The sequence below is a fragment of the Arvicola amphibius genome, chromosome 1, assembly GCF_903992535.2.
Source record: "Arvicola amphibius chromosome 1, mArvAmp1.2, whole genome shotgun sequence".
Lineage (NCBI taxonomy): Eukaryota > Metazoa > Chordata > Mammalia > Rodentia > Cricetidae > Arvicola > Arvicola amphibius.
The window spans coordinates 48,251,647-48,323,397 of NC_052047.1; the positions used below are offsets into that span (position 1 = coordinate 48,251,647).

Sequence of the window (71,751 nt, forward strand, 5' to 3'; positions counted from 1 at the left end):
CTTACAGCTGGATCTCATGGAGGCATTTCCGCAGCTGAGGGTCCTTCCTCTCCCATAACTCTAGCTTGTGTCAAGTTGACACAGAAAACCATGGAGTAAAACCTAACACTATTCTGTTTCATTCATATTTAGTTCAACTCAGATAAGCAGAGGCTACTGAGCACCCTCCATTACAGAGATAGAAAATACAGAGACACTCCTGGCAAGGAGTTGGCCGTCCAGTGGAGTTGATGGTCAGGAACACTGAAGGGGATGGAGGGTGACCCCGAAAACAGGACCTCTCAGCAGAAGCTGTGTGCAGAATGATCAGGAGAACTTTTAGGGAGCAGTGTGCAAACACAAAGGCTTCTGGGTAGTGAGGGTGACCCTATAGGCACAGTGTGGGGGGACGATGAGCAGCTTACAGGGTTCTCCAGAGAAGAACACCAAAAGGCTGGCCTCTATAGTCAACCCAGGCTGCTTAATGAATAAAGACCTCAGGAGAGGATTTTTTTTTTCTGGAGAAATGTAATAAGAAAGGAAAGAAAAGGTGACTAAATAATTATGTTGGGAGAGAACATAAATGCCAGTTTACTTCATTTCCCCCCCCCCCAAATAATTGAGGAGTTAATCCTTTTCTCCCTGCCCCCCAAACCCATGAAATCCAGAAGGTAAAGTTTATTGAGCCGAGGAATAGAGAAGGACTTTCTAAAAGCTTGGAACAAAATGGTTGCAGAAATTACACCCCATAAGCAATATTATAGTGGTATATTCAAGGAACTAGTCCAGAAGAATTCCTTCCCACCTGCTATCAGTCTCCTGGCATAAAAATAAACCCACTAGGAACGGAAACTGATCCATTGTGACAACCCCAGGGGGCAGTGGCACCACCTGGCATTCACTGCTACTAGCCTAGCTCTGAAATGTCACCTTAGAACTTGTACAGATGACACAGGGCAGTGGGTGGCCAAACTCAAAGTATAGATTTTCTGTGAATGTTTCTGTTATCCTCTTCCCTAAACAGTTGGATCATGGTGGACAATGGAATTGCTTGGACAGACACACACACACACACACACACACACACACACACACACACAAACACACAACTCTGTCTCAAGGAAGCAGTTGCATATGTTGATGGCACTATCATTTACATACATAGAGAGCAGGAGCGGCCTGGGATTAGCCCGTGGGCTGCACGCTGTGCCTGGTAATAAGGCCCTCCACATCAGGGTGAATTCCTCCACAGGCTGAAGACAAGCCTTCTCTGGCATGTCGGAGAAAGGAAGATTGATGGCTAGGGCCCTGCTGTCGCCAAGAATGCAGGTAAATAACGGCCTGGCAAATGTGGTGTGAAGGAGAAAGCCTTCTGGTCCAACTCAGCAGGGAGAGGTCTGCAAAGGGGAGCTCAAGGCCTAGGAGATGGGGCGAGGAGAGAGCATCTGGCTTATGTATTTGCACACTTCCCATTTGTCACACTCACCCGAGGGCCCACCTCCTTAGCCGAGGTTATATGCCTGGCAGAAAGTGCTGGGCACACACTTAGGGGTCTGTTTCCAAAGAGAGCCGTTATTTCTAAAATGTTTTGAGCAACCCACCCCAGTGATGATTGGGGGTTGTATTAGTCAGGGTTCTCTGGAGGAACAGAATTGATAGAATGGATCTGTCTGTCTGTCTGCCTCTATCTATCTATCTATCTATCTATCTATCTATCTATCTATCTATCTATCTATCTATCTTCTATCTAAAGGGTATTTATTAGAATGGTTTATAGACTGTAGTCCAGATAGTCCAAGTGTGATGTCTAGCAATGGAAGCTCCAAGAATCCAGTAGTTGTTCCTTGCATGAGGCTAGATGTCTTAGCTAGTCTTTAGTATACGCCAGAATCCCGAAGAAGCAGACTCTAGTGAAGGAATAGACTCTAGCAAGAACAAGCAGGCGAAGAGAAAAAGCTTTCTTCCCCCCCCCCCCACATGTCCTCTATGCAGGCTGCCAGCAGAAGGTGTGGCCAAGATTAAAGATGGGTTTTCCCAATCAAAAGATCTGGATTAAAAGTTGGTCTTCCCACCTCAAATGATTTAAGAAAAACTCTCTCACAGGTATACCCAGCAGCTTGGGTTTTAGTTCATTCTAGATGGATGTAGTCAAGTTGGCAACCAAAAACAGTTAGCACAGGGGTTACAATGCCTTGTGTGTGAGCATTTAGGAACCTTAGAGAGGTTTCATGCCACCTCTTAGCCTCTGGGCCACAGCCCTCAGCAAAGCTTCAACGTGTCTCTTCTTGACTGTCACCATCCACTCTCCCACCAGAAATACTCCTTCTTGGGGACCACTTATTGGTGTTTTATAGGCTTTAGAGTCAGCACTAAACTATCATAATGAGACTAGAAGATAAATGTCTTTCTCAGAAGATGCTGTGGGCATGGGAGGAAGGACCAGGCTGTGTGTGTAGCTCTCCTCCGCTGAGAGGTGCTTAGAGACTTGGTCCATGCCCGAAGGCGTCTCCCTCTAACATTTGATACAAAGGATCAGGTAGCAGGCATTTGAAGTTTTGTGAGCCACGTGACCTGCATTGAGTCTACCTCGTTTGTACACATTTAGCATTAAAACAGTCAAAAACGATATATAAAGAAAAGGACATAGCGATGTGCCAATAAAACCTTATTCACGAATATAGGCAATTAGCTGGATTTGACCTAGGGCCATGTTTGCTGACCTCTGGAAACTGTCCAATGGAAAGATCATATGAAACACATTTATAATTTTTTAAGTTTTTGGTCACCACACTCAAGAAGTACAATAAGGAGCTGGAGAGATGGCTTAATGGTGAAGAGAAATGGCTGCTCTTCTAGAGGGCAGGTGCAATACCCAGCACCCATATAGAGGGTCATAACTGCTTACAACTCCAGTCCAAGGGATCCAATGCCCTCTTCTGGCCCCTGAAGGTACCAGGCACATACGTGGTACACATACACATACGTACATGCAGGCAAAACACACATAGAATAAGAATAAATTTAAAAAACTGATCTAAGAACATTTTAAAAAAGTAATGTAATTGCTTTTAATATATTTATTCAATATATTTAAAATCTTATCATTTTTGACACACAGTCAACATTTGAAAGTTCTGTTTTAGAGACAGAGTTTCTCTGTGTAGCCCTGGTTGTCTGAAACTCTCTCTGTAGACCAGGCTGGCCTCGAACTCAGAGATGCGCTTGCCTTTGCCTCTGAAATGCTGGGATTGAAGCCGTATGCCACCACTGCCCAGCTAGCGTTTGCAAGTTTTAATGAGATATTTTACTATTTCCCCCCCATTTTGATTGGGGCTATTGTTTAATGTCAGAACCCTAAGTGAGTCAGCAAAGATCGCAAGTATAGCTTTTCTTGTTTTGTTTGTCTGTCTGTTTCAGCAGAGGATGGGCCTTCCGTTTGGGCCCATTCTTCCTCCCCTTCATCTTTCACATTCAGTCTGCACTGGCCCTGTCCATCTGACAGGCTTCCCAGAGCTGCTGTAAGATCACAAGTGTGGCCAAGAGCAGCACAAGGTTACCTTCTTATGGCTCTGGAGGCCACCATCAAAATCAAGGGCAGCCTTAAACTCCCTCTGCAGCCCCAGGACACGCCCTTCTTGTCTTTTCTGGCTTCTGTGGCTTACAGAGCCACACTCCAGCCTTTGCCTGATCTCCACGTCTTTGTCTTTTCTGTGTCCTGTGTCCTCTTCTTCATGCAATTTCTGACTCTCCACCCCCACCCTGAACTTCATCTCTAGATTCTTAACTAATCATCAAACTTTTAAGACCTTTTTAAACAAAGTCACCTGTGCCAGTTACTCTTGATTGTCAGTTTGATGGGCTTTAGGATCACCAGGAAAACAAATCTCTGGGCATACCTGTGAAGGATTATCTGGATTCGGTTCATTGGTTGGGCAGACCCACTCGAATTGCAGGTGGCCCCAGTGGTGGAATGAGGTCCTGAAAAGAGTAAACCGGATAAATCAAGCTGAGAACTGCACTCATTTCTTGCTATTTCCTGACTGTGGATGAAACGAGACCAGCTACCTCACACTCCTGTGGCCATGATGTCCCATTATGATGAGCTACAACTCCACACTGAGACTCCCAAATAAGCCATTCTTACTTAAGTTGCTTTTGTCAAGCACCTTGCACCGGCCATGTGTGAAGTAATAAACACAGTCTCACTATAGGTGGACGTGAACCTGGGGCCACTATTCACCTCTACTTTCCCTTGCCAAGACTTGGAAGTGAGCCCAGCAGCATCTCAGCCACTGTCACATCTGCCTAGAGTCCCAAACGTCTGTCACCCCAAATCCCTTCCAGGTAGGAGGCTGATCATCTGGGAGCAGTGTGGAGTGGTAGGAGAACTTGGGAAGTCTGTGCTGAGCTCCAGAGGCAGCAGTCGGGTGGGGGAGACCAGGAAGGATGAAAGCCATCTCCACCTTGAATCAATGAGTGGAGCTGTCCCAGCCCACGAGTGGAAAGAAATAGAACCACAGACAAAGTAGCTGTACCCCAGTCTGGTTCTAGAACACACGCACGCACACGCACACACATGCACACACACACACACACACATACACACAAGCACGCACGCACGCACGCACACACGCACGCACACACACCCTGGAGCCTGTCCTGACAGGTGCTGATGACCCAGTGTAACACCCCTTTCCCTGGCTTGGGTGGTTCACATTCCTGCAGACATAGATGTGCCTTGCTGGCTGGCTTGGCAGGTGCTGGTTTTTTCCAGTACCTGTTTTTTTTTTCCCCCAACGTCCTTGCATGTTTTTGCAAACAGCCCTCTTGGTGTTTTTGTTTTGTTTGGCCCAAGGTCTTCCTTCTGCAAACCTCAGCTCCTGAGCTTTAACCAGGGGGGATGGTGATACTGACAGGAGGGGGCTCCCCCTCCTCTCCGCATTCTTGACCGTCCCTCCCTGCTGCCCCTATCTCCACCTCCACCCCAGCACCCATACTTGTCTATCACCCCATTACATCGACAATTCGAGCCGGCCAGCTCGTAGCTGCTTTCCTTCCCATGACCCACCCTTCCTGCCCTTCCTTATTACTGTTTCTTTTTCAATTGTTTTTTTTTTTTTAGATCAAGTTTTTGTATTGCCACCCAGACTTGTGCTCACTATGGAGTCCCATCTTCCTGCCTCAGCCTCCCAAGCACTGGGATTGCAGGTGTATGCCACCAAGCCTGGATTTTTGACAATCTGTTTTCTGCACGGAGGTAGGCTTTCTTAGTTAATTTCCTATTGCTATGAAGACACCATGATTAAGGCAACTTATAAAAGAAAGAGTTTAAGGGGGTGGGGCTATGGTTTCAGAGGGCGAGTATTTAGACATTATGGTGACGAGCGTGGTAGCAGGCAGGTAGGCATGGCCTTTGAGCAGTAGCTGAGAGCTCAGATCTGATTCACAGGTACCTGGTGGCGGAGAGAGCTAACTGGAAATAGCATGGGCTTTTGAAACCTCAAAGCTCAGCCCAGTGACACACCTCCTCCAAGAAGGCCACACCTCCTAATCCACCCCAAACAGTTCCACCAAGTGGGGACCAACTCGGGATTCAAGCATATAAACCTATGGGGGCCACGCTCACTCAAACCACCACAGCAGAGTGTTCTTTTTGGAGCCCGTATTCAGAGACATCACTTTTTTGTTGAGCTTCCCTGTCTACCTGTTTCCTTAAGACAACAGCAAATGTATGCATAGCACTGTGTACGATATTGTCTAAAAAGTTCTAGCCACAGTGAAAGAGAGGCCCATTCACACATGCCCACAGGGCACTCTGTTTTGTTTTAATTTTCTCAGTATCTCAGGTAGCCCAGGCCAGCCTTAAGTCCACTATGTAGCTGAGGTTGGCTTTGAACTCCTGATCTTCCGGCTTAGGCTGTGCTCAGAAAGCACGCAGTTTCCTCTCTTCCACTTTCAGAGCTTGTACAGATGTTCCGTGTCGGAACTTGCTTATATCCTACGTAAAAAAAATGATGTCGAATTTGACTCATCTTGGAAGCACATTATTCCCATTTTTTTTAAAGCTCAGGGCAATTACTTGTTCTATTTCTGCTCTGAATGATTTCTCCAGTTTATTCTTGGTGAGCATTAGTCAGTGTAACGATATTTCAGTCTAAACTTTTGTTTGCTCTGAACCCATAGCTGGGGGTCTAATCTCAGAGAAACCACCTGAAGTCTTCATTTGTGTCACCATTTGCTCTTTCGTCAACCAGAGTCAAGCACGGGCACCAGTGTGTGTGAGCCTTCAGAGAAATCTGTGAGGGATTTTGCACCTCCGGCTAACCTCCGGCTTGGCAGACTAATGTTTACTAAGAATAAACTAGAAAACATACATTTAGATTGAGAAGAGGAAGTCATTGATGAGGTGGAGCAAGAAGGGTAAAATGAAACCATGACACCCTCTCCACAGAGAGGCCCCGGTCCCTTTTCTCCTGATTGGCATTGGCTAGGGTTAGGGTTAGGGTCCAATAAACAGGCAGCCTTTGGTTTCAGACATCTAGCTCAGAGCTGAGAATACATTTCTGTGATTTTAAGTGTCCGTATTGTGGTCACTTGTGACAAGTCTAGAAAGCTTGCTGACTGCTTGGGAACCTTTCTGTCTGGCTTGAAAGCCTGGTGCTGAGACAAATCTCAGAGAGAGAAGAATTTCAGAACTTAATTCGAGTGCTGAGAGTATCATGAATTAAGTGTCTATTTTTAATCTGAAGCTTATTTAATTTCTTACTCACTTAATCAATCAGAATCCAGGTTTGTTTAGAGAGGAAATTTAACGAAGCAATTGGTCATACCGGTGATGGGGGCTGAGAAGTCGAAGGTCACAGAGAAGTAGTCTAGAAGTTAGCAGCGGCAAGAATCCCTGACTGTCCCCAGGAGCAGAGGTGGTATTACAGGGCCCAGGGGTCAGGGCTCCCTCCAGGAGACTGGGGCCATGGTGGGTGTGATTTGGTGGTGTGCTGGAGTTCAGGGAGCAGTGGGCCACAGCCTGAGGTGGGAGGAGAATGGAAATGCCAGTTCTCTCTTCCTCATCCTTGTCCTCTCAGTCCCTCTTCCTGGCTAACCACACATCACAGCTTCTTGATAGTGCAGTTCCAGAGACTGCTGCTTTGAACAGGGCAAAACAAAACATAACAAAGTTACAAAAATAAGGCAGGCAAGGGATGGTCCAAGGACAAAGTCACCATGACCTGGAGCCTTCACTAAGGAAACTTCTGGAAAAACTGTTGTAGAGGAGGGAGACATTCTGGGCATTGTCCAGATACCTTTCCCCCCTAACCTCCTTCTCTTTCCCTTTCTGAAGCAGACAAGCCAACACGCCCATGCCCTAAACCCTAGAACTGGGAATAGGTTACCTTATGTGGTACAAGGCACTTTCTATATTGTAGTGTGAATTCTAATTGGTCTTAAAAATAAAAATCCCCAGTCAGATATAGGGGTAAATGCAGAAAGAATCAGAGAAGCAGAGTAGCTAGCCGCTACTTCTTTCCCCTACCTCTACCGAATTCTCAGATCAAATGGAGATCCTGTCTGTAGAAATCCTCTGACTGAATGCGCTGAGAGTCTGTCTCCTCCCACTTTATATTTCTCTCTCTGCCCAGCTGTATCCCTTCCTGTCTTCACCTTCCCAGTGCTGGGATTAAAGGCATGTGACTCTGAAGTACTGGGATTAAAGGTGTGTGCCATCTTTGCTCTTTTTCTCTTTTAGACTGAATCAACTTCATATAGCCCAGGGTGGCCTTGAACTCACAGAGATCTGTCTGCCTCTGCCTCTGGAGTGCTGGGATTAAAGGTGTGCACCACCACTGCCTGGCCCCTACTGCTAACTAGTGGCTTAGCTCTGCACTCTGATCTTCAGACAAGATTTATTTGTTAGATCACGAACGAAATACGGAATCTTAGCACACTATGTGAGAGCAAATGAAGTCTTCTGAGCTAGACAGATGAATCTGGCACACTTGGCGGACTCAGTGAGTCACTGGGGCCTTGGAAACAGGAGCCAGGAAGAGTACAGATTATGAAGGAAAGGTCCAATATAAACCAAGGAGGTAGTGACAACAATGCTGGGCTTTGAAGATGGAGAAAAGGCCCCCAGCCGTGGGATGTGGAAGACTATTCAATATACAAAGGAGGAGACACACGTTCTCCTACGGAGTCTATAGACGCCTTCAGGGGAGGGAGAAGAGGAGGATGACTATAGCCCAGGATGGCGAGATAGCACGAGATAGCACGGTGAAGCTGAGCCGGTGCTCTGAGGTGGTGAGCTGTCAGTCATAGCAGCGAGAAAACACGGGAGCACCTCTACTTCAAACACAAGGGCCAAACAGCAGCATTACTTTTTCCAGCCAACCTGGCTCTTTTTACCCTTCTCATCCATCCCTAGCCCATGATGTGAGCCAGGGTCAGGTCTCGGTGTAGGGTGCTAGCCTAGCACACATGAGCCCCAGGTGGTTTGTTCTCCAGCGTGGAACTGGGGAAGCAGCTGTCCTTAATGAGGAAGCTTACTGTTCATTCCTGGAACAGCATTTCCCCCTTCCCCAGCAGGTAATCATGCCATGCTCTGACAAAAGCCCTTTCTAACCTGTAGGCACTCGCTTTGCTCTCGGATGGCTTTGGCATCACTGGGATGGCCTTTGTTAGGAATGAGAAATGTCTTACCGGATTACTTGAGTGTCCTCATGAAAGGCGGCCAACTTGATTCAGATAAATGAAGTGGGAAGGTAAATGACACTTCCCGTCATAATAACTCATGTTTGTGCAAGAGTTTCTACAGCCCAACTAATGGCAGAGTCCCATGGCTCCAACGTCCCATTCCTGCCTTCTTTCTCCACTCTGGAGCAAAGGAAACCAAAAGAAGGAAGAAAATCAGAGGGAGCCAGATTCCTTAACACCCAGGGCTGTCTAATTACTGTGACAATCAGGATATAGCAATGAATTTAGCTGCACGGAACTTCTGTTGGGAGACTGGCTTTGCATGGACTTTAGTTGGTTCACATGGTCTTTTCGTTTGGTTCTACAAACCCTGTTGAAGAAGTCTGGTTAGCCAGATTCCAGGCTGAAGCAGCCACATCTTTGCAGGTCAGATTCACTCAGGTGGTATGGTTTGAGCCAAACTCTTGAACCAAGTATTTGAAGTGTTATTTTTGTTGTTGTTTTAATAAACACAGTTTGACCCACTGTCTTCTCAGATGATAATGTATTCATGGCATGCCATGGACTGCTGTTTATTTCTTTCATTATGAGCTTATGAGTGAGGATTGTTTCCTGGGTCCCACGCTCTCAGGCAAGCTACTCACTTGTTTTGCTCCTGAGCAGTGTGTTGTGGGAAAAAAGACAGCTTCTGGGTGGGAAAAGACTGAATGGCTTGGGCTTCTTCTTCCTCCCTTCTTCCCTTCCTTCCTTTCCGTTGTCCTTCCCTGGGCAGATGGTACTGAAGTTCACCATGAGTGGGTGCTGGCCTCCCTTGGGAGTCACAGGAGAGGAAAAGGCTTCGTTCTCTTGGAGGCGTTTGCTGTCTTTCCCACAGATCCTGAAACCCAGCTTGTGTGGGTAACACGAGGAAACACCCTAGACTCACAAAGCTGAGCCCCAAAGGGGACCTTGGAGGACATCTCTCTGATGTTAGGTGAGAGCCACCTAGGTCTGGGTCCACGTCCTGGTCCATTACTTCCTAGCTAGATCCCATTGGCTACATATGCTGAAATGGGGACATTGGAACACACACCTGAGAGAGATGAGCTTGACGTTCAAATGGAACGGAACGACGTAGTTAGCGCAGGATCAGTCCTGGATATGAGCTCAGTGAACACTCAACCCCGCTCTACAGTTGCTCCCATGCTTCTGCCTGTCTGCTATGAGCGCTTAGCCTAATGTTAGTGTGCTGTATCGACTTATCCTCATGTTAGGTACCTCCGCTATTGGTGCCTACTAAATGATGAGGCTAAGTGTCGTGTGAAACTCTTGGAAGTACAGACGGCAGTCTGCACTCCTTTACAACCGTGACTATCCCAAGCCTGTGTGACATTTTCCTCAGGACCCTTCCAGAACCTGACCTACCTGCTTCCCCTCGCTCACTCTTGGTCTGTCTCCTGCACAGTGAGCCCTTGGGTGGTCACATGTCCTTGTCATCTTTTTGCCTTCCCTCAGGTACTCCCGCTGCACTCCAAACTGTTCCCCGTGCCCTGCAAGCTCCCTCTGACTGCTCTGATGTCAACCTGCTGATGTCCACAGTCAGGGCTGGCTGCCCCGGCCTTCTGTCTGTCCTTGCACACACCAAGCCCTAGTCTGCCCCAAGGCCTTTTTGCCTTCTGTCCCTTCCATTCGAAATGACTTCTCCAACCTTCCTTGCGCTTACTCAGCTTCTTAAATGCCATCCGTCTCCTCGCATGCCCTCTGGATACTTCTCACCACGGGTATACCAGTCAGTTTCCAAAACTGGAAGGGGATTTCCACGAACAACAAATTTCTCACCCCTTCTACAGCCCCAAGGGCCTGGTACCGAGCCTGGAATAAATTAGGTGCCCAGTCAAAGCCTGTTGAACGAATGAATCCCCACCACAGTGGTTTCTCCAGCCTGGAGTTTGAAGAAGCATACTTTTCTGTTTGACATGATTATCACTTCCTAATTGAAAATTGTGCATGGTTGAACTCCAACCGTTAGAGCAACGGCACCAGAAAACTCACTGCTAATGTCCCCCTCCCTTGGGGTAGATGTCCCCCTCTCTTGGGGTAAATGATCCACGCAGGTTCACCCAACTCTAAAGTAGGGAGCAGAAATTAGACGCTCCAAAGCCTCAGGCTTGTTCAGAACAAAGGATTTCTCAGGACCCTATAAGGTGCTTAAGTTCCCCCAGCACAGCTGGACACCTTTGAGGTGAGAAAACGCTAAACTGGAAGCTAGTGTCCTTCCACACCAGAGAGCCCTTGAAATACTAGGGTCCAGCGCCCGCCTGTGAATCCCCCTCAGAGCCTGTACCCACTGTATTTATGTTCCCTGTGGGATACGAGGCCTAGGGGAAGCAGAACAATGAAACGAAGCTTGAGGGGAGATAGAAAGAAAAACAAGAAGTCACTGCAAAGAGCAGAGCCGCCACCAGTGTTCCTAAAGCAGGCCAGAGTGCTTGCTGTGTGACCTGGGTAAGCTGTTGAACCTCTCTGAGCCCCAGCTTCCTTATCGCAGAGAAGGTAGTGAGGACTAGTGAGATGGTCTAAGAGGAAGACCTCCCAGGTTCTGCTGGGAATGTGCCAGTGTCTCCCGGCTTGCTGGGCCGTGCACTGAGTCTACTTTAGACCATTAGCTGCTAGAACAAGATCCCCAAGACCAGGTATGTAGCCAAAACCAGCAGCTGAGCTAGCCTGTGGTTCTGGAGGAAGCTCAAGGGCTAATGGTTGCAGTCCGTGTGGGTAAAGAACACCGTGCGCTCTCATGCCGAATAGCAAATGAAGGGGGCTCATTAGGTAGGCGGTTCAATTATTGGACGACTTTAAAGTATGTTTTGAAAACTTTGGGCGTATGCTTCTTTTTCAGCTAGAAATGTGTTAGATAGCAAGCACAGATAAAATGGAGCTGAGGAAAATTTAGTGCTACGAGAGTAAACTGTCGTTAGCTGCAAAAACACACCAGCAAAGATGACGCCTTGGTACAAAATTCAGCTCTGTGTTTCCAAGACTTAATATGAAAAAAAAATTGCTCAATATGTTTCAAAGACTTAATATGGAAAAAATAGCTCAATATTTTTATATTGATCAGAAGATGAGATGAAAACCATCTTGTAAATACCTGCATTGACTTGCGTCCCCTCAGAATGGACATGTCCGAGGTCTAATGCCCAGCCCTGGGGTATGGCCATGAGGAGAACAGAGGCATCACCGATGTAACTCATTAAAATGATACTGATCTGCAAGGTAGGGTTTTGAGTTCCCTGGGACTGCTGGGAAGAATGCCTGGCCTTGAAGTGACCTGTCAGAAAAAGAAACCATATTTACAATTTCTTATGTATCCATGATGAAGTGTACATATGCTTAAGACGGTGGGATGCACAGCCTGCACCTGCACAGATTGTCCAAAGTTACGTAACAACGGTGGCAGCTAATCTCAATTGTCAGCTTGATGAATGAGATCTGGAAGCCAAGGGGTGAATGACTCCCTGTGGTCCCAGCCCTGGCTGACGAGGGGCGCGGTAGTAAAGGGCCATGGTTACAGCATTGTAAAAAAGAACCCAGAGAAAACCATCAGCCTATGGGAAATAGGTAGAACTGTGAGTTCAGGGTAAGACTAACTTAATGATTCGTAGACGTAGCTAGTTCAGGACCACTGAGAGATAAGCCAGTTATAGCTGTACAATTTCTCCTTTCTTCCCCCCCCCCCCCCGTCACTTTTTCTTCCCATCCCTTCCTTCCTCCTTCCTTTCTTAGACCAGATTTCTCAATGACCCCAGGGGTCTAAAGAGCCATGGTTCTCCCTGGCTTCTTGCTGTATGGTTCGTCCTCTTTGGCATTTCTTTAAAGGCCTGCCGCTCCAATGCTGTTCATGAAACCTTCCTTGATCACATTGGGGATTGCTGTGCTGAGCGTGAGTCCTGACCTTGTTCTTTCGTTTATTCATCCCATAGATATTTGAGGCAGCGCTACACCTCGGGCTGTACTGGGCTCTGCCTTGGACCCCTGCAGGAGCAGCCTCAGTGCCATTCACACATCCTCTCACTCTCCCGTATGGGCTAGCCTGGACCTTCAGGACTGAGCAGAGAACAAGACAGAGAGGACTCCGTTTCCAGGAAGGTCGTGTTCTTATGAGAAAACAAACATCATGCAAACGATGTGCAAACAAATACGCCAAGCACAGGAACCACTTCGTAACATAAAACTGTGTGCATGGATGGAAATGAGGGCAGGAACATTTCAGGAGGCAGCAGGGACAGAGTAGGCCCCTTCAAACTCAGGAGAATTTTCTGAGAGATGACATGAGTAAGGTAAGGGGTGGGCCCTGTCTCAGTGAAGGCGAGAGGCAGGCCGTGAGTGTGGAACTGGAGTCATGTGGAACCACAGTCCCTGACAACTGTGTGGGCACGAGCTTTGTCAGGGTGGTGGGATCATACCCGCATCTCCATCCACCCACTGATGAATCCTCAATGTCCTCTGTATTTGGAGACTATAGCAACATGCTGGGGACAGTCACTGCGTGACAGAATGGAAGCCCAACACACACACACACACACATACACACACACACACACACACACACACACACGCTCACTCACTCCTCCTGTCTCTGAGAGTCCTTCACGTGTCAGGGGAGGGGTGACTCATTTCCTAAAACTGCTGGATCACAAACTAATTATCTCCGGGGCCACAGGGTTCCTGTCACCTGGCTCTGGGAAGCGTGTCAGCAGGCAGGACAGAATGTGCTGTCCTGGAGAAACAGGAAGCCAGGCCAAACATGTACTCCAGTGTGGCCCACTTGACTCGGGTACATAAATGTTTGTGCCCAGAACTGAGCACACCTGTGTTCAGCACTTGTCTGGAAAGGAAGGGTAGGGCAGGGACTGTGGCCAGGTGAAGCAGGTCTGGTCTTGCGCTGACTCTTCCCAACAAGCACCTTGCCCTTGCGCCAGCCAGCTTGTGGCTCCACGGTCCCAACCTTCTTGGACTCAGCTCCCAGTGGCCCTGGGAGCTGCCCCCTGTCACACTCCTCCTGCAGGCAGGTCTGCCAGTTCTGCTGTCCCTCCTCGTCCTCCTCCTCCCGAGTCCGCAGGCATGGCTAACAGCTGTGGGCTCCCTGGGGCTGGTTATCAATCACGGGGACCCAAGACTCTGAGGCTTTTAGCAGATTTACCAAAAGTACAGCAACTGGCTTAGACTCCTCCTCTGCTAAGGCTCACGGGGGCGTGGTCTTCCTGACTGGGCGTTGCCTCCTTGACTGGGCGTGGCCTCCTTGACCCGGTGTAGCCTCCTTCGCTGGCCATGCTGTCCTCTGTAGCTTCTTCACTGGTGGCTTTTTACCAGGTCTGTCCTCAGTTTATCTCTGTGACATGGTGAAGACAGTAGAGTAAGTGTGAGTCTCCGGCCAGGGCCCGGTACCTACATTTTCTGCAAGTGCGCGAATGTGGGTCTCCATTGCCCTTCTGCCTGGAAAGCACTCTACACTGAGCGACACCCCAGGCCTTCTTCTCCATCTTTATTGATCTGTGTTATCAATTCCTATGGAACAGGTAACAGAAATGTCTACAGACAGTCTGTAAGAGTGAGCTGGTCCCGTGAAGAGTCATAGCTAATGTCTCTGTCACTTAGAAAGGCCTAGAGATGCAACTGTGTCCACTGAGGTCCTCTCTGTATGTCCCCCAGCCCGACCCAGATGTCTCTTGCCCTTTTCAGCAGAAACAGAGAATGGTGTTTCAGATGGCACCTCACAGAGGGACTAGCCGTGGGCTTAGCCGACAGCGTCCAGCTGCTTGCTTCATGGGATCCTCCTCAGCATGCTAGTTGAGGTCCTTCTTCATCCTGGAACCCCAGACTGACTGAGCAAGGTGGTGGTACAGGCCCATCCGCTTCCACCTGACCTGTGTAGGAACCATCCCAGTGACAGCTCTATGTCCGGCTCTCTGACTGCCAGAGACTTTGTCATCACGCCTGCCCTGCCAGAGATGACTCCCCTGTTCCAGATTACTTCTGCCTCTCCTTCTGTATCTTCTCCTCCCTGGTAGACCTTTCCTTATCACAGATCAGGCTGTGCCTTCTGAGTAACGTCAGACATCTTCTGCTGCATGCCAGAGGTCCAAGAGAGCCTACAGCGAGCCAAAGGGCAGATGGAACTCCTGTGCCACTGCACAATGTAGCAGGTGAAGACACAGGGTATCATTCTGTGGGCTGGCGAGATGGCTCAGTGGCTAAGGACGCTTGCTGCCAAGCTGAATGGCCTGAATTTGATCCCTGGAACCCACACGGTAGAAGAACTGATTCCTGCAAGAAGTTGACCTCTGAGTTACACACACACACACACACACACACACACACACACACACACACAGTGGCACAAGTGTCCCCACAAATATATACAATATAAAACATTAATACACACACAAATATATTTTTAATATATTTTTAATATATTTTTTAAAAAAGAAAGACTAACCAAGAGTGCCCCACGGATTCAGCTTTGTTATCAATTTTTGGCCATCTAAAGGCTGTCAGCTGCTTTTCCCAGTGGCCTGTCCATAGCCCAGAAAGGACACTAAGAATCTTTCTGGGGAATCCAGCTGTAATTACACTGTCCAAAATATTATAGTAAAATCGATCAGAGTATGCTATTTTCATGACACATTTTTGGATTTCCCAAATAAGCCTAAAACCAAGACATTATTGATGAATCCTATTATTTCTTTCAGAGGATAAAAAATAAAAATAAATAGTGCTGTCTGGGATGGCACCCCCTGGGAGCTGCTGAGACCTGCACCAGAACCATGGGGGCTGTGGAGGGCAGCTGAGGGAACATTCCAGCTGGCCCTTTTCTGGTCTAGAGCTATCAAGAATGATCTCCAAGGGTGACCACGTCTCCTCCTTTCTGCTCTTTTCAACCTTCAAACCTTCAGCAAACCCCTCTTGCTTCCTGGTTTTTTGTTTGTTTGTTTGGGGTTTGTGTGTGTGTGTGTGTGTGTGTGGTGTGTGTGTGTGTGTTTGTTTCTTTGATCCAGATCTCATCTTTGTTACACGGAGAGAATTTATCAAGAACATTTGCTCTGTCATTTCCTCAACAGTCAGCTGGGACCTCCTGGGACATTTGGGCACGGTCATCTGGTAGTTCCCATGTGTCTCTCTGAGGGGCCTAAAGAATGATCATATTTCAACTTGCTCTCCACAAATTTTAACATTAAAGATGCCCTCAAAATAGTTGGTTGAGGAGGAAGGAATGGGCAGGTTTCAGCCTTCTCTGAAGTGTGGAGCGCATTAGAACATTTCTCCCTCACATAGACATCCCTCGACAGCACTCTTGATGGAGGGGAGCGCCATCCAGAACAGTGTTTGACACAGGGACGTTAGTTGTCTGTTCCTGGACAGGCTGCTTGCCGCGTCTAGGTTACTTTCTCTCTCTCAGGGTTATCATAAGCTGCTGTTGAGATAAGGGGGGGGGGGTAAATGGTGCTGTACACTGTGAACACTCTGTGTGACTGTCAGATACTGTCACCGTGCCCTTCAGGGCCATTTCTCTTCTTCACAGTGAATTGAGAAGGGAAATAGTTCAACAAAGCTGTGTGCTTTGAACAGACACTCTCAAAACTTCCTGTGTAACAGAAGCAAGCTTCAACGTGACATGAGCTAAGATGACCTGCTGAGGACAAATGTGGGATTTAGAACCACCTGCTCTTCAAAGTGACTGCTCTTATATGCCACATACGGGCTCAGTGGAAACAACCATTGCCCTTCCATAAATGAGGGGTCATTGGCTGTCCTGCCACATTATATGTCTTTAGTAACCTCACAAAGTCTTAGCTCCAAGGTCATTGAAAGACGGGGAACAAAGACACTCAGGCCCTTTTAAGGGGTGGAATGGACCTCTGTGCAGTGGCAGGTCTGGATTTGCCCTGGTGTGAGGGCAATGGTGGGGTGAGCGGTGATCATCACCCCTACCATCTTGCTCCCTGACTGAACTTCTTGAGTCCCATTGCCTGAGAGTGGGGTGGCTGTTAACTGAAGAGTTCAAGGTGTCCACTAGATTGATTGACACCTAGGGCAGAAGACGTCACCTTGTCTATGGCGGAATTCGGAGTCCAGCGAAGGGTCATGCCCGTAGGAGCCACTCAGAAAGGAGCTGAGGAAGCTCTTTAGTCTTCAGCTGGACACACAAGTTCCATGTCTTGAAGCTGGAGAAATAAAGAGGTGAGGAAGAACGAAGGTACCTCTCAGATCCAGAGGGCTTTTCTGACACAAAGGCATCTTCCTTCCTTGGGGATATTTGGAGCTACTGGAGGAAAATGATCTGTGCCTAGATTTATATCAACCTATACCTATTTACCACTGTCTTAGGGTTACAGTTGCCGTGATGAACGCCATGGCCAAAAGCAACTTGGGGAGGAAAGGGTTGATTTGCCTTAACCTTACACATCACTGTTCATTATTGAAGGAAGTTTGGAAGTTCCTCAAGCAGTGCAGAAACCTGGAGGCAGGAGCTGATGCAGAGGCCGTGGAGGAATACTATTTATTGACTTACTCCTCAAGGCTTGCTTAGCCTGCTTTCTTATAGGACCTAGGATCGCCAGAATGCCATCCACAATGGACTAGGTTCTCCTACATCAACCCCGAATAAAGAAAAGGATGCCCTATGCACTTACCTTCAGCCTGATTTTATGGAAGCAATTTGTTCCCTCCTCTGAGATGACTCTAACTAATATCTAGTTGACACGAAGCTCTCATCTTAGTATCTGTATCTGTGATTATTTATGGGTCTTAATAAACACGTAGAGATCAACTCACTAGCTGCTTAGTTACCCTGTACTACACGTAAGGAGTTTACTTATCCCCCTAGTAACAAGGTGCCATGCACTGTCCCCTCTCAGCTGCAGAACAGAAAGTCAAGGTCTTGGAGAGAAACAACGGAACTAGGGTTCAAATTATGAACTCTGAAGCCATATTCCATGTTCCTTGATACCTACAATTATAGTACTACATTCTGAAGTGCTCAGAAAAGGAAGACGTGGGGGCGGGTACCAGAAATAAGTTTTGCTTATGTCTTTTGAGGAATTCTTCCTATAACACACAAGTGAAGTCAAGAGAAATCGCACACAGTTAGGCATACAGGGATCACTGGGAAACTGGGTCCATTTTTTCCGATTTCAGGAGTGTTCTTTCTGCCATCCTCACCACGGCTCTTGACTGAAGAGCTCCGTTTCTTCCTGCCAAGCGATTCTAGTCTTTTGAACACATACCATTTTCAACATTTACATTTTCCTCTTGAGTTCTGCCCATAGCATCCTGGGGCTTCTCTAGGCTCCATCCCCAAACACTTTCACAGCCCTGCACGCCATTTATAAAGGCTACCAACCCCCTACTCATGTTCACCACATCAGTGACCCCACTCCTGGTACCATTTTCTGTGTTCTCTACTTTTCTTGCCACTGTGACAAAATACCTGCTAGGAGCATCTCCAAGGAGGAAACTTTTATTCTGGCCCCTGGCTTCAGAGGGATCTCAGGCCACTGAGCGGGAAAGGTCTGACCTTGGAGCAGACCAGTCAATGGTGGGGGCTGGGCCAGCTGCATCCGTGGTGGAGATGGGAGGAGCTGCATCTACGGCAGGGTATAGGATATGTGGCTGGCTTCTTCACATCTTGGCAGGCCAGGAAAGCAGAGGAGTAGGCTGGCAGTGGGACAGTTTGCAACCTTTCAAGGTGCGTTCCCTGGTGATGTTTTTGCCACCTCCTAAAGGCTCTATAACTTTCTGGAGAGTCCACGAACTGGAGACTAAGTTATCATAACAAGAGCCTTTAGGGGACATCTAAGATTTGAATGATGACATGTTGGAGGCCGATAAGCAGACAGTCTTTGGGTTCATGCGGGAGCCTTTCAGATGATCCCCTCAGAACACGTTTTGTTGGTGGGCCGGGCCAGCTGATCAAGCGCATGTGATCACAGAATAACTCAGATGTGGTGGAACAGAAACATCATTAAGTTTCAGATTTGATTTAGCATAGGTTAAAAATAAGTAGGGACCAAAGGCCACTCCAAAAATATGAGTCTTGAGGAGATAAAAGACCAGAATGTAAAGCACGGGATTAATTTTGATTTAGGATAAGACAACAGTTTAGAGACTATTTGAAGGCCCATTATTATAAATCTAAGTTAAATCTCTGCTTCATAATTTATTCTAATAAAGTAAAATTTCTTCTGAGAACGTTCACTAAGAAGAGCAGATATCGTATAATGCTGTCACGTGACTCTGAGACCAAACACTTTTCACGCGGAATACTGTGCTTGTTTTAGGTGATCATAGACCCACGGGATATGCCCTCACAGGTGTGCTTCTAACCCCTTTAGCCAAACTGGAGTTAGCGTAACTAGAAACATAATCATGGACATCTGGCTGGTAAGTATAAAGTCAGTCACACGTAAAGTGACTTGTGTGATAAAGTGATTCTAACTGGTGGAGTGGTTTTTAAAAGTGCAGAATTCCAGAACAAGTCAAAGAAAACAGATAAGTGTAAAGAACACAGCAATCCCCGACAGAATAGGGAGTTAATGAAGAGTCAAAGCATGGGAAACCAGGGCAGAGAGGAATAAACTGACAAAGCCTCCCAGAGGAAACCAACAGGACAGATAAAGCTCCAGCAATGCTGTTCAAGAGATGGGAGAAGGCACCGCTGAGGGTACACATTTCTTCTTTCTAAGTTAAATTTAAAAAAATATTAGCATATATTGATTGTAGAGGTGATGGCATCTTTCTGCTATTCCAGTACATGTGCATCGTACACTCTGCTAAATATTCACTACGCACTGTTCTATTTCACCCTCCATCCTTCCAATCCTCATTTTCTCAAATATATAGATTATGATGTAGAAGCAATATATACACTTTATATATGTATGTATACAAATATTCCACATATAAGAAAAAGCATGCGGTATTTGTCTTCTTGAATCAGGTTTATTATATTTAGTATGATGACCTCCTTTGATTTTCCTCAAATGATATCATTTCATTGTACTTAAAAAGGTTTTGTTTTATGTGTATGAGTGTTTTGCTTGCATGTGGGTGCGCATACCATATCCATGTAGTACCTGTCAAGGCCAGAAGAAGACAACAAATCTTCTTCTGAAACTGGGTTCATGCTGGTTGTGAACGTCTTGTGGGTGCTGGGAATGGAACATGGGTCCTCCGCAAGAGCAGTCAGTGCTCTTGACCACTGGACCAACTTTGTAGCCCCAATTTTGTTCTTTTTTATCCTGAATAAAACTCCAATATGGACCACAAATGGACCACATTTTCTTGACCTATTTGTCTGTTGATGGACAGGTAGGTTGGTCCTATAATTTAGCAATTATGAATAGTTCTACAATAAACATAAATGTGTAGGTTTAGTAAAAGTAGAACTACCATCTGGTCAAAATTTCCTTGCTAAAGAGGGGTATCCCAAAGGCTGTCTCAGAACTGGGGCCAGAGAGCTGGACAGACGGCTCAGTCAGGAAAGCAGCGATTTCTGCACAAGAACGACGAGTTGAACTTGTTACACGAGAAGCACTGTACAAACCTGGGCACAATGTGCTTATTATCCCAGTGCTGGGCACGTGGAGGCAGGAGGATCCCCGCAGGATTCCTGGCCAGCTAGTCCAGCTAAATTGGTGAGCAATAGTTAAGTGAGAGATGATACTGTCTCAAAATATAGTTGTGAGCTGCCTTGTGGGTGTTGGGATCTGAACATGGGCACACTGTAAGAGCAGCCGGTGCTCTTAACCACTAAGCCATCTGTCCATCTTATTTATGAAGATGCCCAAGGTTGACCTCAGGCCCCACCTCACTCTCACACGCATACAAGCACACATAAACCTGCATACATATGTATACATGCATGTATCAAACAAACAAACGGCAAAATGGGATAACCACACAGAAAAGAAAGCTGGGAACCCCGGCTTCTGTTTTCAGTCACCTCTGGGTTTCCTGTCACTGTCCCTGCACATTGTCCTCTGCTGTTGGCAATGACTGACGGGAAGAGTTGGAGCCATCTGATTGCTGTAGAATAACACCCAAATTCATACTGCTTAAACATAGGGGGACGTCAATTGTCTCATATAACTGAGCAGCTGAATAGGTTGCTCGATTCGCAATCCCTAAAATGCCACAGCAGCCCTCTTGCAGATGGGGTTTTGCTTTGGAAGTGTGAATTCTCAGACTCCCAGGAGCAGAACTCCCTCGCCTATAGGAAAGAAAATGCTCCCTAAGGCTTCACGGATGTGCTCCGTCAAGGGTTTTGGCTTCTTTTCCTGTTGCTGTGATGAAACACCCTGACAAAGCTACTTAAAGGAGAAAGGGTCTGTTCCAGCTCAGAGTTCCAGGCACAGCCCATCTTGGTGGGGGGCCAAAGGGCGGGAGCTTGAGCCCTGAACATCATCTGACCTTCTCCACTCTTTCTTTAAAGTTTTGTTTATTATTATTATTGTTGTTGTGTGCTTTCTCTTGCAGCTCTGGATGTCCTTGACCTCACAGAGCTGTGCCTGCCTCCACCTCTGAGGAGTGGGATCTCCTGCCTAGGGAATGGTCTTGCTCAGAGTGGATGTGTTTACTCACTTCAGTTGGCATATCAAAACAATTCCTCTTAGACTTTCGCAGAAACCACCCTTATCCAAACAGTCCTGTATGGCTGTGTCCAGAGACCTGCCTCCTAGGTGCGGAGTGTACATTGGTCTGTAGGGCTGGGAGAATGGACTGTTCTGGAACAACATTGAGATGATGTCTGCAATTGAAGATGAAGATGATCATCAAGTGGGCCATGTTGTCAAAGAGGTGTGATTCTTTATGTAGCAAAGTCTCATCATGAGAACATGGGGCTGCTGGAGCAGGCTAACAAAGATTCAGAGAGAAGTGATCCCCATGAGCTCAGGACCCCCAAGACCAAGTTCTCAGCACAAAGGAGAGTTATTTGCTCCAGAGGGACAGAGGGCAGGGATAAGGGACAAAGACAAGAGATAGAGAAGGAGGGAGAAGGGGAAGGAAACAAGACAGGGGGGAGAAAAAGGCCAAGGGAGAGGATGAAGGGGTATTTGTCTCCTGGGGGAGGGGCCTGGGACACAAAAGGCTGGCTCTGGATAGAGAGGAGACAGACATGGTCCATAGAAAAATGGTGGTTTATAAAGGTAAAAGGGGAAAGCCCGTATTAGGATGAGGTGCTCAATTTAATTAGACTTGTTAATTAGGTGAACCAAAGGGCCTTTTGATCACTGGACTTCAGTACTTTGATAGCTGGACCTTGGTAGTCATTCTCAGGAGGAGGATGTGGCCTTGATGGGACTGGACCTTGATGATTGGCTTTAGGAATGCCATCTAACTGTTTTTAGAAGGCAAAGGGAATTGTGGAGAAGGACAAGGCCTGCCAGAGCTGTGTTTGCCATTTTTGGGCTTGTTAGAGTCCCTTCACGTAGAATTCCATTTGGGTAGTGAGGAGGAGGTGGCACAGTTCACCAAAAGCTATTGTCATGTCCTGGGGTCATTTGACATCCACAGGCAGTCCTTTAGTGCTTGATTGAAATCAGGGGGCAGCTCCGAGCAAGTTCCAGTCTGGGAGGTCCCCTGAGTTCTGGACAAGAGCCGTGAAGAGAAGCTAGAAATAGCTTCTGAGTTGGTTTGATCAACAGCCAAACACACAAGTGACAGACTGGGGTGATGTGGTCAAACTGGGATTGGCAAACTCTCTGTGTGTGTATGGAGTGCTTCTGGGGGCCGAATGGACAACTTCTTTCTCCAACTTCTTTTTCAGAAGGTTTGGGAGCCAGGAGCATTTTGTGCTGGGTTGGCTTCCCAAGGCTTGTGGTTCTGTGGGGAAGATCAGGCGGGCCCATGGGCTGAATTTGATTGACAAGTTGGGGAGGGAAGGTAATAATATGAGGAGAACTCTGAGATTCTCACAAGACTTATTATAGTTGGTTTAGGATCTGAAGATTACTTGTTAGCTAAAAATATTCCCCCAACTGCAGTATTCTTAGCTCCACAGTTCGCTGTAATATGCATTGTTCCTGGCTGAATTACATCTGAGAGATGTCTTCTCTCTAACGTACATCTGAAATGTGTCTTGTCTATGCAATTAACCAAAAGAACACTGAGAACCTTAGAAAGAACTGAAGCTTTCTGAGGATGTGAAGACCACAGCCCACATCTCCTCCCAACCATTATGACTGGGTATCTAAGACCCACTCAGCCTGGGCATTTCTTGGGTGCCTCTTGGACATTTAAACCTCAATGTTCTTGACACTCAACTGTTGTCAGCACTCTCTCACTAAGCCTTCTTCTTTTTCATCTTCAGAAGTGGCCCCCACCATCCCCTACCCACAGACTCCAGCCAGATCTTGGGAGGTGACCCAGACAGTTCATTTGACTTCCCACCTAGGTCTAACCCAACAGTGAGTTCTGCTGACCCATCCTTTAGGATGTCTCTTGAAACTATATCCGTCTCCATCTTCCCAGTGGCCATCATCGCTTTCCAGGGCTAGCTTGTCGGTCAGAATCAACTCTTTGTAAGTATATGATGACATCAGGTCAGTTCTCTGATTCAAGTCCTTCTGTGGTTCTGCCTGGTGTTTAGAATGACATCAACCTCCTTGCTTTGGTCTGTAAAGTCGTGCATAATTTGTCTACTCCTACCTTCCAGGGCTCGCTCCACTCCCCCCCCCCCCATTCTCTGTGCTCTGGGCATGCTGAGTGTGGTTTTTCCAAGCTTTCAGCTCTTCTCGGTCCTGAACTTTTGCACTTGCTTTGCTTTCTGCTTGCACTGCCCCTTCCTTGGTTCCTGCTTTCTTTTGTCTCCTTCACCTATGAGTATGATCTCCCCACATCTCTTCCTTTGTTTGTAATTACGTATTCCTTTGTACATTCTTTTATTTAATGTCTGTCTCCAACAGAGGTAGAAGTGTGTCTCTCTTGGCATGGCTTTATTGCTGACCGCCACCAGCTTCTAGCAAGCTCCCCATCAATGCTGACTGGTGGCTGAATGGAAGGGCATGAATGGACACAGGTCTGGGCTTGAAGTATGTGAGGTAACGTAAGGTAGAGACTGTTGGAGCTCAGAGGCAGGCACAGGAGTCACACCATTTCATACAGTGTGGGGCTGGGTTTCACAGTCACAGCCTCCCTGGGACAAGTGTCCATCTGAATGAGGGCATTTACATTCTCACAAATGCTTACTAGTTCCTGGAAACAGATTGTGTCTCTCTGATTGTCTATTACGTTCTTTTCTCTTTTTTTCCCCAAACTGCTGAAGATCTTGGAACCAAACCAAAGTAATCTGCATTTCCATTTTTATGTCTTAATTTATAAACTGTGCCTTATAATTTACAAGTACTCACTTAGTGTCTCTACCAGAGCCTAAACAAATAATAGCTCTGCCAGCCCTACTCCTCTAGTCTTCCCCTGGCACTACTTGGACAGGCTGCCGCTGGTTCTAGCATGGGATGGTTGAATTGAACAAGAATGCCCCCCCCCCCCCAGGCATATGTGAATGTTTGGATCCCCAGTGAGTGGAACTGCTTGGGAAGGAATAGGAGGTATGGCCATGTTGGAGGAGAAGCGTCCCTGAGGGTGGGCTTTGAGATTTAAGACCCACACCATTTCCCAGTTAGCACCCTCTCTCTGCCCCCTAGTTGCATATCAGGATGCAAGCTCTCAGTTCCTGCTCCAGCACCATGCTTGGCTACTGGGCTGCTGCCACACACCCTGCTGTGATGGTCTTGGACTCACCATGGGAAACTGTAAACACCCAATAAACTCTTTCTTCTATAAGTTGCCTTAGTCATGGGGTCTCTTCACAGTAACAGAATAGGAATTCTATTACTATTACTCCAAGATACTTGGAGGTATTTGTGACAGCCATAAGGATGATTAGCCTCGTGCTAGAGGTGACAGAGTGGTGTGACCGAGAAGGCTGTCTGTCAGAGAGGGGCCAGCCCTAGACATGTGCCTCATGTGCCCTTTCAGGAACAGGGAACAGTGCTATTGGAGGTTGGATCCCTTTTTGTGCAGCCCTGGCACCTGCTCCCCTCCTCAGAGCCCCACAGCCAGTTCTGGCGTATCACCTTTCTGCCTGGGTCCTTGGTTTGCTTGCATAAGTGGAAAATGCCTCTGAGTTCTTACTCAGAAAATGGAAAGATCCATTTCCCAAGGTGTGTGTGTGCGCGTGTATGTGTGTGTATGTGTATATATGTGTGTGTGTATGTGTGTGTGTATGTGTATGTATGTGTGTGTATGTATGTGTGTGTGTGTATATATATGTGTGTATATATGTGTATGTATACGTGTGTGTATGTGTGTGTATAATTGGTGATGCGTAGCTCACGTCACTGCTAGCTGTTGGATGCGTGGTAACTTCAGTGATATCTTGGCCGGCTACTGTTGACTGTTAATTTGATAGATTTGGAATCACTTGGGAGACACTCCTTCAGGCACACCTTTGAAAGACTGTTTGGATCAGATAGCCTCTTGGTGTGCCTATGCAGGATTATCTTGATTAGGTGAACTGAACTGAAGTAGGCAGATCCGCCAAGATACAAGGTGGTGCCATTTCCTAGGTTTTGGTCCTGGGCTGTGTAAGAAGGAGGAAGCTAGTCAAGAGTGAGCATCCATTGCTCTTCACTTTCTAGAGTCAGATGCAACTTGATGCCTGAGGCCCCTACCACCAGGACTTCCTTGACATGACGGACTATCTTTGGATGTGAGCCCAAATAAATGCTTTCTCCCTTAAGCTGTTTCTGGCCGGGGTATTTTACCATAGCAACAAGAAAAGTAGCTAAGACAGTGTCTAACTTCTTCCACTAAGTCCCCTACTAACAGCCCACTTTCCATTCCTTGGCCAGTCTATATATCCATGTAACCCTGGGAAAGTCCTCTCTTTGGGCTGTCTGCCCAGCTTGACTGAAGCTCCCTGCTCATAGGGACTATTCCTCTCTTTTTCCCATAGTGGACAGCTAGATATTTCCCTTGTGAATGGTGCTGAAATGATTCAGGACTAAGCGACAGTATTGATGGGTACCTCCTTTGGCATCGCGTGTGCGTGTTTGAGGGGCATGCTAACATCAGAACAGACGGGTCCCAGCTCTGAACCTTTGCAGCAGTGGGGGCTGGGGAGCCACAGCGCTTGTTCTGCTTTGGCGTTTTCCTCCATTTCCCCAGCAGCACACACCGCCTTATATGATAACACTCGAATTCCTGGAGACAAACTCCAGAGTAGAAAAGGGGTTCCCTGAGGTCCATTACAAAGTCCCATCTCAGGCTCCAGTCTTTCTTCTTGGTGCTGTTACACCAGACTCGACAGTTACCGAGGCTTTCTGGGTTTCAGTTTTCTCATGGGAAAATTCTGGAGGGTGGGACAGCAGATAGGAACGGCTAAGGGTTAGAGATGAAAGGTGCAGGGCTTGGTGAGTCAGACTCGGGTCTGTCTTTACAATCTGTAAATCTGTTCCTATCAGGGGGATGGGGTGTAGGCTACTGTGCAGAGCCAGGGGAAAGTTTTTGCAGGATCTTTCTTTGCAAGGCCCAATGTGGCAGGAGATGCTGTAGCTGTTTTGCGATTTTACTTTCCATGGGCAATGGAAAGCGACTGGCTTCAGTGAGCTCAGGTGCAGTGGCGACTCAAACCCCACAGTCACATGGTTGGCCGGCCGAGGCGGCCCAGCCAAACCCCTTTGTCACATTCACTTAGGTCCTCTTCAAGATCAATGAAGGATGCTCAAAGGTCTGGCCTCTTCCGAACTCTAAGGGCAGAGACCCCTCTCCCAGCTCAAGCTAGTTCTCCCCACCCCTACTTTTCTGTGGGGTATGGAACCTCCTGTCGTTACTGCTTCTACTTTTTAAAAAATTATTTATTTATTTTGCGGGAATGGAAGCTCACATTTTGACTCCGCAGAAAGGAGTCCAGTGTCCCTGAAATTCTTTGCAGCCCGCAGAAGGATTGCGGGTCCCTGCTCCGGCTAGGCTCAGCCGGGATCCCAGGGGGTCTGAGCTTCGGTCGGCCCCTCCCCCAAGGTCATCCAACTTTTCCCTCCCCCTCCCCCGCGGGGCGGGCCCCCGCGTGCATTATTCATTGGTTCGGGCCCGCGGCGGACGCGGGTGCTGATGTCAGGCCAGCGCGGGTGAGGCGGGTGCGGCTGCCGCCCAGCAGCCCGGGCGCGGGTGGGGGGGCGCCGAGTGGGGGTGGCGGCCAGCATGCTGCTCGGCTGCGGCTCGGCCTCCCACACCCGCGGCGCCCGCGTCCTCGCCAGCAGCGCCGGCGGCCGACTGGGAAGCGGCACCCGCGTCTGCAGCGGCGCCGGGTCCGAGCGCGCTGCGCGGGGCGGTGGCGGCAGCAGGGGTCCGGGCCCGGGCGGGAACCGGGGGTCCCGGCATGGCGCTGCGGAGAGGCGGCGGGGCGCTGGGGCTGCTGCTGCTGAGCGCCGCGTGCCTCATCCCGCCGAGCGCGCAGGTGAGGCGGTTGGCGCGCTGCCCCGCCACTTGCAGCTGTACCAAGGAGTCCATCATCTGCGTGGGTTCCTCCTGGGTGCCCAGGATCGTGCCTGGCGACATCAGCTCCCTGTGAGTGGGACCCCTCCACCCCCGCCCCGCCCTGCCCTGTGCCGGCCGCCACCACGGAGTTGCGGCTGGTGCTGGGGCAGCGCCACCTGACCCTGCTCCCTAATTCCTTTCTTTGCGTTTGGGTTGGGGGCGCACTACGGGACGTGGGTGGAGTCTGTGCCGCGGGGAGGCTAGGGGGACTCAGAACCACAGAGTGCGGGAATCCAGATAGGTCCGCGTGACAGTTTCTCATTGTGGCCCGTAGCCACCTGCATCAGATCTACCTGGGGGAGCTGATGTTACTGCAGACCCAGGACCCACAGTGGGGTTGGGTCTTTGCACCAGAGTTCACAGCCTGTATTTCGCGCCCCGGGATGATTGTTGGGGGTGCCTTAAAGTTTTGAGTGGTTCTGTTGTGCTGCTGGGTGGGTGTGTGCGTGACTGTAGGGTAGCTGAATGTGCCCGGATTTAGCGGACTAACTAGGAATGGGTGAGGCCTCATGGCAGCCACCCTCAGATGTACTGTGAGTTTGGCCCCCTCCGGACCTCTCCACACTGCAGACTGGGAAGAGGCTGGCGTGGGCAAGGAGGGGTGCTCCACGTGGCTTTAAAGACGGGGGACCCAGAGGGCTTCCAAGTACCTTGAGATAATGAGGCGTCCAGCTGAACCTCTAGGGTAGGAAGCCACCCGACTTCTTGCCTTGAGTTCAAGAGGGCCTCTCTTTTTTCCACCTTTCTCCACAGAGGGTTATATTACCAGCAGTTATATGACAGAACTAATCAGAAGGGGTCCTCTGTCCACTTGCTAAGTGCCTTCAACTAGGTCTCACACAGTCACACTGGCAAAATGTCGCTATGGAAGGGACCTTAAGGTTTTACCGTTATTGCTGGGACATGTCCTGTTAGGACAGTCCATTGTTCCAGGGTAAGGTGCTGGGGGCACCCTCCCCGCCCCCACGCCCAGTTGTAGAGGAGGGAATCCTGAGGGTGAGGGAGTCCTGGGGATAACATTGCTTGTGCTTTTTCCTGCGTGTCATCATTCCTGTGCCTTGTCTCCAAAGCAAAACAGCATCACGGGCCAGGGATGGAAAGGTCCTGGATCCTGTTTACATTTGTAAGAAGTTGGGAGAGTAAGTTGTGGGGAACAGCAGGCTTGTTTGACTCATACTATTGATAGATTAGATCACATGGGGGAATCTAGCATTTCTCTCGTTAATCCTTTGGGATATGATCAAAGCAGAAGAGTTCTGCATGTTAACTCCAATAGCATATGGAAGCCCTGCTGTGGCCAGAAAGGGCAGGAGACCCTGAGGCTGAAGCAACCAGGCTTCTTCCTGGAGTTGACCATTTATCTGGCAGATGGTGTTGCCTCTTCCTTCATGGGCAAGTTCAGGTGTCTCTGAGTCCCCCCCCCCCCTCGAGGCTTTCACAGTGCATTTAATCAGAAGTGCTCTGAGTGTCTTCCCAGGAGGTGTGCTTCCGAAGGGAATGCTTAATCCTACCCCGGAGTTCTGTGGGCCAACATTAACTTTGTGTCTGCACAAACAGAATCTTGGGCAAAGGTGAAGAAATTACCCACCTCCAGCAGGGGCCTCCTGGAGTGAAATGAAGGAAGCTAGGGGATTATGTTGAGCTGACAGTGTCTGTGCAAGGAGCCAGACCCAGGATTCCGTTAGCCCGAGGAGTCTCTCTATTGATCAAGTGCACTGGAGGCAGCTTGCCTCTCCTCAGCTTGTTTCCTGGGGAGACGATGGCCAAACACATGTAGCTTCACCCTGGGGAGGAATAGGGTGAAGCTCAGGGGGAGGATGAGGCCAACTGCAAACTTGGGTTGGCATTTCCTGAAAGCAACCTGGGCATCCCTCTGCCCCTCTCTTGCCCTGTAGGAGCCTAGTCAATGGAACCTTTTTGGAAATCAAGGACCGGATGTTTTCCCATCTGCCTTCCCTTCAGCTGCTGTGAGTATGGGACATGGGTGGCCCTTGAAGGGTGGTCTTGGCCTCCTTGGTGTGGGTCTTCCTGTAATAAAACAGCTAGAGTCTCCCCTGCCGACTCTTAGCTTTAGCTTGTCCCATGGTGTCCACGTTGAACCACTGTCCTGTTCCGCTTTCTCACCTGACTTTCCACCAACTTCTCCGGGCTTTGTGGTACATCCCACTCACAGATCAGGCAGTTGGGGGTGGCTGCATTGGCCATAACCAGAGTTTCACCTCAATGAATAGTTCCCCCAAACATCTCACCTCTAAAGAAATGTATCTTTAAAAATTTGCATATTACTCTTCGAAGAGCACTTCGAGTTTGTCTCACATACCTGCAGGCAGGCAGCATACTGGGCATTGTAGGTGCTCATGCTTTTACCTCACTGGCATGGCATCACTTTGGGAAGGTACTTTGGTTTTCCCATCTGAGAGATAAAGAAATTGAAGCTCAGAACATGCAAATTGCCTTGATCTATGGAGTGAGGATCCAAACACAAAGCCCAAAGCTACATTTGCCCCGGTTCCTCTCAGTGAACCATGCCCCAGTCACCATGATGAGTGTCTGCATCATGAGGACCCTGAAACCCAAGTCAGTTCATGTTTGACAATGACAATCAGTGTCCCAAAGTCACTTTTGAATGTAATTCCCTAGGCTGGGGTATGTGTATGGAGGCTATGTAGCTCAGTGGTAGAGCGTTTGTCTACCATACAGGAATCCCTGGGTTCCATCCTTAGCATCACATAAACATGACAGAAAGTCAGCAGGCAGTTGTGAGTACATGACACAGATTCTCACATATTTCTTGGACTCAATGAGACTGTAACTACAGCAGGCAATGCGCTATAGAAAAAGACAGAGGCGCAAATCACGACCCATCCTCGGTAAATTGCCATTGATAGTTCTCTTCTTGGAACGTTTTACCCCTACTATAACATTAAACTCAACACTTAAAATCTCAGTTCATATGCCAACAAGGTGACTCCATAGGCAAAGGTGTCTGCCACCAAGCCCAATGACCTGAGTTTGATCCCTGGGTCCTGTATGGTGGAGGGAAAGAAGCGGCTCCTCAGATTATCCTCTGACCTTACATATGTGTTGTGGCATATTTGTGCCCACAGACATGTCGTACACCTATACAGTAAATAAATACATAAACAAAACACAACTTTAACTCTCAATTCTTTTGGAATAGAAGTATAGCCTAACTATTATTTGACTAAATAAACTTTGGTGTTTCTATAAATATTTATAACAAGTATTTACCTGGCTACTCAAATAGAAAACTACATAGTGATAATCTTCTAGAGGTTTCTTAACCTTTTAAAAATGATTATTTCTGTTGAGAATGTATAGCATGGTAGAATGGGTTTTTGCTTTTTTGTCCCCACTGTGTGACTTTGGTCAACCCTCTTATCTTCTTTGGGCTCAAATATCTCTAGAATATAGTTGGATTAGATCCTCATACGTCTGTGATTCCATGGTTTCTTTGGCATCATGAAGCATTCATTGGCCATTCAGTTGTGCCTAGCAGAAAACTGCTTTTGAATAATGGCCACCAGTTCATATTTTCCAAGATGGGGGCAGAGAGGCTGTATTGGAGATAGCAGAAAATTCAGCAAGCAAGAGATCCCTTTCTCACTGTCCCCATCACAGTGGTGAGGACAGCTGGGAACCTAACGGGTTGTCCTTAGGCTGAGAAGAGCCTTCATTTGCCCACGGATCAGCACTTAAGAAAAATGGCTTCGCCACATGACTTGCCCTTTCTGTCTCTAGTCTACTAAAGCCTGTCTTGTTTTCAGATTGCTGAATTCTAACTCATTCACGGTGATCCGCGATGATGCCTTTGCTGGCCTCTTTCATCTCGAATACCTGTAAGTGTTGCTGAGAGTTTGGTGCCTCCAAGGGCTTTCTGAGTTGTGTCCTGTGGAGGGGATGGGGTGCAGAAAGCGCCATTCTCTGTGACTGAGGCACTGGCCTGTGAGTTGATTTTCTTCCCAGCATGGGGGCAGGAGGAGGCTGGGGGACAAAGCTCAGGAGGGAGGCGCTGGCTCATTCATTCTCAGCTGACATTTAATTTGTCATGTAGTAAGTACGGCTGGAAATTGTGTTGGATATTTTTACCTCCATAACTAGGCATGGATTTGCTGATGGGCCAGAAATAGAGCTGGATGGTTCTCAGGGCTACTTATTTTTAAACAAAGTTTCCCTATTTGAGGGTAAACTGCCTGGTTTGTATCCAGCTGTCCCATATCCCGTTCGTTCTATCTCCTGTGAGTTCTGATGAGGGTCTGATTAGATTTTCTTTTCCTTTACCTAAAAATGAAACCCAAACCAAAGTATAAACAACAGGAGAACAGGAGAGGGGGTTATTCCCCACCCCCCCATCAGACGCACTGCTTCCCCTTCTAGCAGCGAACTTAGCTGTGGTTCTTATTTCAGCCTTTGTCACTACGAGTCTTTCTCTTTCCCCTTAAGTTGTCCCAGCCTTGTGTTGGGTGAGTCTGTAATAATGCTAATCCTGCTATCAGCTGGGATTTCCTTGCTTAGCATTCAAAGGATTTGCAAAGCCTGCTGTCTTATCTGAGGTGAACAGGTAGATGTTGGCATTCTAGACACATCCTAGGTAGAAAGAGCTCTCTGCTGATGTGATGTCTCAGGGAATGAGGTCTCCCCAGGAATTCTTTCTCTGGAGAACCTGCTCATAATCCGGTATTTTGGCATGTATTTGATGTGGAAAGAGTGTCACAGCTGAAGGGTTGAAGCCACCGGGGTCTGCCAAAAATCCATGGATAGCTGCGGGGTACCAGGGAATTTCTCTGGTGGGGAGTTCATGTGCCACCCAGGGCATCAGGGAGAAAGTTAGCTTCTCGGGTATGCTAAAGTCTAGTGCTGAACAGAGATCAGAGTTTTTAAAAACAGGCATCGCAGAGTCTCTGTGGGAGAACTAACTTGTCAGTTATGTCGCAGACGTGGCAAAGCCTCACCCTTGGCCCATCTCATCAAAGACCTGCTGGCCCCCGGGAACAGTCACAGTGTATTCCTGTCTTATCCCGAGTGCCATTGTCCCGTGCAAGCCCTGTACCATCTCAGCTCAAAGAAAGGCAGTGCGGCTCCCTGTACTGTCCTTTCTGCTTTCTAGCATCGTTCAGGGCTCGGGACCATCCCTGCCTTGTCACCGTTTGCCTAGGGATGAGGTTGTGCAGGACAGGATAAACTCAAGCTTGCTAGAAGCCATGCATAATGGAACTCTTCCTGGCGAAAGAGATGTAAAACAATGGGCTCCCCTCTAGGGACTATGGTATTAGCAAAAGTATATGGTTAGCCGGGCACAGGGCAATGTAAAAGGAGCGGGGAAAGTGCCTGGAAGCTTTCCAGTGTCACAGAGATGGGAGAATTTCTGGCCTCTGTGCAGGTACATTCTTCTTCCTTCCTCAAACCCAAGATGCTGTCACCCATGTTGCCAGCTCTGAATTTGGAGACATCTATGCTGATCTGGAAGGAGCAGAGAAGCTGGCATGCATGTGTTCTTGTTCACACGCCTGGCTCCCTCATGGAGTTTAGCACAGCTTGCTACTAACTTGGGAGTTTCGATACTTCATGAGTGCTTTCTGATTTCACTGCCAAAGCACAATAGGTCATCTGTTAGCGATATTAAGGAGAGGGAATTTGGTTATATTATGTTGTTTCTCTCCTTAGGTTCATTGAAGGGAACAAAATAGAAACCATTTCAAGAAATGCCTTTCGGGGCCTCCGTGACCTGACTCACCTGTAAGTTCTCTGAGCTCTGTGCTTGGGATATGACTCAGTCTGTAAAATGCTGGCCATGCAAACATGAGGCCCATGGTTTGGTCCCCCAAGCCCATGTAAAAAGGCAGACATTAAGGCAGACATACTTGTTACCTCAGTGCTGGAGAAACAGAGGTAGGAGGATCCCTGGAGCTTGCTGCCCAGCCAGCCTCTCCTAAGCAGTGAACCCCAGGTCCTAGCGAGAAACTTTGTCTCAAAAAATAGGGTGGATGGCTCCTGTGGTCACATGTGCACACGTGTACTCACATGTGTGCAAACGCGGATACACAAACACACACACATGCACACATGCAGTATTGGTTTCCCTTGATGTTTCCATATTTACATATCTCTCAAAGGAAACTCATTTCCGGATCACCCAAGCGGTTCCTATGCTGTCAGACAACACTTCCTGTGATGACCAACTGCATATTGGTCTCTGCCATCCTATGTCACCATGGGGACCCATGTGACTCCATGTGAAGTGAGAACCCCTCAGTGCTGTGAGGGCCTTGTGATCATGGAGGAAGTTGGATAGAAGCATGGTTCTTATACTCACTTGGTGCCAGGTGCCAGGTACCCAGAGATCTTCTCTGTGTTATATGATCTGCAGAACTGGGAGCTGAGACTTAGGAGACTCAGCGAAGGACATCAGGTAGAGGGTAAAGTGGCATAGAGACATCAAGTGTCCTCCCATTAGGATGAAAGTTGCTTTTTCTGTTACATTAGGTTAATGTGTAGTTTCAGCTAAGATCTCTGATTCCTTACTGGCTTGCCAGAGACCAAAGTGGGAAAAAGAATTGATCCGAATTGATCTGCATATTGGAATGAAACAAGCACACACATTTAGAAAAGTGAATAAGATTGGAAAAAAAGAAATGTCTATGTTGTGAAAATGCAAAACCGGACGTTGTCATGGGAGGAGTCATCTAGTAGCCGAGACTTGGGCTCCATTTGCGTAGTAGAGAATTTTTGTCTGAGGAAGATGATGGGTCCTATATCCATAGTCATCCCGCCTATGATTAGAGAGCTGAGGAAACTGGAGGGCGCTGACTCTGGCTGCTGGGCAGGGATGGCGGCACCTTTGAGTGTCACCCTGACCACACTGTAGACACATGGCCACTTAAGAGTTTTCTCATTAAGCCATAATGATCCTGGTGAAGGCATCTGCCAGTGGGCACAGTGAACCTGGGTTCTGGGGCCACCAAGCAGAAGCCCTAGCTGAGCTGAGGGCTGGAGAGGTAGGGGAGAGGGAGCAGCCAGGGGAGATTGAAGCTTACTTGTCAGCACAGTGCATGGAGGAGGATGTGTGTCCTGCTGTGTTCTAGGGTTTCTGTCTTTCTATGGAAGCGAAGGCGTCTCTCAGAGTCAAGCTGTAGGCCAGAGCCCTTACTGCTCATGGACTGAGGTTTCAGGCTTGGGTTTAAGACTCTAGGTCATCACTTAGTGATATTACCTGGCTTTTCTGACCCTTAGTTTCCTCATTCTCGAGATAATGATGATTATACTGACTGTAGATGGCTGATGTACATAATAGGTTTATGATGTTTGCCTGTAAAAACAGAAGCCCATTCCCCTCAGTAAATGCCAAGAATATGACTGGCATCATCATATCATCATCATCCTCACCATCACCATCATTACCACCATCATCATCCTCACCATCCTCACCATCCTCACCACCATCATCATCACCATCATCATCAACCTCACCATCATCATCCTCACCATCCTCACCATCCTCACCACCATCATCATCATCCTCACCATCACCATCATTACCACCATCATCATCCTCACCATCCTCACCATCCTCACCACCATCATCACCATCATCATCATCATTATCCTCATCATCCTCACCATAACCATCACCATCCCCATAACCATCACCATCACCATCATTACCACCATCATCATCCTCACCATCCTCACCATCCTCACCACCATCCTCACCATCATCATCATCATTATCCTCATCATCCTCACCATAACCATCACCATCACCATAACCATCACCATCACCATCATTACCACCATCATCATCCTCACCATCCTCACCACCACCATCACCATCATCACCATCATCCTCACCATCCTCACCATCCTCACCATCCTCACCACCATCATCATCATCCTCACCATCACCACCATCATCATCCTCACCATCCTCACCATCCTCACCACCATCATCACCATCATCATCATCCTCACCATCACCATCATCATTATCCTCATCATCCTCACCATAACCATCACCATCACCATAACCATTACCATAACCATCACCATCACCATCACCATCACCGTAACCATCACCATCACCATCATTACCACCATCATCATCCTCACCATCCTCACCATCCTCACCACCATCCTCACCATCACCATCCTCCTCCTCCTCACCATCCTCACCATCATCATCATCATTATCCTCATCATCCTCACCATAACCACCACCATCACCATAACCATCACCATCACCATAACCATCACCATCACTACCATCATCACCATCATCATCATCATCATCATCATCATCATTTTCCTCTTCCTCCTCAATGACAATACCAATCCCATCCTTCCAGTCCAAAAAAATCTTGGCTTTCTCTCTGGATTGATAAATTTTCTTGGCCAGTTGAGTATCCAGACAGAGACTGCCGAAAGGATACATATGGCTGTCTGGTGAGGAATAGCTGGGGCAGATAAATGAGGGCCCCAAAAGTTGGGAAGGACGGCCATTGATATTAGGCAGAGGCTACAGGCAGAGCTCACACATTGCTTATAGAGGGAAGTCCCCTTTAAACATCGCACACAGAGAAAGCCTCAGCTCCAAAATTCACTCACTTCCTTAGGGAAGTCACTGCCCCAAGTCTTCTCATTTAAACGAGATGTCTGCTGTTGGCCTTTTGTGAACTTTCCCAACACTTGAATACTCGCGTTCGTATTAAAACACGAGCCGGGTTCCAAAGCATAGAGGGAGCAGTGCCAATCTGTAACTAAAATCTAGGACATTTGTTTTCCAGCAGTCTTATAGAACCCAGGGGACGGGAAGCTATTAAATAGTTTGAGAAATGAAGTAAGTGCTATGTGTTCGTAGACTAAATGAAACTGAACAGAAGATGTTAATGTTAACCACTCAGCATGGGCAGGGTAGGATATAGAGCTGACTTCTGAAACCTAAATTGCAAGCTTTGAACAATTGCTAAATATTCTTGTTTGTTTTCTTGCTTGCTTTGGTCATGCCGTTTCTAATTATATTATTACCATTTCAATGCGATAGCTTCCAGGTAACCACAGTTTTAGCTGAATAATCAACTGATATTTAGATAAAGTGGTTTTTTTGACTCTGCTTTCCAAATCAAACCAAACACCCCCCCCCTTTTTTAAGTTTCCAAAAGTTACCCCGGTGTATGTTCAGTGTGATTACATAATCAGCTTATTTCCCAACACATCAAAAACTGTGCAAGTACCTCATTAAGAAAAGCAAGGTAAAACAGCACATGAAATGGCATTCTAATCCATTTATGGCTGCCTGAGTGGGAAGAGGAATAATTAGGAACCGTTGTCCTCCCATTCTCAGTCGGTATTTGAAGGAAGAATATTTGGAGTAAAAAGGAGCTTAAACTTTCTACTATGCCCAGCTGACTGGAAGAAGAAGTGCTTATTTATTTACCAATTGTTCCGGGATGGGCCATGACCGTGCTATGACCAGGAATGACTCACTTCATACCTGTTTTATAAACTGCCTGCATGTTTATTGTTTAAACGTGTTGCCGATTATACTCATGAGTAGAAGAAAACTCTAGAAGAAGGTATCCATTTCTCTACCAATTTGCATTCGTGTGTGGTATCTGGGGAAAGCACAGACTTGATGTACATTGTTTCCACACTCAACATCTTCCTGCAAGGACACTGTACTGTGGGCATCCATCCTGGGCTGACTGGCAGCAGGGTACTATAGAATCCTGAATCAACAGGAGCTGGTTCTCTTCCTAAGAGTTACTGTAGCTGGGAGTGGGTGTGGGCTGGCGGCTCAGTAACCTCTTTAACACTAAGAAGGAACAGGGAATTGGTTTCTCATCAGCCTTGGTTGATGAGAAGATGAAGCTGAGCACAGCCAGTTATTCACTAAACATGCCACTGCCCCAAGATCTTACGCTATTCTAGCGTGTCAGTGTGGAGTGTCTTCATGGAAAAGAGTGTTCGCTGTGTCCATGTGAGAGAAACACAGATGATCAAGTATGCGTTGATGACCGTAAGAGAACTTCTTAGGTAAAGCTCGTGCATCTTCCATTGTTAGTCTCCTACTGATGCTTCATTCGTTCATTTCCCATAGTAGCATATCCATCTTTACCAGCCAAGCTTTCCCAGCTTGCTGAGTTCAAGGCACTGTTCAGGGGGTGAGGGAAAACCATGGACAGACAGCAGCCTCTGTTGCTTTTGTGTCAGGAAGGTACCCAGTCAAGAAGCAAACAAATAATTAAAACCTAGTTTGCAAATGACCATTTTCCAATGGAGTCCAAGGAACCATGACAGAGTTATGGCTGGATTAGAGTAGTGGGTGTTGGACTCTCACCTAACGGGGGAGGTTCCTAGACTATGGAGAGGTCTCTATACCTTGAAATGAAACCTTGGCATTCCCCACCCCCTTTTATTTGACAGGATCTCACTATCTAGGACTGGCTGGCCTCAAGCTCACAGAGATCCACCTGCCTCTGCCTCCCAAGGGTTGGAATTAATGGTGTTTTGTTGCTCCATGAGGCCTAGAATCTTGGCTTTTATTCCATAAACCAGAGAAGCCTTCTGTAGTTTAATAGCTTTGCATAAAGAGCTTAATAAAGTGCTTATTCTCAAAATAAAAACCTTACATTGGAATGCAGTTGTCTTGGTGTAATGGAACTTGTATCTTTCTCTTGATGTTGATCAAAGCCATGGATTGCACCATGTTTTGATGCAGCGCCTCAGACCTCTCTATGAATCATTAGATGTCCTTAAAGGGACGTCAGAATGACTGGCAGGAAGGTGGTAACCACATTAAAATATGACTTTCTTTTTCTAGTTCTTTGGCCAACAACCACATCAAAGCACTTCCAAGGGACGTCTTTAGCGATCTAGATTCTCTGATTGAACTGTAAGTAATGCAGATTAAGTTTGTGGATACTGGTCACAGGCCCTAGTCAATTGTCTCTCAGATCCCTTTGCTCTTGACTAGGTAGTACTGTCACAGAGTAGTGCACACGGAGGAACAGCATATGTATTGCCTTGTGTTGAATTCAGCCATTAGATACTGTGCCCTGTGTCCGATGGTAAATTAGGCTTGCTGGATAGGTGGTCCCCGAGCAGTCTTTCCATCTGCTTTGCCTTCTCAAGTGTCACTAGAAGCCTCGTGACTGTAACACTTTGTACAGAGGCAGTTTAATAAGACCTGGAATGATCCAGTTTTGCTTATGAACACTGTCTTCCTATTACCTTCTGTTTTTGTCTATGGGAACCTATATTGGGATGTTCTCCCATCCCTTCCAACCTCCACCATTGCACTGAGACAATTTTAAGAGGCATGCTGTCTCGTCTTTGAGAACTGTCTGTATGCTGTTCCATTCAAATCACGGATCAAGGAATACTCAATAAAGATAACAATAAATACAAGAAATAAGATGCATGAAACACAGTTATTTTAAAGAAATTCTGCAATTGGATTGTTTTAGATGTATCAGGCTATGAAAACCCCCAGCGTTTCATGTTACTACCCAAGCACATCAAACGCGTCTGCTTCCCTGTGTGTGTATTTGTGCTTTGTATTCCAGAGATTTAAGGGGTAATAAATTTGAATGTGACTGCAAAGCCAAATGGTTGTATCTATGGCTGAAGATGACGAATTCCACTGTGTCTGATGTGCTGTGTATCGGTCCACCAGAGTACCAGGAGAAGAAGCTCAACGATGTGACCAGCTTTGACTATGAGTGCACCACCACAGGTAGGCAGAGCCTGTCTCCTCAGAGATGGACACGTAGAATAGTTCTTTCTTTTCCTTCTGGGCTGTCAACTGCATATGAAGGAAAGTGAATGGAGATATTTCTGATCGAAGTCATTGTAGAGAAATGAACCAGGGCTGGTAGACTGGCTTATTGAGTAAAGGTGCTTTGTACCAAGTTTGGTGGCCTGAGTTCACTGCCTGGGACCTATGTGCTTGAAAGAGAGAAGTGATTGCTACCAACTGTTTTCTGGCCTACACACACATATGCACACACACACAAACATACACATACACACATATGCAAAATAAATCATCAATTTGGTTAGAAAAATATCTCAACAGATAGGAAGGATTTTGTTAGCCACCCTGGCTCTAATCTTAATTTCTTTTTTTTTCTTCATCTCCCCCCTCCCCTTTGAGATGGGGTGTTGCTATGTAGCTCAGGCTGGCCTAATTCTTGTCTCATTGAGCAGGCTGGCCTTGAATTTGAAGCAGTTATTCTGCTTCAGCTTCCCAAAGGCTAGCTAGTACAGGTAATTTTTTTTTTCCGCCAAGCCTGTTTTAATTTTGATTCATTGCAAAATTCAAGTACTCCAATGTTATTTCTTCCCTCTAATTGTATGTGCATCTCCAAGCGTGTGTGCATGTTCATGTATGTGCATGCATGGGTGTGTGGATGCCAGAGGTGGAATTTGGATGCCGTTCCTCAGGATTGCTTTTTGAGGCAGTATCCTCTCATAGTCTGAAACTTGCTGATTCAGCCCGACTGGATAGCCAGTGAGCCGCATGGTCTAGCTGGCTCTGTCTCTCCAGCACTGAGCTTACAGTGTGCCTCACCATGTCCAGAGCTTTTTACATAGGTTCCGGGGAAGAAAACTTAAGTCTTCATAAGCAGAAACTACTTTTCTGACTGAGCTAGCCCCCCAGCTTGCCTGTCTGTCTGTCTTTCTTTGAAGATTGAAATACAGACTTAAGAATTTGATTTGCCTTTCATGGAAAAACAGCACAGAGAAGTCTGGATATTTTTACTGTAACTGGCTTCCCACCTCCCAGTAAGATAATACTTATTATAAGTTTAATACCAGATTCTTGTATCTATAAGTTATTTTCCATTTCAAGTAAGCTAAGTAGGGAAATTATAGCCTGTGGCAAAGTAGACTGTGTAAGCTGGCGAGTGGTTGCTAAAGGAAAACATTCATGTCGAGGGGAAGTGTAAAGGTAGATTTTGACTTTGTTTTTTTTTCAGAGCCCACCTCGGGGTTTCCATTTCCACATATTTTGAGGTTATGGAATAAAATTAAAATGCCGACTCCCTCCAGGTCCCCGCAGGTAAAGGGCAGGGGGTGCCTCCATTTGAAAGGCTCAAGCAGGCTTCCACGGCTTCTGAAGCCGGATTTTCAAGGCGAGAGGATCAATCCACAGTGTGCAGCCTGCTTCCTAGATGTTGGTGGGAATAAACCGCGAGGCTAGGAGTTGCTATCTACAATACCTGAAGGCATGTCAAGAGGAGCAGTGGGGAGGAGGGCTCAGAAAACAGCTAAAGAAACACTGAAGACGGGAACATCCCAAGAACAAAGTATCGTATTTAGAATAATCTACTGCTCCCTTCCCTTCCAAACAAGCCAAAACCCACCATGTAGAAATGAATGCCAGGTGTTCGTGTGCATGTGCACATGTGTGTCTGCAACTAGAGAAGCTCACAAGTTCTGCTCTTTTATGGGACACTGGAAATTTCAAGCAAGTAGCCTTTTCTTGCACCACAGAGCTGGGCTGTGTTCAGCTGTGTGATTGGCGGGTGCCCTTTACTCAGCCTGACCACTAAGAGGCTATTTATTGTGCTATCCGGGCAGTGCAATAAATCAGAGGTCATGGTCGGTGGCGTTTGTACAAAGAGGTGTCATTCAAGACCGTTTGGCATTAAGTGCTATACTATAGCTTTCTGAGGCTCTTCTTGGTTTTTCCTTCAGTTCTTTTCTGGAGAATTCTCTAAAACCCACAGTGAGATTCGCATTTCCCATCATTTTGTTCACACCTGGTCACAGTGTCCATATTGGAGAAGATGACACAGGCTTTTGTTGCTGCTCTGGGAACAGAGCATCATTTATACAAGAAAATAGGATTTCTGACCTCAGGGCCTTCAGGATGGTTCTTATTGTGTTCTGGGACTGAGAATTTTCATTGGGAAGGAGACTGCTTGGAACTGGAGCAGCCAGGACCTGAGCCCCAGAATCCCTGGGGACAATGTGCGTCCTCTCACACATTTGGGCCATCTCTTGGATTTATTTGTTTTTGCTAACAAGGATCCTACTCCTTGGCAAAGTCCACATAGAACTTTCAGGTAAGCAGTGACTGACTGTTCTGTTTCTGTTGCCTTGAGGCTCATGGACATACTAGCTGCACTCCAAGATTTTTCTTTTTCAGGGTGAGGATACAACAAGACGTCCTGTCCCCAGATGCTGCCCCTGCCACATAGGTGTGTGGTCAATAAAATGTGGGGGTATTGACATTCCTGTCTTCTGCTCTTCTCAAGTCCTGGCTTCTGAGGTTTAACCGGAGACCAGGGAAACTATGTGTGAGAGGGTGCCTGGAGGGTGGAGAGCCAGACTCACTAAGGGAGCTGGGGGGGGGGGGTCAATTTATGGCTTCCTTAGATCTGATTGCTCCCTGTTTGGCCGGAGAGAGGAAGGCCATTGCTACCATGCTGTTCCTCCACAGAGGGGAGTAATGAGCGTGTAGCCACCACCAGGCTGTCTCAGCTCTGCAGATTAATCACAATTCTTCCACATCCTCCCCTTCAAGGCTATTTTTAACTAGGCAGAGATTCCTGTTACCCACCGATGATCCCATGTTAGGGGGATAATTCACTAAATTCCTTAGAGGGAGTGAGTTTTGCATCCTAATTGTCCTGTTAGCCTCCCTTGTTCGGGCTGATGAAAATGCAAAGAGAAATAATGCATTAATGCACACTCTCTCTCCCCATAGGCTCCGCATCATGTATAATTTATTTTCTGCAAGTCCTATAAATAGCTATGTAAAAAAAATCCGTGGATTCCAGTGGGAGAAAGGCCGAAATTGTAAGAGACCCACTGACATCATAAACTTGATCTGATGTGAATGGAAGTCGCGGCTCTCAGGGCGGAACGCGCTATTAATCTTTTAACACTAGGAAATTGGTATCACTTCGATATCTGTGTCCTTTGAGGTCTTTCTACAATGTCCGCGCCTTTGGCTTTGTGGAAGTTGGGTTCAGATGTGGGTAGGAAAAGGTTATTTAAATTTGTCTAGTGCCTTTCTTCAGAATGTCTAGACACCTGTCTCAGTCCCTGTCCCTGAGCCTTCCTTCCTTTTCCTTTGATGCTGGCAGTAGGGCTGTCTTCTACGAAGGATTTGTCATTTACATGATTTACAGTCTGTGTCATGCCAGATAGGAAATATCATGAAACGATGAATTTAATTTGAAAAAAATGTAACAGGGCCACAGAAGCTTGATTTGTGTAAGTTCTGAATCCAGGTAGAACTATTTCAGACAAAACTGTCTTTTGATTTTTAATTGTGTGTATGCCTATGGATTTGGGCATACTCGGTGCCCACGGAGGCCTGAAGAGGGTGTGCTAGCTTTTGGACAGTTATGCTGGGAATTGAACTTGGGTTCTCTGCAAGAGCTGCAAGTCCACTTAAGCACTGAGCCATCTCTCCAGCCCCCAGTCTGGTAGATCTTTTCTGTTGCAGGATACCTCAGCTTTATTCTGCTGTAAAACACACATGTTCTGACTCAGAGGCTTACATTTCTGAGACTTGAGAGCACAGGTGGGAGAGAAATGGGAGCTAGCAGATAAGGGAGCTGGAATATCAGGGAGGGTTTAGAACCTGTAACCTCTAGAACCTGTAACCTCCATTGTAAACGGATCACGCTTTTGTTTCCCTGCCACTAATACCCAAATAATCACACAGAAACTGTATTAATTACAACACTGTTTGGCCAAGGGCTCAGGCGTATTCCTAGCTAACTCTTACATCTTAAATGAGCACATTTCTGTTAATCTATGTATCACCGCAAGACTGTGCTTACTGGTAATGTTCTGGCATCTTTCTCCTTTGGCAGCTATGTGGCATCTGCCTGACTCCACTTTCTTTCTCTCTGCATTCAGTTTAGTTTTCCCACAACCTATATTCTGCCCTGCCATAGATCCAGAGCAGCTTCTTTCTTAACCAGTGGTAATAAAACATCTTCATAGCATACAGAAGGGACTCCCACCCCATTCCATGAAAGAAGCAAAGCAGCCTAAAGCAGAGGATGAATGAAATTCTGCCGAAATGAGAAGAGCTATACTCTTTGATGGCTTAGAGCCCAAGGAAGGGATCCTGAAGGAGCTACCCCCTTCCTTCCCGTTCACCTGCCTTGAATATAAGCAGCCTTGAACACATGCTAGTTGCCTTCTGCACTGGCTTGGCAGTTATTTCTTGGTGGTGAGTGCTGTGGGAGGACCCTTTTGTACACTGTGAATGTATGTTGCTTTCATTGGTTCATAATAAAAGCTGATTTGGCCTATAGTCAGGCAGAATAAGGCTGGGAAGGAAAGCCAAACAGAGATACAGGGAGAAGGAGGGCAGAGTCGAGGGATGCAAGCCAGTCACCCAAGAAACAAAATGCCAGCAGACCAGTAAAAGCCACGGAATGTGTCAGTACATAGATGAATGAAAATGGATCAATTTAAATGTAAGAGCTAATTAGTAATAAGTCTGAATGATAGGCCAAGCATTTTGTAACTAATATTGAGCCTCTGAGTGGTTATTTAGGCTTATTTAGAAGTGGCTGTGGGATGGGCCAGGACTGAGAAACCTCCGTTTACAGGTAGTGGTCAGGGGTATGTGTGTCAGGAGCAGACTAGAAGCTACTAGGCATCTTCCCTAAGTCTTCAGCAGGTGGCTTGCTACTGTCACCTTGCATAAGTAAAATCCTTGCTGACTGACATGGGCTGGGTGTCGTGCCTCACACCACAGCCTTTGGAAATGGAGATTCCATCTCCCACCTTCAGTCACTAGAAGCTTGATCTGCCTGACCTCCTGAGCTGGCCTCCCATGGACTCTTGGCTCTCTGCTGAGATGTGGGGTCCCTACCCTGTCCACTAGAGCCATATATCCCTCCACCACTCACTCACCTACCTGTTGGGCTACAGAAGCATCCTCCTCTTAGTTCCCAGTGACAAAACTCCTCTCCCCATCTCACAGAACCTGCTTGCTGTATTCAGTCTCCTTGTCTGTCACCCACAGTCTCTACAACAGACTTGGGTTAAGGCTATGTCCACCCATTGAGTTAAGGTGTATTAAGCACTTCTTTTGCACCCTAAATGAAGGTGCACTTTTGCATCTCTTAAAGTGAAGGCATGAAACTTCCTTTTGTGTTAAGCTAAGTGGTACTCATGTGCATGCAAATGTGTACAGATGTGTGCGTACACCATCCCCTTGCATAGGAAGGTAGAGAGATGGTCTGCCATTTCCCCCAAGATTAGAACATCAAGAATCAACTCAGCCAAAATGTTGTTAAAATAGATACCCTCCCCACAAAGATGGCCAGGACACAGACTCAGAGGGACAGCCCATGTCTGAACCTGATGCTTATACTTCGTGTGCTGAGCTCTGAGGTAGGCATTTTCACCCATTTCTGACCTGTCCCTACCACAGAGTTGAGAGGGGCAGCCTCCTTACCTCATCTTAGGACAAAGAAAGTGAGACCTGGAAGTGACCAGCCCTGGGTCTTCAGGGCAGAAAGTAGCTTCAGGCCTTTCATCTCCAGGCACGGTGCCCTTCCTAGTGCCTCACATAGCCTTTGTCCCCTGAGCCCTGGCTTTCTCCTGCCACCCCAGTGCTCCCCCAGCTGCTGTTACCTCTCTTGCCTCTTCTATTGGATGAGCTCCCTTGATGCATGGCTCATGTGACGTCTTTGATAGGGCAGTGTCTCCAAATTGGACTCTGATGCTATTGTTTGGAGTCGTGTGAATAAGACTTATGCATGACATTGCTGGTGCCGTGAGCCTTGAATGAGGATGGTTAAGGACTGAGTGAGAAAGAGCTGAGAAAACCCATCATCTTCTCCTGTATGCACAACCGAGGGGCTGTATACGTTGGAGCATTTCTGGCCATAACTGCTTAATCTCTGGTTTTTTTTTTTTTTTTTTTTTGCCATTTGTTGTGAATGTTTTTGTTTTTGTATTTTTTGAGACAGGGTCGCCTTGGCTGGCCTGCAGCTTGCTATGTAGACCAGCCTGGCCTTGGACCCACAGCAATTTGCCTGCCTCTACCTCCTGAGGACTAGGATTAAGCATATGTGCCACATGCCCCCCCCGCCCCCGTGTGTGTGTGTGTGTGTGTGTGTGTGTGTGTGTGTGTGTGTGCTATGCTCACTCTGTGGGAAACCCCCCTCAGCCCCTTAGCAATTCTGTGCCATATCCAAAGTTCCACAGAGAGTTAGTGGTCGTTTATGGACTCAGCGTGCATGAAGACCACTCAATCCTTAGGAAATAGAAGAGGACCCATGCCACTGTGCTGCACGCGTTCCTGCAGAATTCCTTGCCAGCATGTTGTTCTGTCCTGATGCCCAGACCCTAGGCACAGCACACCAAGTCCAATGTCCAGGGAGCTCATTTCCCTAGGGGTCCTTTCTAAGACTCCTTCTGAGACTGCCCCCCAAGGTATTTCTTCCCAGACTTATGCATGCCCTGTTTGGAAGTGTAGTACTCACTATGGCCTGCAGAGGCGCTGTTTCCCCATAGGGGTGTGTAGAATTGACTGTAAATGGCAGGTGACCACAGGACCCCTATTTCTTGTGAGTTTGAGAAGTGGTACACCAAGCTGTATTATGCCAGCTTCTTTCCTGAAGGGGTTTCTCTGAGAGAACTAGAAGTGTAGCATTCTCATAATTTACTAGAACACAGGATGCCACTTCATGAGTTTACTGCAGCCTTTCTTCCTGCCCTGGCTCCCAGATCCATCTTGTTAGTAACTTGTGACACTGTCTCCAGGAAGCAGTATCAAAAATTCCACTGGTGGGGCTGGAGAAATAGCTCAGAGGTTAAGAGCATTGACTGCTCTTTCAAAGGTCCTAGGTTCAATTCCCAGCAGCCATATGGCGGCTCACAACCATCTATAATGAGATCTGATGGCCTCTTCTAAAATTGTATATGTAATAAATAAATAGATAGATAGATAGATAGATAGATAAATAAATAAATATTTAAAAGTATTTTTTTTAAAAAAAAAAAACTCCACTGGCCCTACAGTCCATTTTTCAGAATCTCCAGAGCCAAGCGTTCCACGGGCCAGTGTGGAGTGGATGGGCCCCACCTTCCCTGCTCCTCCCCAGGTATCTACGTTGATGATGCAAAGCCCAGAGCACCGCAGCTGGGATTCTCACAGGGTTTGTATGAACTCATATTTGTTTTTCTACCCCCACTCTCAGACTTCGTCGTTCATCAGACTCTGCCCTACCAGTCGGTGTCAGTAGACACGTTCAACTCCAAGAATGACGTGTACGTGGCCATCGCTCAGCCCAGTATGGAGAACTGCATGGTCTTGGAGTGGGACCACATAGAAATGAATTTCCGGAGTTATGACAATATCACAGGTGTGTTGTGGAAAGAAACACCCCCTGTTATAACCACTGGAAGGCTTGAGGCCCTGCCTTCAGGAGAGGGGCAGGGGGGGGACCACCTTCCAGCCACGCTAAGGTGTTCTCCATATGGTCAGATATTGGGGATAACAGAACTTCAGGTAGTGATTTCTCACTGGTGGTGATCCTCTTGGGAAAGAGGAGATGGGTGGGGGGGCGTTCCACGAGAAAGGTGAAAAACATCTTCCTTCTATGATAAGAAGTCACGTGGGAATCCTATCGTCCTGCATAGCTAAAGCAGCCTGTCTACCAGAGCTAAATCATAGCTTTTTTTTTTGTTAAGCTGATTATTAACTAATGTACCAACACACACACACACACACACACACACACACACACACACACACCCATTGCTTGCTCCCCTTGCTGGGTCTCTCTCTCTCTCTCTCTCTCTCTCTCTCTCTCTCTCTCTCTCTCTCTCTCACACACACACACACACACACACACCCATTGCTTGTTCCCTTGCTGGGTCATGCACACACACACGCACACACACACACACACACACCCATTGCTTGCTGGGTCACACACACACACACACACACACACACACCTATTGCTTGCTCCCTTGCTGGGTCATACACACACACACACACACACACAAACACACACACATACACACACCCATTGCTTGTTCCCTTGCTGTCTCTCTCTCTCTCTCTCTCTCTCTCTCTCTCTCTCACACACACACACACACACACACACACACACTGCTTGCTCCCTTGCTGGGTCTGGATGCTCACTGCTCACACTTACTAAAAGCATAGCAATGAGAATGGACCGATCATAAATTCAGGCCTTTGGCTTCTTTCGGTGCTGCTGCTGTGGGTTCCCAGGGCTTTAGTGATACTAAAAATGAGCCATCTGCTCGCTCTTTAAGTAAATGGATAAAATTAAGATCAAAACAATTCTTCAATCTTCTCAGCTTCTTGAGTGTAACTGATACTGGCTGTAGAAACAGCCCTCTGGAAGCGTGGTCATTGTCCTCTAGAGAGTCCCTTCCCAGGCTCCAGGGGGCATTGAAGTGTTTCTCTGGAGTGCACCGTGGTAGAAGCTCTGCATTGGGAAGATGCTAGGCGTTTCTCAGGCACACGTGGCTACACAGCGAATGCAGGGACATAGGTAGTCGGAAACAGTGGCATTTCACTCCTGGGGGACCAGCTACTAATGAGTCTAATCATGAGTGCTGATGTCCGGGAGATGCCATCTCAGATGAGCTAGCTGCTGCTGCCACAGCCAGCTGGCCTTCCAGGGTGGAGCTTACTGTCTAGGGAGCAGGGCCTGGAAACACAGACTCAGTGCAGCTCTGCGTGGAGAGCCTTGGATGTAAGAACCTGATATCTTGGTTAGCTGCATGGTTTTGGGCTTGGAGCGTGGTGTGGACTGGCTTCTCCCTGTGTGTCAGTATAGTGGGCACCGCTTTGCAAGTGACCTACTCTATTCATTTGGGGACGGAACCTATCTCTGTGTCCCTGTCCCAGGTTGATGGGGTGGCACCGCTGTCTCCCTGCCCTTGCCACTCACTGCAGCTGGCAATAGAGGGCAAACTGGAGTCCTCCTTAGGGTTCTTAATCTCACCAATACAAGGTTTTAAGAATAAACTCAAATGTAAGCACGAAGGCAGTTTTATTAGTATTAAAAGGAAAAGTGCAAGGCTCACAAGCACTAAATCTCAGCAGCTGCCTGGAGGGGGTAGTGGAGGAGAGAAGGAAAAAGCCATGCGTTGAAGCTGACACAGTCAGACACAGACGAAGAAGCAGCCCCATGGTGGAGAGGAGAGCTTTAGAGCAAGTAAGGAAGCAGGGAGAAGCCCCAAGTGTTAAGGGAAGCAGACTTAGAAAAGAGATTAAAAAGGAAAGTTAGGCACTTACCTGAGTAATTCAGAGAATCAGGCAGAATTATGAACCTGCTTGGCTGTGGTCCGGGTCTGTAAGCTTCTGCACTAAAGGTGAGGATTCTGGGAAGGAAAAATCTCATTAAAGGACTAATTACTCCATCTAACTCTTTAGCATGGCTTAAGGTGAGCCTTCATCCCTAGAGGTGCTCCCTAGCCAAGATGATTGAACTAGCTGGAATGGTATCCATCTCGCCCAGAGACTCTATTTTCTTGGTCAGGTCTTTTCTTGTTTAACTCTACCCCTGGTGGTGACTTCAAACCCTTCTTCCTTCCTGCATTCACTCATTCACCCATTGATAAAGATTACTTGGGCACTTCCTCTGAGCCAGCTGTGTTCTTGTGGGTGGGCACATAGTATCTGGGCAAGCTCATTAATGTTCATATGCTTCTGTCATCTGCAATGGGAATTTTGTGGCTTTTTAAAAAATGGATTAGTGTAGTATTGGACTTGGCAATCTAGTAAGGATGTAATGGGTAACCTGTGTAATGGGCAGAACCTGAGGCCAATGGTAGCCTTGTCCATTATGGATGAAATGGGACCCACTCTATTCCGTCAAGTGACCCCAACTTTCTGGCTTCAGCTAAGACTTCTAAGACTTGTATAGGCACAGGGAACCTCAGAACTTGCAGAGACTGCCTGAGAGTGCATTGTTCAGGCAGGGTAGCATTTGTCTGTCTCTTGATAGCTGAAGTTTGAGTTGGTATGAAAGTCTTCTGGTGTGGTGGAAAAGCAAAGCCACATATGGAGCCGTTAGCCACAAACAAGAGTAAGGGAGGGAGCGTGAATAGTTCTTACCTCCTTGGGCTGGGCCTTCCTCATTCAGCATCCTACTTTGTCATGGAGAGACTCTGAAGTCAGTAGAAGCTTCTCAGTGTGTTCTCAATCTATGCCTTTTAGATGGGGTCTCTGAGGAATCAGAGAGGCACCCATTTCTCTGCTGGGGCTCTGGTCAGATGTCTCCAGGTGAGGAACCCAGTGGCCATGTTCACACTGGCATCTGTGGCTTCCTCTCTGTCTTCTTCTCTTATTCACTCTTGCTTTTTGTATTTTTCTTTTTTTGTGATTTCTGCATGTTCCAACTTGTAATCTTTGCAGACAGGCAGACAGATGAGTGAACACACGCGCGCGCGTGCGCACGCGCGCGCGCACACACACACACACACACACACAATCTCTCTTGCTGCTGACATACCCACAGGCTCAGTTGGTAGAGCATGAGACTTAATCTTAAGGTTGTGGGTTTGAGCCCCATGTTGTGCGTCATTTGTAGACAGAAGTTTCTGTCCTGCCTGGTCCCACAGCAGTTCAGTTCCATATAAACACACAAAGATGTATTAATTATATGTTGTTTGTCCTATTGCTCAGGCTTATTACAACTTAAATTAACCCATAATTCTTATATACCTTTTCTCAGTAAGGCATTCTCATCTTGCTTTCTCTGCATCTGGCTTGTGACTGTCCTTCCTCTTTCCATAATTCTCCTAGTCTGTTCACTCTGCCTATACTTCCTGCCTGGCTACTGGCCAATCAGCATATGTTCTTCCTTGACAGTGGATTGAAGTCGTTCTTTAAAACAGACAGACTTCTAGGTACACCGCCAGGCATAAGGACCTCTATAGTCTCCCTGCTCCAGGCATAGGTACCTCTGCAGTCCCCCCACCCAGAGGGACAAGAAGCTTGAATTAGAAATTGCTGTGTGTAGGGTGGGAGTTCTTGAGTACTTTGGCAGTTCATATCCTAAAGCCTTACAAAAGATATCAGACACTTATTCTAGCAGATTCTTACAGCTGAGAACAGTACCAGACGGTATCAAAGCATGTTTACTTAACAATATGTGAAAGGAAACATGTCATTTATCAATAATGAAAAACAAGAAAGAATTGCTATGTCCAACAGCAGAGGTTTAGTTGAATAGGATGTGGTGCATTCATGCCATATAATATTGTATACTATTGTGTTTTTTTCCTTTTTAGTTTTATTAAACTTTATTTCTATGCATGTTTTGTCTCCTTATATATATGTGCACCACTTGCATTCCTGGTGATCACAAATCCGAGAAGTTGGCATAGGATCGCTTGGAACTCAAGTTCCAGATGACTGCCATGCGGATGCTTGGAACCAAACCTGGGTCCTCTGGAAAAGCATCAAGTGCTCTTAAAGTCCAAACCATCTCTCCAGCCCCATTGTATAGTATTTTTTTTTTTAAATTTAGTTGTAGAAGATGACTGTTAACATAGGGATTCAGTGAAAAAATAGATTCTAGGGGTGGAGAGACCGCTCAGTTGTGAATGTTTTGATCCTCAAACCAGTGTTTGATTCTCAGAACTCACATTGGAAAAAAGAAAGATGTGTCTCCTGCTTATAGTGTCCTACTGAGGAGGCGGACAGGTGGATGCCTGGGACTTACAACGAGAAATGATACCGAGACCTGTCTTCTGGCCTCTGGATGTACATGAACACACGTGCACACAGAGATGCACATGTGCATACATATAAAAGTAGGTTTTAAAAAGCATGTATAGAATATAAGCCCCAGTGTTTTTAAGGAAGCATATATATATTAATACATATATTAAAGATGAAAGAAGTATATTAAGGATTTTTTTGGTTGCATCACAAATAGACTTTATTTGTGTGCATGTGTCTTTTTGGCACTTTGGTGATGGAGTAAGGTAACCTAGATTAAAACCCAGGTACTACTACATACTGGCTGTGTGAGTTTACATGAATCGCTGAACCCTTCTGTGCCTTGTTGTAAAAATGAACATGCTGGTAAGAGTCGTACCTGTCCCCAGTGGTGACTGGAAAGACTGAGTAGATATGCAAAAGTGCTCAGGGTGGCGTCTGGTGACAAGAGTCCACTTTCTAGGCTTTACCTGTTATTATTATCACATTTGGTGAACAAGCACTCAGAAAAACAATTTATTCAAAGGCAAAGGGCCATGTTCTAGGAAGTCCAATGAAAGAGAAAGTAGCTCTCTGAAAGCCACCGATTCCCTTTGCCCCCAAGGCTAATCTGCAGGACAGAAATTGGATTGCTATCCTTGTAATTTACAGACCAAATTCACTTTGGTCGTATTACCGAGCGAGTTAAAAGAAAGACAAAACTTGTAATGATCTCGAGGGACATGGTGATCTTTGAGATATGAGTGGTCCTCTAGCTAAGATTAGGATTAAGAGAGTGGCCTTCTTCAGCGGGGGATGGGAGTCGATTGTAGAGAACGTGCCAGTGGTGACCCAGAGCAGAGCGGGAGCAGGGTCCCTTGTGACCCTGAGCTGGGTCTCAGACCACCATTCCACAGGCGTTTCTGAACTGTGGGCGAGCATTAAGGGGGTGGGGGCCGTCTCGTGATCGCCAGGACAGTTGCTTCACTTATCCTATAGTGACACTCCTGTGTGCCAGCACCATGCATTAAGAGTTCTGCTCTCAACAGTCTTGCACACTCTTTGACCTCTCCAGAGACCCCAGGGACCATGGAGATACACAGTGCAAAACTCACCATCCTGACTACTTATGTAATGTGCTGTGGGGTTAGGTGCACTGGTACTGTGTGTGATCAATCTTCACGTCTCTTTCACAATGCACCTAGTAAACGGCATCCCCTACCCAGCCCTTTATGTCCAGTCTTTGTCCCTGGGACCCCTCCTGAAGGTAGACTGACAGCTTTGTCCTTTCAGGGCTGGCTTCATTCATTTAACAGAATGTCCTCTAGGCCGGGCCATATTGCAGTATACTGCAGACTTTCCTTCCTTTTGGAGACTGAATAGTATTCCTGGTGTTCATGGACCACAGCTGGTTTATCTGTCGGTGGGAGCATGGATTGCATCCATCTTCCAGCTGTTGTGTGTAACAATGCTTTCAATACGACTGTCTTGGTTCATTTTGGTGCTGCTATTATTTATAGGAAGGCTTATAAACAACAGAAATTTCTTTTTCAAGTTCTGGAGTCTGAGCCATTCAAGTTAAAGATAATGGCAGATTTAATGTCTGATGCAACATCATCTCATAGCTATGTGTGTGTGTGTGGGGGGGTGTATGTATATGGTGTGGTGTATGTGTTTGTGGAGTGTATGATGTGTGTCTGTAGTATGTGTGGATGTGTCTGTGGTATGTGTGTGGTGTATGTGGAGTGTGTGTGTGTCTGTGGTGTGTGTGGTATGTGTATGTGGTGTGTGAATTTGTGTGTGTGGTATGTGTGTGTCATGTGTGCATGTTGTATGTGTCATGTGTGTGTTGTATGTGTATGTGGTGTGTGGTGTGGTATGTTTGTGTGTGTTGTATGTGTGTGTCATGTGTATGTTGTATGTGTCATGTGTATGTGGTGTGTGGCATAGTATGTTTGCATGTGTTGTATGTGTGTGTCATGTGTATGTGTGGTATGCGTGTCATGTGTGTATGTTGTGTGTGTCATGTGTATGTGTGGTATGTGTATGTGGTGTGTGGTGTGGTATGTTTGTGTGTGTTGTATGTGTGTGTCATGTGTATGTTGTATGTGTCATGTGTATGTGGTGTGTGGCGTAGTATGTTTGCATGTGTTGTATGTGTATCATGTGTATGTGTGGTATGTGTATGTGGTGTGTGGTGTGGTATGTTTGTGTATGTGTTGTATGTGTGTGTCATGTGTATGTGTGGTATGCGTGTGTCATGTGTGTATGTTGCGTGTGTCATGTGTATGTGTGGTATGTGTATTGGTGTGTGGTGTGGTATGTTTGTGTATGTGTTGTATGTGTGTGTGTGGTATGTGTGTGTCATGTGTGTATGTTGTATGTGTCATGTGTATGTGTATGTGGTGTGTGTGGTGTGGTATGTTTGTGTATGTGTTGTGTGTGTGGTGTGTATGTTGTGTGTGTGTGGGTATGTGTGTGTGTGTGTGTGTGTGTGCAGGCACATGTGCCACATTACATCTGTGGAAGTCAGAAGACAACCTTGGGTATCCATTCTGGTCTTTTATGCACTTCATCTTGTCTGAGATGGATTCTTATTGTTTGTCTGCACCAAGCTAGCTTCTTTGTCTCCTACACCACGTGAACTTCTCCTGTCTCCTCCTCCCACCTTGCTGTAGGAGCACAGGGATTCTAGGACTTGGGGATTTGACCTCAGATCCTTGTACGCACACCCAGAGCCATTTCCATAGTCCTTCCGGTCCCCACATCCCTCCCCAGTCTCCTCATGGTGGAAGGGCAGGAGATCCCTAGGGTTTTTGGGGTAAATCTAGTCATGAGTGACCTAGTCACCTCCCCAAGACCTGCTTCCTGGTCCCATCCCCCAAGGTTGTTAGGGATGGAGACACCCTACTCCCTAAAGGCCTTCAGCCCCAGCCATGGCAGCACAGATTTCTGTGCTGCAGAGGGAGAGCTCACACCGGGGCACAGCTAGAGCAAGCAGGCTGTTGATGTTCAACAGGAGGATAAGTGAAAGGAAAGAGGTCCCTCTAGAATGGAGGACAGACCCAGGCAAGCTGTGGCAACCAGCCACCTTCACATCTGGACTTCCAATCCTTGACCCACTGCTTCTCCAGTTAGCCAGCCCTGGGGTGTTTTGGGGTGATTGCTTTTCCAGAATAGCTGAAGATTTTCTTGGAATCATTTTTACGTTCAGCTCAGTCTGTTGTCATTAAATGTCTTTGGTGCAAGAATGCATATAAAGGAGTAACTACCAATATAGTCAACAAGTTTAATAGGAGAAAGTACAATGGGGCATGTTCCCTGTCATAGGGTCAGTATTGCTAGGATGAAACACCATGACCAAAGCAACTCGGGGAGGAAGGGGTTCATTCAGTTTATGCTTCCACATCACAGTTCATCATCAAAGGAATTCAGGACAGGCACTAGCAGGGCAGAAACCTGGAGGCAGGAGCTGATGCAGAGACCACAGAGGAGGGCTGCTTACTGGCTTGCTCCTCGTGGCTTGCTCAGCCTGCTTTCTCATAGAACCTAGGACCACCTGCCCAGGGATGGCACCACCCACATTGGGCTGGGCCCTCCCCTGTTGATCACTAATTAAGAAAATGCCCTACAGGCTTGAGTACAGCCAGATCTTATGGAGGCATTTTCTTAATTGAGGTTCCCTCCTCTCTGATGACTATCGCTTGTGCCAAGTTGACATAAAACCAGCCAGTGCACTCCCCAAAGAGGGCTTCTGTGGGATTAGGCCAAGACTGGCTTTGATGGTTTTCCCAGAGCCCTGGATTTACTCTTACATGGTCTGCTTGGCTGTCTCAAAGCCCCCCCCCCCCCCCGCCATGCAAGCTCTCTTCTTTATCTTTCCCCATGTTCTGGTTGGTTTTTGTCAACTTGACTCAAACCTAAACATATCCTGGAAGAAGAGGGAATCTTTCATTGAGAAAGGCGTCCATAAGATTGCCCTGTAGAGATGTCTGTGCATCTCTCTGTGCAGCGTTTTCTGGACTGATGATTGATATGAGAGGGTTCAACTCACTGTGGGTGGTGCCACCCCTAGGTAGGTGGTCTGGATGCTGTAAGACAGCAGGCTGAGTAAACCACAGGATCAAGCCAGTAACTACCCTCCTCCGTGCTTTCTGATCCAATTCCTGTCTTCAGGGCCCTGCTCTGTTTAAGTGGACTTCCCTCAGTGATGGATTGTGATGTGGAACTGTAAGCTGGAATAAAGCCTTTGCCCCACCAGTGGCTTTTTGGTCATGCTTTTTTGGTGATGTCTTTATCACAGCAATAGAAACTGTAACTAAGACGCCAACCTCACTCTTTCAACCCTAACATTTGTTTGAAACCTAACAAGGCCGGGTTTCCGCGTATGACTTTGAGGAATGCATGAACATTTGATCTCTCAGTTTGTTATCCAGGTTTCCATTCCAGCCCCTGCTTTGAGCTCTTTTTGGCTTGTATCAAGAAGTAAAACTGTCATCCAGCTAGTTAATGTTTAAGTTTGCGAGGCACCACCATGCTATCTTCCACAGCGTCACGGTCCCTTTGGGCAAGCAGGGTCTGGGGTGGGGGTGGTTTAGCGCTCACTCCATCCACACTAAAGCCTTCTCTTTGTCTCGGCCACAGGCCAGTCCATTGTGGGCTGCAAGGCCATCCTCATCGACGACCAGGTCTTTGTGGTGGTGGCCCAGCTCTTCGGCGGCTCTCACATTTACAAATACGATGAGAGCTGGACCAAGTTTGTCAAATTCCAAGACATAGAAGTGTCTCGGATTTCCAAGCCCAACGACATCGAGCTGTTTGAGATCGACGACGAGACGTTCTTCATCATCGCCGACAGCTCCAAAGCCGGCCTGTCCACGGTTTACAAGTGGAACAGCAAAGGGTTCTACTCGTACCAGTCCCTGCATGAGTGGTTCAGGGACACGGATGCAGAGTTTGTGGACATCGATGGAAAGTCACACCTCATCCTGTCCAGCCGCTCCCAGGTCCCCATCATCCTGCAGTGGAACAAAAGCTCAAAGAAGTTTGTCCCCCATGGTGACATCCCCAACATGGAGGATGTCCTGGCTGTGAAGAGCTTCCGGATGCAGAACGCCCTCTACCTTTCGCTCACCCGTTTCATCGGGGACTCTCGGGTCATGCGGTGGAACAGTAAGCAGTTTGTGGAGGTCCAGGCTCTTCCGTCCCGGGGGGCCATGACCTTGCAGCCCTTCTCCTTCAAAGATAACCACTACCTGGCCCTGGGGAGCGACTATACCTTCTCACAGATATACCAGTGGGATAAAGAGAAACAGCAGTTTAAAAAGTTTAAAGAAATCTATGTGCAGGCTCCCCGGTCTTTCACAGCCGTCTCCACCGACAGGAGAGATTTCTTTTTTGCATCCAGTTTCAAAGGGAAGACAAAGATTTTTGAACATATCATTGTTGATTTAAGTTTGTAAAAGGTGTGATTGGGGGAATTTCAAAGATGTGTAGTGTTAGCTCTCGCAAGAGAGAGAGGGGACCAAGAAGAAATAAAATTTAAAAAAAAAAATCGTAAAATGAGCCAGGCTCACAGCTCTGAAATTAAAATTCATAATGCACTGGGGAAGTAGTTAGACATTTTCAAACTTTTAGGATTCACATTTTAACCAGGGATTGCATTTTTTGGCTGATTGCATGACAGGCCCGTGCTGCTGTTTAAATATGACATCTTAAAGCCTGTAATTTCTGAGAAAAGAGTGCAGCATCTTACCATCTAGCAAACAGAGTGCTACTACTTTATTTTCAACAAGAAAGGAGAACACCGAGCAAGAAGGGCCAGCCCTTTTAGTGAAATACAAAAGCAAAACACCCCCGTCCCGCTAAGCCCACAGACCTGCCTCATCTCGTCTTCACAGTCTTCCAGCTAAGAGCTGTAAAGCCAAAGTGAGCTGAAAAGATTTGCTGATCATCCGTTTGAACATCTCAGAACACTTCGCAGTGCTATTCTGAGCCATCCCAGTTTCCTGAAAGTCAGGGCCAGTCTTCCGGCATCTTTCTTGGAGCAGAACCTTGGCTCTGCCCTTGTTTGGATTGATCCCCTCATTGAGTGTGTTCCCAGGTTATTTGATATCACTTCCTCTGCCACAGAGAAAATATTCTAGTGACACATGTCTAGGCCAGCATGGGTTGTGGGTCCAGCAGCAGCAAGATAAAGAGGTTTCCCCCTGTTTTTTTTTTTTTTTTTTTTTTTTTTTTTTTTTTTTTGTGGTTCAAAGGTGACCCTTGAGGTGGCTGGAGCAATCATGTGTGTCTGATGTGCGCTGTTGCTCACTTGTATCTCTGAACCCATCCTTTTAGTTTGTGGGTAACTGGCAGACGGGCCAAAGGCTGAGTGGTGCTTTTCATCTGTCCTTTGGAGGGATGGAACAGGTGTTTCCATCCACTGCGCGCTGGGGAGGGCTTTTGAAGTGAGATTGTACAGAGTCAGAGGGGACTTTACTCAGATCTTGATGCGCTTTGAGGCTCAGAGGGGGCCCTTTGATTGATGCATGACTTTGCCCTCTGGACGACTTAATATTTCAAGTAATTGGTTGAATGGAAACCTGCCTCCCTGCCCACCTGCCTCCCTTGCTCCTGGAACAGGGCTTTGTTGAGTCGCAGCGATGACAGTGGCTGGCTTGTGCAACCCTGCTGCAGTTTCTGCACGTGCAAACGTCCAAATCCCAGCATGGCTGCTGTTGACAGGGGCACACCTCCCTCTTCCAGCACACTAGGCAAAGGAAGCGTGACCATGTGCTAGTGGCAGGGCATCCAGTAGAGCATCAGGACAGACCAGCTGGAGCCAGAGAGACTTAATCTTATAGTCCGTGTCTGTGCTCGGGACCAGGTGGCCTATTTCGAACCAGGCCTCCCAGTGGGGACAGCAGGGAGGCTCTTGGGGGGTCTGGTTTAGTAGGTGGGTCCATGGTGGATTTCTAAATAGCTGGTTCTCTTTGAGAATATAAAGCAGATGCTTTTTAGGGGAGCCCTTTGCAGAGTAACCCACTATAACTCTTCCAGCCATGAAGGTGGCATGATCCCACTGCAGTGTGCTGTGGAGTTGGAACCCTCATCACCACCCTGTGGACAGACAGAGGGGGTGTCTGAAATGTGATTGTGTCTGTTCTTCTCTGTAAGCGGCAGGGACTGATCGATAGATACACCACACCGGAGAGCTGTGCATGGATGGTAACCAGCGCTCCTGGCTGCTGTTTCCAGCCTAGGGGACCGAGGACTTTAATGAACCCTGTCTCTCACACTCTCTAGTGCGGTTGCTTGGAACTTTGGTGCTAAATGCCAAGCAAACAGAATGAGTGGTCTGCTTTAACCGTCTAAGCACAAGTGACTCTTTCTTTGCATTCTTTTGTCTTCTGGGTTCATTTGAACTGACCACGAGTTCCCAGCTCTCCATGTTGGAGACTGAAGGCATCAGACTTCTGCTCTTCCTTCCCCTGGAGAACAGGCGAGCCTTGCCCCCCACTCCCCAGGCATGGGTCCCCCAGACAGGCTGGTAGCACTGATGTCCTCTTTCCTACTGCTCAGAGAGGAACCCACAGGGGCATCTTTGAGAGTGTTGCCTCCACAAAGCCTCGCACTGCCATTGCATAGAGTTTGGAAAGTCACGATACACGGGGGTTTGAGCTTGGGATGGCTGCTTTGTTACACCCAGAAGAAGCATTTGAGTAACCGCAAAGGTCTGTAGTAGGTGGTGGGGCTGGGGTGTGAGAAGACTGGTCGTCCTCTCTGCTACAGTCAGTTCTTTTTAAAATAAGTTTATACAAGAGTCTGCAGTCTTTCTGCATTCTGTGCTGTGCGGGGAGATATTTGTTCTGGCCAGCGCAGCCAAGGAGCAGAGATGTTCTTGGCATAAGGTGGAGGAGCTTTGCTTCATTAATCTTACTGCTCTCTCCCAAGAATCCCAGAAGTTTTAAGCAATTTCTGCAAAAGGCTTTCTTCCAGTAATGATGTAAAATAACAAAACCCACCCACACAACCATGACAAAAGCCCAAGGCAGAGAAAAGCATAGGACTGCCCAGCTGAGGGGGAATTGCTCCCTCCCTTTCTCCCTCCCTTCCTCCCTCCCTCTTTTCTCCCCTCTCCCTTCTTCTCTTCCTTCCCATCATCCATACACTGTCATCTGCTCAGCTTGCCCTTTGTCATCTTTGCACCTGGGTTCCTTGGCTGATCCCACCAGTCGGTAGTCATGTGACTTTAAGGCCATAACCTGAAAGCGAGGGTTAGTCCTCAGACTCTATAGGATCAGTCATAAATCTCTATAAAGACAAAAGATGAACCTTCGGGCTGACAAGGACTTTGTTCTTGGACTGTGGATAGGATCAGCTTGCATCCCGGAAGCTTTGTGTCCCTGCTCTGTGTATCTGTGTTCCTCTCATGTGTCATGTGTCATACGTAGCTCTTTGGTTTATGGAGGGCAGGTGTTATTCTAATATCAGAGAGAAGGGAATAGACACAGAGCCCAAGTGGATGGCCTGCTTGCCATTATCCAGTTATAAGCAGCAAAGCTAGAACTTTCCCTTGGACAGCGGGTGTTGCATCTTCTCTCTCTCTAATGCTCTGCTGTGCCCACCCAAAGACAGACACTGTTGCCATGGCAGTGAAGACAGCAATTCTTGTAGGTTAAAGTAAAAGTAAACAAGCAGGATGAAGAGCCAGAAGAAAAGTCCTACCTGACAGACACCATTCAACCATCAGTAACACTGAACAATTAGCAAACACCCCAGAACTGTGTGACATGCCAGGCCAGGCTGGAGAAAGCCTTCCAGAAATGTCGGATAGCTTCAGTTGTCTGGACAGGATTTCTAGCAGGCATGGCTGTAACTCCTCCCACATAGCCATGGGAGGAGTGCTGAGGCTGGACACATCTGGTTCTTGTCACGATGTCCACCAGATAAGATGAGTTCTGTGAGAAAGAAATTAAAAATCCAAATGCAGGAGCAATGATGAATTGTTCTGGGGTCCTCTCTGGCCTCTGGGGAGCTCGTGGAGAGCAACAGTGTTGTGCTCTTCTTTCTGAGGAGTGAGGCTGCCGTGTTTTTAGGAAAGACATCAGTGTGAGATGCTGGAAGTTGAGCCGCCAGGGGTGCTCACGATGGATGTCTGTGGGAGGGGCTCCTGTTTGCATGCCACCTAAACGGAAACCCCTAGCCAGCTTCCAGATCCTTCTGCAGAAGAACCAGGCCTTGTGTGAAGCTTCGAAAGGAAGTGCCGAGGGTTTTGTTGGACAGCGCGCTAGAGCAGAATCAGCAGTCTACCAGCAGGTGCAGTGAACAAGGTGGTTCAGATCCGGGGCACCGTGGGAAAAGGGGGAGAAGCGCAGGGCAGACGGCTACAGAGCAAATGCTTTGGGGAGAGTGGGAATAAGCTTGAAAGGAAAGAGTAATCACAATTTCTGTTGCCTTAGCAGAGGGTAGAATGACCAGGCAAATCAGCAGCATGCCAATAATTGAACAGCATCCATTGTGATGCTGATTCAAATAGCGACATCATCAGGCCTCCGAGCTCTCAGCTGAGGCACTCTGCCCCTTACCCTGTCTCATCGCTTGCGCCAGCAGCCACCTTTCTAGTGGGAAACTATGCCTTCCCTGTCTAGCCCCTTGACTACCAGGAATGTATGAGAACTGTGATAAAATAGGCCAATATGCCATTTGGTACTGTTTTTATGTATTTTAAATGTACAACTTAGGTGAAATAATACTTTCTATGTACACGGAAGTAAGTTTTACAGCAGACAGTGATGGATGTGTTTTCAAGCTGTGGATATACTTAGCTCTTTTTGGAACATAGATTCAACACATGATATGCCTCTTAATTCTATATATTCTGTAATCCCATAAATAAAAAGTAGTAAATGCCTAACACAGCTTTGATGTCTGGTCTGCTTAAAAACGGATGTGTCTACTTGAGTCACCGCTGAAGGGTGCCGCAGAGAGCTGAAGCGGTTGGGGAGGATAGAGATACCTTCTTTGTTGTTTAAATGGAAGATGGGTGCCATGGGGGCCCTTGGCTTTTTGCACTTGGAAACTAAGAATTCATTTAAAAGCCACTAAACCAGTTTACATCTACCTGATCTGTGGACTCAGAAACCTGGTGGACGGGCTGCAGGTTCTAGGACTTTCTGAGGAGCTTGTGGTTGTCTGTGGCAATAGAAAGGAGGATAATAGGTCTACAACACATGCTTGCCACATGTACCTCAACCGAAGACACGTTGGCTTAGCTGGACAAAGGAAGGGTCAAGACCCTAATTCTCATTATTGTGGATGCAATACCTACTGTGTGCAGAGCACTCTGCTGTGCTATGGGCTCCTTGCAGATTGCTCAGGTGTAGGTACCAGAATGCATCGTGGGGGCCGTGTGACTAGCTGATCAATAAAAATGACCATTAGGGTCATAGATAACAGAGGACTGTCCAGGCATGGTACAGTACTGGCTTTCTATTGCTATATCTGTATCCCATTTCCCAGGGGCGCGGGCCCAGGCATGGCATAGCTGGCACCTTTGTGCAAGGTCTCCCAAGACTGTGCCTGGATCTGCAGGGGGGCCAGCTTGTTCACACTGTTGGTAGAGTTGATTTTCTTGTGACTGATGGGGGAGTCCCCACCCCCTTGCTGGCTGTAGATGGAGCAGCAGGGCTGTGTCCCGCCACCCAGCTAGCTTTACTCCTCAAATAATTTCACGGAAACTATTCATTTAAACACTGCTTGGCCCATTAGTTTCAGCCTCTTATTGGCTAATTCTCACATCTTGACTAACCCATATTTAGTAATCTTTGTAGCACCACGAGGTGGTAGCTTACCAGGAGAGATCTTAACCTGTGTCTGATTCAGAGAGGAGAGGCATGGCGACTGCTTGAAGCGTCTGCCTGATTCTTCTTTCTTTCTCCCACAATTCTGTTCTGTCTACTCCGCCTACCTAATTTTCTGTCCTATTAAAGGGCCAAGGCAGTTTCGTTATTAACCAATGAAAATAACACATAGACAGATGACTCTCCTCCATCAGCTGGCCATTGGTAGGAGGCCTCTGTCAGCATCTAGAACCCCCCCCCCCCAGGTTTTTCCCCTCTGACCCTACAGCTGATGGCTTCTTCAGGTCACCTGGAGTACCAGAAGAGAAAACCCATCCCTTTGGCCTGGTTCCCTTGCTTTGAGCCATCCATATAGAGAATTGATTCTTAGGGGAAAGGTCACTGTGGGCCACAGGAAATCCCTTTTCATCCAGTAGACACAGGAGAAGGATCTGGTCCTTTGTGCCTGATTTTGCTCTGAAATTATGGTGTCATGTTTGTAAAGTGAGGAAAAGCAAAAATCTCCAGGCCTGTAATCCTGAAACTCATTCCCATCCTGACAGCCCTGGGTGTCTGGTCTTGGATATCAAGAGCTCTTTGAGGTTCTGCATCCTGACAGAGGCAAGGACACTTCTTTTCCCCATTTCTCAGAGCTCTAATTGAAGCCGAACTGTCCGGGAAGAATTGGAGCCTCGAGGAATGTGTCACCTTCCCTGATCAATTGGCTTGTACCTGCTTCCCAGACAGGACACCCCGTTACTAACCAAGTTCTAATTAGCACAAATGACTCCTTTTGGAACAACAAATTGGTAGCAGAGGTGATACTGAAGGCCCCAACACACCCAACCTCCTGGGCTCTGCTGCAGGCAGTCTCTCCTTAAACATGAACGTCTGGTCCTGCCTGGAGTCAGACAGCAAACCAAGCAAGCAGGGAGGCTGCTCAGCAATGTGAGAGGCTTCCTCAGGTGGTAACCTAGCAACTGCTGCCTTCTATGGATACCCCAGGACTTCCTGTCCAGCCCCCTGGGTGTCTGGTCCAGGAGGTTTCCCACAGACAGGAGGGAAAGGACATCTGGGTTTCCCTCAGGGCAGGAGGAGAAAGTTTAGCTCACTGCATCAAGACTCTCATTGCTCCCACCCTCAAGATAGTACAGAGCTCAGAGCCCTGTCTCCAGTCCCAGGTTGGGTGAGAGGCAGTGACTCCCAATCCAGTTTGCCCAGAGAGGGCTTCGTTAGCTTTGGCTCCAATGAAAACAGGAGAGGGGCTTCAGGTAGAGTGTCATTCTGGATGCTTGTGCTGACCAAGGCTCCCACATTTATTTTCTTTCACTGGTCCATGGATTCTGGACTCATGCCCATTCCATAAGACTTGTATGTAAATTTCATCTTTCCATCCGTTTCCAGTCCCTTTATAGGATACAGCATATTGGATCCCGAGTCACAGGAAAGCCTGAATTCTCTTGTTCATCGGGTTCTTTCTGGTTTATTCTGAGTTCCCACTGTGTGGCCAGTGCTGAGAGTGTACTGAGAATACAAAGTCTTAAGAGAGAGAGAGCAAGGCAGGACACTGTGGTACACACCTTTAGTTCCAGCCATGGGAGGCAGAGGCAGGCAGATCTCCGAGTTTGAGGCTAGACTGGTCTACACAGAGAGAGCCCAAGTCCTGCCAATGGAGCGGGGAGGGGGATTAAATAGAGTGTAACTCTTAATGAACTAGTCCATAAGCCACACAGACAGGGCAAGCTGCTTTGATCCTTTTCCTCATGCCAACAACAGAAGGGAAAGGCCTGCTATGTCTAACCTTCCACAGGCCGCTTCTGAATGGTGGCATCCCCAAGCCTCTTGCTCTCTCCTGTTTCCGTCCTCTTCAGACTCAGCACACATCAGCTCCGTTCATGCCCAGCCTCTCCTCCTTTCTCCACATCCATTTCCCTCAGCGGATGAAGGGGGCGGGGATGCCCTAAGCCAGCTCACCCTCACGTATTTGGTTCCTGCTGTTGCCGTCAGTTCAGCCAACCGTTAAAGCCTGCTGCCTTTGCTTCCCTCTGCCACACCATTCTACTTAATGTTTTCCCAGAATTCTCCATGCCCTTCCCATCAAGAGGTGGGGCCTGGGTTTCCACCCTGGGGTGTGAGCTGTGCTTGGAGACTTGTTTCTAGGTTACAAATCTAAGACAACAGTTAAAGATTTATAAGAATAGACATTTTCGTTTGAGACAAGGTCTCATGAAGAAGTCCTGATGGCCTTGAACTTGCTATGTAGATCAGACTGGACCAGAACTCACGGCGATGATCCTGCCACTGCCGCTCAAGGGAACAGGTGGTAAAATATACCGAGTGTCTCTTCATCTCCTGGATCACTCTCTGAGGAAGGCCTGCTATGCGAGCCACTCCCGTAGTCTGTTGAGGAGCCTGTGGGAAGAACCTGTTTCAACAGCTAGTGCAGTTCTGGCAGCCACTGCCAAGCCTTTGGATGACCACAGATCCACCTGCCATCTTGAATGTCACCTCCCTGTGCCGTGAGACCTCCGCATGATTCCTAGCTCACAGAAATGGTATGAGATTTGAGTGCTTTTTGTGGTCATTTGCCGTCAGTTCTCTGTATAGCCTTGGCTGTCTTGAAATTTGCTTTGTAGGCCAGGCTGACCTTGAACTCACAGAGATCTGCCTGCATCTGCCTCCTGAGTGCTAAGATTAAAAGCATTCATCATCACTGCCTGGTGAGTGCTTATTGTTTTCTGTTGTGTTTGGGGAAAGTTTGGCATGGATCAAAGGGTAATATATTCCCTTTTTATTGCCTTATGGGATGAAGTCACTGTTAGATAGACACATCACTTTGAGAAGGCTTAGGAACCAACACATACTTGCTTCACCATTGAGAGATGCATTTTCCATAAATAATGTAAACTTGGGCTGGCATATGTTACCTCTGTTTGCTCTCTCTTAATGAGACAAGTCCAGTTGTCTCTATTGGATGTTGCAAGCGCCTGATTTGATGATGTTTGTCCATCTCTTGGCTACTGCCATGCTACATCCTTAAACTCACTCATTTGAAACCGAAGGTATGGCTACCATCCAGCATTCTCTGGGCGTTATAGGACAACATCCCTGTCAGCTCCTGGGGTTTGAAGTCAGCCTGTCTCAAGCTATGCATTTACCCAAGTGCTACACCCCTTGGAAAGCAGAGAAATGCCTGAATAGCACCTTTTTGAGCAGTAAGGATCATAGTGTGGGGTTTGTAATGCTCACCCCACTGCAGACTTGCTGATGGGTTAACAGAATAAGCAGGTTTGGGAAATTCTTACTCTCTACAGAAGGACCAGAGAGACCAGGCTGAGGCAAGCATCTCCATGACCAATTCCCTACTCTTGATATTTTTGGTTGCGAGCCTAGCCTCTAACGGCTGAGCCATCTCTCCAGCCCCAGCTGTCTGCTCCTAAGTCATTCAGCTCACCATGTAGGAACTGGAGAAAGCAAGGCCCCAAGGAAGTCAGGGGTCTCACAGCAGGACTCCCATTGCAGGGAAAGGAATCCTATGAAGTAGGAGAAAAGCCTTTTTCCCCCAAGCCCAGCTGTCAGTCACATCCCCTTCTGAGGACAAGACAACGCTCTGGTGTCCCTGAGAAGCTCGAGAGCCTGGCTCCCCTTCTCCCGATTCCTTTTGCAAGCTCTGCCCAGAGACCAGAGAATCTATTTTTACCCTGGTGGAGAAGATCTTTTTTTCTCTGAAGCATGTTAGGGAAGGAGAATTGTTTGGTAAGGAAGGACGCATCTGCAGTATAGGCAATAAGGACCATGATGGGAACCAGGCCAAGGTGAAGAGGTAGGCACCAATCTCCTCACCCCCCCTTCTCATTAATTTGCTCCCATCAGATTCTCACATTGTAGCGTCCCAGTGACAGTGAACCACAGTGTCATCCGAGGTCCTGAGAGAAACTGGTCAGTTCTCACAAAGCAAGTCCGGAGTTTCTGGTGATTTGTATGTTCAGCCAAGTGGAGTATCTGCTCTACTTACTAAACACTCAGTTCCCTGCGGCCCTGCCATCTGTATTTACAGTGTCACATGCTGCTGAGGTGGCTTTCCCTCCCTCTGTTGACTGCCAGCCATTTGAATCTTCTGTCACAATAAATAACCCCAACAGAACCTCCAATATGTAGGTTCTAGCCCAGGCTCCTCCTTGCCCAGGAATCCCAGACAGTGACATGACAGGTCAGAGGAAGGGAACAGTGGGCAGCTGGGAAGGGAAAGGGAGTGAGAGCAAACCCCAGGCAAGCTGTTGCAGGGGTGGTGGTGGGGGAGCTGGGGCAGAAGAAACTGCTGGCTTCAGAGTTGAGCTTGGGCTAGCCTGCCTCTGGCCTTGGGAGTACAGAGAGGGGCGGGCCCTGTTGGGTGCTGGGGACCAAGCAGAGTGGACTAGACCTTTGCTCATTAGTTCTCAGGAGTCTTCTGGGAGGTAGACACTCCCCATCTGCCAGTTTACAGATGAGGAAGTTGAGGCACAGAGAGGTTGAGACGTTTCACTAGGGCCACACAGTGAAAAGGTGGCAAAATTAGGGTGACGGGGTCTGGTGTGGCTAGAGAATTTATTCAGCTTTGTACCCAGAACACAACAGAGCACAACCAATTTACGCCTAGGATAAAGGGGCTAGATACAATGGGGATTGCTAAGTAAAATTTAAATTTCAGACAAGTTCCAGCTCACTAATGTGGGGCTCACTAGTGAGGCTGGACTGGCTGGCTGAGCCCCAGGGATTCTCCTGTTTCCCACTTTCCAGCATCGCCATGCCCCACTTTTTACTTGGATGCAGGGAATTAAAGCCGGGGGAGGGGGTGTGCTTGCAAGGCACAAGGCACGGCACTGGCTGAGCCGTCTTCCCACCACCCTGAAATATGAATTAAATTCTTCCGTGTCCCTTCTTCCTTTTCATCTCTCCTTCACGCATCTAAATCCTGTGACCCTCCCCCAGAGTCCATACTTTTAACCCTTGCCATGCATTCTTCAACACACCATGAGGGCATCCTGGCAAAGCACTGCTGGCCCCAGTTTAGATTGTATATGTAGACAGTTTGTGCTTTACGTAATGTTTCCCATGAGCAACTTCAATGTGATTGAAGAAGTTGAGACTCAGACAGTCCATGACATTTGCCCAGAGTGATATAGAAAATGGTCCTACCTGACCCTGATGTAGGCTTTGACTAGTGACAGGCATGAGGGACATTTTCTGAGGCTAGTCATCTTGCCCCGCTAGCCAGCCATTCCCTCTGATGCCAGGCCATGGGAGAGACCAAGCCTGATCAAGAGTCATGGGCCATATATGGTTGGGATCTTTTTGAGCCTTTGGCTGGTCTGGGGAGGAAGCCAAGGCTTATAGATTATGTGTTTTCCCCCAAGCCTCCTTATTCTTTGCCCTTACTGTCCAGGGTGAAGTTCATGATACCCACAGAATCCCTCTGCTTGCTTGAACCTCCTCACCCACCTCCATGCTGAAGGAGCAGGACTATGAAGGCCCATGGCCTTGCCACTTCCAGAGGAGCCCCAAGAGGGCTGTGGTTCCTCAAGGTAAAGTGGACTAGCCTGTACCACACCTCCATCTCACCTGGGGATTGATTTCTTTACCGACAGGACTCTACAGTGAAAAGTTTACGGTTTTTTTCTTACAAAGGAAAACATTTCATTGAGCTCACTTACAGTTCAGAGGTTCAGTCCATTATCATCATGGTGGGACATGGCAATGTACAGGCAGACATGGTGTTGGAGAAGGAGCAGAGAGTTGATCTTCAGGCAGCAGGAAGTAAACCGTATCAAGCATAGCTTGAGCATAGGAAACCTCAAAGCCCACCCCCACAGTGACACACTTCCTCCCACAGGCCATATCTACTCCAACAAAGCCATGCCTTCTAATAGTGCCACTCTCTATGGGAGCCATTTTCCACATTCCACTTCCTGGATCCCATAGGCTTGTAGCCATATCACAATGTAGAAAAGCATTCATTCCAACTTCAAAAGCTCCCATAATCTATAACAGTCTCAAACTTATTTACAAGTCTAAAGTGCAAAGTCTCTTCTGAGATTCATGCAATCTCTTAACTGTAATCCCCTGTAAAACAAAAATTAAAAAGCAAACCACATACTTCCAACATACAATGTTACAGGATACACATTGCCATTCCAAAATGTAGGGAAAGGAGCATAAAGAGGCAATACTGGACCAAGGCAAGACCAAAAACCAGTTGGGCAAACTCCAAGCTCTGCGTCTCCATGTCTGATGACAAAATGCTCCTCAAAGCTCCAGCTCCTTTCAGCTTCGTTGACTGTAACCACTTCTTTCTCTCAGGCTGGTTCCTCTCCCTGTTAGCAGCTCTCCTAGCAGGTATCCCCAACTCTGGCATCTCCAACATCTTACAGGTCTCCAAGGCAACCCAGGTTTCAACTTCACAGCTTCATGCAATGACCTCTCTAGGCCTCCATTCAAGGACACCCGACACATGCCTGGCTCAACAACTTTCCTTAGTCGAGGAGGGAGATTCCACAACCCTTTTCTTCTCTCCTTGACTCTAAAACCAGAACCATGTAGCTGAAGCTGTCAAGTTCTGCTGCTTGCTGTGACTGGAACATGGCCCCTTTGCTTAATTACATCGTCACCTGCTTTCTATTAAACGCGGGCAAATTTTCAGTACTCATGAAAATTCCCACCCGATACTATCCTATCTATTTCTCTGTTTTATTATTTTTATTCACGTCTTCATATTCTTTACTATATTTCCAATCTCCACATCCTTACCCTGGCGAGAGGTAGTTTTGTCGAGGCTGGTTCCCAATAGATACCTACAGGTTCCTAAAAAGGTTCTGCTGCTGTATCAAAAACCAGGTCTGGTAAAAACTACCAGTCTCCAGAGCCTATTTTAACCCCACTCATTTTCAAGCATATTTTACAGATCAGTCCTGTTTGCGCCAAGACCAACTTAAAGAGGGCCTTCCAGACAACACCAACACTTACCACCAGCTCCTGAAACTTCATTCACCATTGGTAGCACCTCTCCTGGCTCAAATGGACACCAACTCAGCAGCTAAAATCTGGTTTGAAAGGGCATATCTGCTCCTGTATCTCACTTATTCACCCGCGTCTCTCCCGTACAGCCAGGGCACTTCTCTGTCCCATTCTTTCTAGCAGTTAATGACCCTTCCCATGGCTAGCCCCATTCATAGGGCCAGTAATAACAATATATCTTTTTCTCCTAGCTATCTGCCTTCTCATCTCCCTCAAGGAACAGATGCCTGAGGTCTCCAAAATGGCAGTAAACCAGATGCCTCTCCAATCACACCTCCTGCTGAGTGTGAGCCCAACTCCCAATTTTCCCCTTTCTCATGTCACTCCATGCCTACAGGAAGTAGCCAGACTTGAGCCAGTGCCCCCTATACCCAACAAGTCTGGGATGTTTGTTTGAAAGCATCACCCCAGACCCTGACACCCCTGTATCCAAAGAGTCTGGTATGTTTGGGTTCAGGCCTCACCCCAGCCCCCTGGTATCCCTATATCTAGAGTCTAGAATGTTTGGATTGGGACTTCACCCCAGCCCCTGGCCTACATATATCCAAGGAGTCTGGGATGTTTGGTGGAAAGTTCCATTCCAAGGCCCCTCCCTTAGGAGCTGCTGCAGTCCACACTCCGCCTCCGAGAAAGCCCACCAAACAGTGACTGTTCCCCAGAGAGGCTCAAGACCACTCCTACAGGCTATTTAAACTGCTCCCCAGAGAATGGACATGTGGTCTTCTGGTCTTCCTTTCCCCTCTCTGTGGTCTTCCTGGTTCTCCTTTCCCCTCTCCATGTTTTCCTGGTCTTTACTCTCTGGGGCCGGAAAGGCACCCGGGAGCGCTGGTATCCATTAAACCTGGGCTTTTCCTAATTCAGTTTGATTTGGTCTGATTTGGATTGTTGCATTGGCGGAGAGGCTTATGGGGCCATAAAAACTTTTCAGTTTCCTTCACTGCCTAAGCTTGGCTGACCTGTAACTGTATCTGTAGACCAGGCTGGCCTCAAACCCAGAAATCTACCTGCCTCTGCCTCTGCAATGCTGGGATTAAAGGTGTGCAGCACCACACCCAACTCTAAACTTTTCTTTAATTCCTTTTCACAAGTTGGAAATTTAGCAGGGTGGGATTCCTCCCTGAGGTCACCACTCCCTTTAAATCATTTCTCAATCTTATCTCCTTGAATACAGGATTTAGCTCCCTTCCACTTCCTGGTGCTCATTTTCTCCTCAAATTTTACATTTTGTATATTCCGTTGCTTAGCTTGCTCCTTTTCATTATAAATCTTCGCTAGAGTTAACACGAATAGCCACACAACGGAGTCTATACTAGGCTGTTTCGAGATATCCTCTGCCAGTGGAATTAATCCAATTCTCTTTACTTTAGCCGAACGCAGACTCTTTATCAGACAGAGGTGAAAATAGTCATTCTTTACCAGAATATCACAAGGAAAATCTCTAGGCAACATACTAAAAACTTCCCCCTTTGATATTGCTTGAGTCAGGCCTCCACAGTTCAAAATTTCCATGCTCCTACTAGTATGGCCCATTAAGCAGTGCTTAAAGCATCCTACTGCTTTCCTAACCCAAATCACCAAAGTCCAAAAGCCTCCAGATGAAAACATGGTCAGGTCTTCCACAACAATACCCCAGTCCCTGGTGCCAACTTCTGTCTTAGTTAGGGTTTCTATTGCTGTTAAGAGACACCATTGACCATGGCAACTCTTATAAAGGAAAACATTTAATTGGGGCTGGCTTACACTTTTAGAGGTTTAGTTCATTATTATTTTGGTGGGGCAGACAACCATGGTGCTGCAGAAGGAGTTGAGAATTCTACATCTTGATTTGCAGGCAACAGGAAGTGAACTGTAGTGCTTGAAAGGTCTACATCTCAAGGAGGGTGACACATGGTTTGCTTTATGACTGACTCTGGGGAATTGCTACACAGTGTACTTCCATAACTTCTTATATCTGTGGAGAGGAATTCCTGCCTTAACCTTCTGCCCCCTGCAAACTTTTGTTGCCCCAATGTGTCATACACGACACTAAACAGTATCCTCTGCTTCCATGTGTGTGGAGCTCTTTGTAATGGCACTCAGAGAAGTGTTTCCAGAGGGTTTTGGCCACTGCCAAGTGATTTGTAATTTTTTTTTTGATAAACTGAGCAAAATCATGAACCTTCTCAGCAGAAAAAGAAAGAAGAAAAAGCATTTAAAACTCTGTCCCGAATCTGTTGCTTCTCACTGCCCCGTTGCTGCTGTCTGTCCCATATCTCCACCGTGGCTCCCCTGTGGGTCCCAGCTGCCTGCCCAACTCCCCACAGTCTGTCCTCCACTCAGGCTGAGGGATCCTGTGAAAGGCAAATCTAGGTGGCTCAGGGCAAAGCTACACCATTTCCCATCAGTCACAGATGCTAACCTCCCACAGTGGCCTTCAAACACCAGTTCCTCTCTAGGCCACTTCCGTGTTTCTCGTTCTGGAACCATCACACTGCAAACTTGCTGTCTCTGTCTTCTACTACAACCTCCATTTTCTTAGCTGCAGTCTTACCGGCCTCAGCCTCGCTGCTGCTGGGTAGTCTCCAGGATTCTGAGAGAAGCCTGGTCCCAGTGGGATGGTGGGAGCGGAGCTGCCCGGCCTACATGGTCTTCTCTAGACTGTCAAAGCGGAATGACACTTTTGCCTTAGCTGAGGAGTGATGTTTAAAATGTTCTCTGCCACAATCAGGGGTTGGCAAATTACTCCTCTTGAGGCAAATCTGGCTTTCTGTCTGCCTATTTTTGTAAATAAAGTTTTATTGACATATGAGGCCTACTCAGTATTGTCTGCTGCTATTTTCTGTCTTGGTGGCATAGTGAAGCAGCTGCAGGTAAGCCCTGTGAACTTCAAGCCTTCAATATTTACTCTCTGTCTCAAAAGATGCTTGCTGGTCTCCGCCACACATGAAATACACT

At 47.3% G+C, this 71,751-nt stretch overlaps 1 protein-coding gene across 2 annotated transcripts; it reads left to right on the forward strand.

Annotated features, from left to right (window-relative positions):
- Positions 1-27,082: 27,082 nt before the first annotated feature.
- Lgi2 (leucine rich repeat LGI family member 2) lies at positions 27,083-56,403 on the forward strand. Of its 2 annotated transcripts, XM_038311617.1 has the most exons (8): positions 27,083-27,270; positions 29,136-29,207; positions 31,029-31,100; positions 32,926-32,997; positions 38,078-38,149; positions 38,823-38,992; positions 46,449-46,613; positions 55,586-56,403. In XM_038311617.1, exons 1-8 carry the CDS (start codon positions 27,083-27,085, stop codon positions 56,401-56,403), a joined length of 1,629 nt encoding a protein of 542 aa, XP_038167545.1. The 2 variants fall into 2 exon arrangements, with proteins under 2 accessions (XP_038167545.1, XP_038167533.1); XM_038311605.1 differs by lacking the exon at positions 38,078-38,149 and having other exon boundaries at positions 46,353-46,613.
- Positions 56,404-71,751: the final 15,348 nt, after the last annotated feature.

Bases quoted from the DNA above. Each gene is read 5' to 3' on its own strand.
- Lgi2 (XM_038311605.1), top strand. From the start codon at position 27,083: ATGGCGCTGCGGAGAGGCGGCGGGGCGCTGGGGCTGCTGCTGCTGAGC. The intron at 27,271-29,135 runs GTGAGTGGGACC...CTTGCCCTGTAG, and splicing joins CCTGGCGACATCAGCTCCCT to GAGCCTAGTCAATGGAACCT. The intron at 32,998-38,822 runs GTAAGTTCTCTG...TTTGTATTCCAG, and splicing joins CTCCGTGACCTGACTCACCT to AGATTTAAGGGGTAATAAAT.